Source organism: Apodemus sylvaticus, chromosome 1, assembly GCF_947179515.1.
Source record: "Apodemus sylvaticus chromosome 1, mApoSyl1.1, whole genome shotgun sequence".
NCBI classification, from domain to species: domain Eukaryota; kingdom Metazoa; phylum Chordata; class Mammalia; order Rodentia; family Muridae; genus Apodemus; species Apodemus sylvaticus.
Window position 1 is genome coordinate 58,826,178 of NC_067472.1, and position 69,826 is coordinate 58,896,003.

At 48.9% G+C, this 69,826-nt stretch overlaps 3 protein-coding genes and 1 pseudogene across 5 annotated transcripts; 3 read left to right on the plus strand and 1 right to left on the minus strand.

Moving 5' to 3' along the window:
- Window positions 1-6,727: 6,727 nt before the first annotated feature.
- On the minus strand, window positions 6,728-11,850 carry Cabp2 (calcium binding protein 2). 3 transcript variants are annotated; one of them, XM_052173516.1, is made up of 7 exons: window positions 10,956-11,012; window positions 10,271-10,429; window positions 9,604-9,634; window positions 8,627-8,761; window positions 7,938-8,047; window positions 7,670-7,817; window positions 6,728-6,895 (listed from the first exon to the last, which is right to left on the minus strand). In XM_052173516.1, the coding sequence occupies exons 1-7, from the start codon at window positions 11,010-11,012 to the stop codon at window positions 6,870-6,872; spliced, it is 666 nt and encodes a 221-aa protein (XP_052029476.1). In that variant the 3' UTR covers window positions 6,728-6,869. The 3 variants fall into 3 exon arrangements, with proteins under 3 accessions (XP_052029476.1, XP_052029485.1, XP_052029495.1); XM_052173525.1 differs by lacking the exons at window positions 10,271-10,429; window positions 10,956-11,012 and adding an exon at window positions 11,689-11,850; XM_052173535.1 differs by lacking the exon at window positions 10,271-10,429.
- A 22,108-nt stretch (window positions 11,851-33,958) lies between these two features.
- LOC127693250 (glutathione S-transferase P-like) lies at window positions 33,959-36,321 on the plus strand (annotated as a pseudogene).
- An 18,996-nt stretch (window positions 36,322-55,317) lies between these two features.
- LOC127693235 (glutathione S-transferase P) lies at window positions 55,318-57,977 on the plus strand. The gene is made up of 7 exons (XM_052193880.1): window positions 55,318-55,432; window positions 55,664-55,699; window positions 55,927-56,033; window positions 56,128-56,215; window positions 56,545-56,648; window positions 57,467-57,574; window positions 57,727-57,977. Coding segments are annotated over exons 1-7 (633 nt in total). The 5' UTR covers window positions 55,318-55,431; the 3' UTR covers window positions 57,916-57,977.
- Window positions 57,978-60,234: 2,257 nt separating this feature from the next.
- On the plus strand, window positions 60,235-62,880 carry LOC127693230 (glutathione S-transferase P 1-like). The gene is made up of 7 exons (XM_052193867.1): window positions 60,235-60,351; window positions 60,609-60,644; window positions 60,871-60,977; window positions 61,072-61,159; window positions 61,446-61,549; window positions 62,372-62,479; window positions 62,630-62,880. Coding segments are annotated over exons 1-7 (633 nt in total). The 5' UTR covers window positions 60,235-60,350; the 3' UTR covers window positions 62,819-62,880.
- The last annotated feature ends 6,946 nt before the right edge of the window (window positions 62,881-69,826 follow it).

Consider the following 69,826-nt stretch of genomic DNA (forward strand, 5'->3'; position numbering starts at 1 on the left):
TCAGCCTGTCCCAAACAAACAAAAAATAAAAGTGCCGGTCACATCACCCAAGATAACCCCAAAGTGTGCCAGCAAGAGTGCACTGTGGGAGAGACTCCAGTGGGTGGGCGGGGTGTGTGAAGAGGATCCCGTAAGCCACTCCTTTAGGAATGTCCCAGTTCCCCTCCTTTCAGCTTTAAGCCTTCCTGCTTTCTCCATTGCTCCATATGTTCACCGCTTGGGGCTGAGTAATATCCAAACGGAACAAAATGCCATGGACTGAGTAGTTTAAATCGAGAAGAGAAGATTATTTTTGCTCAGCTTAGGGGCTAACGGTCTGAGGTCCAAGTACCAGCCTCCTGGGTTCCTGCTGAGGGCTGTCTTTCTGGCCCCACACAGTGTTTCTAGATAAGGACACTGTCCTTTGACCTTTAATTTTCACTTTCCTTAGAGACCTACCTCTAGGTTTAGCCGCAGTGAGAACTAGGGGTGTACATGTGAGCTTCAGGGGGCATGCAGACACCCAGCTCTTAATATCTGGCGGGAAGGAGAGTGGCCTGAACACTGCATTGAAGTGATTTTAGATGGTCCTGCTTTTTTAGAGAGTGGATCCTCCCTGAGGAACAGGGTGTGTCCCAAAGGAGGTTAGAGCAGACAGCTGCAGCCTAGCCAAAGACCAGACTCTGCTCACTCAGGGGAAGCTAGCAAAGGCCTCTCGGCCTGTTTGTCAGAGGAACCCTTCCCCAGCCTGTAATTGTGTGTGTGTGTGTGTGTGTGTGTGTGTGTGTGATTGAGGAGGCCAGAGAATAATACCCTGGGTTTTCATGTATTGCTGTTTGCCTCACGGCCTTGAGTTGGGGAGTGCCATTGAACCAGAAGCTCACATTTCAGCTAGCTTGGCTGGCCAGGAAGCCCCAACTCTGCCCACCCTCTAAATTTTGGGGTCACAGGAACACTCAACCATGCCTGACTCTTTTACATTGGTATTCAACTAGGGCTTCAAACTCAGGTCCTCATGCTTGCGGAATAAGCACTCTTCGCCAGCCCCTGCGGATTGTGCGTGTTTGGTCTTGAGACAAGATTTTGCTATTCAGCTCAAGCTAGACCTGAACTCAGAGGAGTGCTCTCGCCTCTGCCTCTTTCACAGTGTGAGTCACCTGACTTACCTGTGCGTTTAAGGAACCTTCTGGTATGACGTCCTCCAGATCAGGGGCCGGTAAGTGAGACCCACAGACTCAGTTCACCTCACAGGCTGACCCAGTCAATGGCCATTTGTAACTTTATGTGAATAGCTAACATTGCTTTTCCTTAAAAAAAAACAAAAAAACAAAAAGTGTTCTGTTTTTAATTGTGTGTGTGTGTGTGTGTGTGTGTGTGTGTGTGTAAGACAGGGCAGGTGCCTGAGGAGTCCCTAAGAGGATGGCAAATTCCCTGGAGTTGGAGTTCCAGTCAGTTGTGAGCCACCCAATATGGGTACTGGGGATTGAACTCGGGGCCTCCAGAGAGATAGGCACTCTTGACCACTGAGCTATCTCTCCAGTCCCTTTCAGATTTAAAAAACAAAACAAAACAAAAAAACAAAATAAGTTTTGTTTTTTTATTTTTGTTTTTTTTAATTTTTGTTTTTGTTTTTTATCATGTATGTTGTGGGGCTCTGTGTGTCCTGCATGTGCCATGGTGCATGTGTAGTGACTGGGAGACAGCATACAGGACTCAGGTGGCTGTTCGCTGCTTCTGCCTGTGGTTCCCAGAGCTCAGGTCATCAAGCTCGGCAGTGAGGACCTTTACCCACTGAGCCATTTTTCTGGCTCCAATGTGTATTTCTGTCTATTTCTCCCCAGTTTATGCTTGTAAAGTTTTAGGGCTGAGGAGACAGCTCAGCTGTTAAAGCAAGGCTCACAACCCACTTTATGTTTGTAAAGTTTCATACTAGAATGTTGAACAAGTGAATGGATTCACAAGCAGGGAGATGCCTCTCCATCTCTGGAAGCTAACTGACCCTCACCAGGGGCCGACAGAGACATCGGCTGTGAGCACTTCTGCTCAACTGGTGGGAAGGCGGCATGGCGCAGCCACTGCAGAAGACACTCCAGCGGCTGCTTCCCAAATTAGGGTCTTACCACAATGACCCAGAACGTGGGTGTTGAGCAACTGATTTGAAGATGTCTGTCTCTGCAAAGCATGCGTGTGCGGCTGTTTACGGCAGTCTTGTGACCTGCAACAGTGCAGACGTGTTTTCTGTTAGTCAGGGTTCCACCTCTGTGACAGGACACCTCGACAGTTGCCCCAAGGAAGGCTCGGGATGTTTCGTGGCCTCAGGTTTCAGGACGTGCTTGTTCCACTCTGGTTGGAGCCTGTGTCAGAGGACACCCATCCAGTTCGTGGCTGTTAAACTTTCATGAGTCATGAGAAAAGAGGAAGAGGAAGTTCCAGGATCTGAATTGTCCAGGAACTGTCTGCCCTCTGCAAGAACAGTTGCCCAGCAACCTTGCCTTAGAAGGCCCGGCATCCTAGAGCCTCCATCCCTCCTAGTGAGTAGTGCCATCAACTGGGGGAACCAAGCCTTCCACACGTGGTGGCTCGTTGGGGAGACAGTCAAGATTCAAGCTTGGTATACTCCTGCAATCCCAGAGCTCAGTAAGAGACTGAGGACCTTAGCCATGAGTTTGAGGTCAGGCTGGGTTACATAGCCAGACTTTGTCTTAAAAGTAATTTACAAACTATAATACCCATCGATGGGTAAACAGGTGCTGTCGTGGCTCCTCCAGTTAATCCCAGTACTTGAAACGGGAGGCAGGCAGAACTTCAAGGCCATCTGGTTTACATAGAAAGTTTCAGGACAACCAGAGCTACATAGACTCAATTTCAAAAGGAAAAAAAAATAGTTGTCTAGATGAATTAACTGTGGCATACCCATACAACAGATATACCATTCAAATACACCACATCAATTAACTGTGGTATCTCCATACAATGGAATTTTACTCAGCAACAGATAGAAATTCTGTATCTAGCATAAAATATCGTGGATAAGATATTTTTATTTTAATTATTATTTTTATATGCTGGTGTTTTGCCCCCATGTATGTCTATGCAGCACATGCATGCCTAATGACCTCTGCAGCCAAAAGAGAGTGACCTCCATATGGGTGCCATGAGAGCCTGTGACCTCTAGAAGAGCAGCCAGGGGTGCTCTTCACTGCCCAGTCACCTCTCCATACAGTGACATAGATTGATCTTTTTTTTTTTCTTTCTATTAACTTTTTGTGAATTTCACATCAGGCATCCCAATCCCACTCATCTTCCCATCCCTTTGCCCTCTGCCCTTGCAACCTCCCCCACCGAAAAGAAAATTAAAAAAAAAAAACAAAACCCCCAGGCTGGAGAGATGGCTCAGTGGTTAAGAGCACTGACTGCTCTTCCAAAGGTCCTGAGTTCAAATTCCAGCAACCACATGATGGCTCACAACCATCCGTAATGAGATCTGATGCCCTCTTCTGGTGTGTCTGAAGATAACTACAGTGTACTCACATATAATTATAAATAAATCTTTTTTTTAAAAAATCTTGTTATGGGAGCTGTAGTGTGCCACAGTGTGTCCCACAGGGCACTATTTTTGCCCATACATCTTTACTTGCAAGCATTCGTTGCAGTGAGCCATTGGCCTGGTTCAAGGCCTCTCTCTGCCTTATGCTACACCGCCGACACTGTATCTTCAATGGGACTCCTCTTGGCTATCCTGCTGTTGCTCTGTGTCATGGAGATCCTGCAGCTTTCATAGATGGGGTAGATGTTGGGGTGAGCCGACTCGTAGCCCTAGACCTGGGCTGGGTGGTAGTCGTGCCAGCCTGCTGGCTCTCCTCCACCCACACCCGCCAGGGCAAACTCCCCAGCACTGCCCCGGCTACTTCACCCAATGCTGCAGCTGGCAGGGGGAGGGCCAGCTCTCCTGCTCTCCTGCCACCGGAGCCAGCTCTGCACAGCCCTTGGACATCCACATGCTCCCAAGGGGCAGCCTAGACCAGGGACATCCACATGGTGTTTGATGCTAACACGAGCCACGGTCATCGACATAGACTTCTGCTGCATGGTCACAGACCCAGACATGGCTCTTAGCAGCCACATGGGCTAGGACCTTACCATGACCCCAGGTGGCAGGGCTGACCACTCACAATAGGCTGCTCCTCTCCACCCTCACACCTCCAGGTCTGTCTCTCTTCGTAGCGTTCAAACCGTTCTGCTTCTCTTTTTCCCCATCTCTCCACCACATCCTTGCACATCACAGTGGTGCCCATGGCAGGCAGACCTCTCAACATAAGTAAATCTTAAGTGTATGGTGCTAAGTGACAAAAGCTACAGTGTGTATGATTCACATTGTGCAGTTTGCTGGACAAGGAAAATTACCAGAAGACTGACAGGTGACTTGGTCTCAGGAGATTGCTTAGGGGTCTGGGGATGGAGCAGGGTTATTCAAGTCTAAGAAGTGTTTTTAGGAGAGCAAGACTGTTACACATGATTCTGTGAGGGTGAGTAGAAGACAGTGAAGATTCATCAATTGAGCAAACTTTAATGTGTGTAAATTTAAAAAATTCATCTAGAAGGTAGGATAACACAATGGACTATGGAAAGAAAGCAAAGAATCTAGTTAGTTCACTGATGCAGAAAGAGTGCCACTGCTGACCTGGAACTGAGTTGATCCTGGGAAGCCAAAGGCCAAAGGGCACCTGAGCTCCGGGAGCAGAAGCGGGGCGGTGAGCATATTCCCAGGGAAGCATAGATTAGCAGCTGGGAAACCCAGGATCTCCATCTCCGCAGGGTCTGTTTGTGGGCGGCTCCCTTCCTAGCCCTGACCTATTCCAGTTGGGATCTTTTGGAACATCTGAACTAGAGGCTTTTTTGCGGGAGTGCGGGTCACCTAACATCGGGAGTCCCATGAGTACTTTCAGTGTTAGCAGACACATTGTGACTAAGACCTCTGGTGGTTTTCAACATCCATACACAGAGGCACAGAGGCGTGGGTTGGGGGTGGGGCGCAGTGATCAGCTGACCCCGCCTGCTTTCCCATCAGTTGGGGGCTGCCACCCCCAGCTCCTGCAGAGACATCTTCTCGTGGACGATACCATCTGTGCCAGCTTGTGGAAAAACCACAGGGCCTGGGCGACATGCTGTTGAAGGCTGCAGGCTTGGCAGGCGGGACCACTTAATTGAGGATTAAGGATTAATTGGGATCTGCACGATGGGTGGTGCTGAGGCTGCTGAAGCCAGTGCTGGCACCTCAGAGTCCGGATCCCAGGCTGCTGCTCGCAGAGCTGCCTCTTTGTTGTACCTGAGACCATCTTGTGAGGACCAGTGTGCCCCCAAGTCCTCTTTCTTTGTGTGTGTGAGTCAGAGACTGACAGCCATGTCTTCCCCAATCACTCTCTTCCTTATTATTTGAGACTATATAGTCTTGTCCTAGCACTTGCTATGTAGACCAGGCTGGCCTCAAACTCAGAGATTTTTCTGCCTCTCTCTCCTGATTGCTGGGATTAAAGGTGTGCACTACCGGGCCCAGCTCCTTATTTCTTGTGACAGGATCTCTCAGAACCACCACCAGGGCTGCTTTTTCCCCTTTTTTTTTTTTTTTTTTTTTTTGAGTCAGGATCTCACTATGCACCTGAGGGTAGCCTCACAACTCTTGCTCTGGCTGCCTTAGTGTTCTGAGCTCTGGGGTTACAAGCATGTGGCTGTGCCTGCATCTTGATCTTGGGCCTCCTAGCTTCTAGACATGAGTGCGTTAAATTAGAATGTTTCTAGATGACTTAGTCTGAGGCATATTGTCATAAAAGTGGGAGTGGGTGGAGACCTGTGTAGAAAGAACACAGACTGGGAAGGCTGTGTGTGAAGATGTGAGTCTCTGGTAGAGTAGAGGTGTAGGTTAGGGACACTTGTAAAGAAAAAAGGCCAGGCAGCTGGTTAGGGAAGGGGTCCCTGATTCTTGCCAGGCAGGTCCTACCCTCTGTGCTAAAAGGCTCACCCACATAGACTGTGCATCAGAGAGGCCTTGAAATGGGCAGGGCTGGCCAGTCCTGTTCCCCCCAACCCCCACTGTACTCGGAAGTATGGGGGGCTCCCAGAGGAAACAAGTCGGAGCTCTCAGACTGATGAGCTTCCTGGGGGCCCTGCTGCCAGCGAGTGCCTTCCTGAATGCTGGAGGCTGAGCTCTGAGCAGCGCCTCCCCCAGGCTGGGGCAAGAATACACATGACAGAGCTGAGAGAAAGGCTCTGTCCTGAACATTTCAAGAACAGAACTCCAGATGCCCTTGTGTGTGTGTGTGTGTATGTGTGTGTTTACCAGTCCAAAGATGTCTTTTTTGTTGTTTTTCTTCTTTTTGAGAGGAGAGGAAGGAGGTCAGAGACAGGGTTTCACTGTGTAGCCCTGGTTGTCCTGGAATTTGCTCTGTAGACAATGCTGTCCTTGAACTCACAGAGATTCAATGGTCTCTACCTCCAGAGTGCTGGGATAAAAGGCATGCGCCTATCAGAGATTATTTGGGCACTTGCTTTGGGTTGGATCCAGAGAAGAAGAAGAGGGAACCCCCATTCCTCTGGAGCTCACAATTGAGGTGACTTGTAATTAGCCCAGTTCCTGGACTTAACTTTTGGGGTCAGATACCACACCTTCAGGATTAGTGAGTGGGGAAAACTCTTTCTCCACAAGTTTGGAGATGCTTTATTGCCAGACAGCCAGGACAAGGTACATGGCGATGACAGGAGAGGACACTGCCCCGGCGGGGATGGGGAGGAGGCACACAGTCCTGTACACAATGACCTTCAAAGAGCATACAGGATCCTCTGCAATTAGGAGGCTGGGATCCTCCAGGCTGGTCCACTCCAGCTTCTATACAGGCTTACCGAGACATCATCCGAACAAATTCTGCTGGGACAAACCAAGGTTTTAGGTCTGTCCTCCTGATCCCATTTAGAAATGAGGCAGATCTGTCTGCCCTAGGGTGGGCTAAAGGATACTTGAGGAGACCTTCAAAGGCATCTGTGTATCAGGCAGGAGGGGCCTCAGTTGCCCAGATTACAGTCTCGGTTCCCTCTGTTTCCTTTCCCCTACTTAGTACTCAGGAGAGCTAAAGTACTTAAAGAGAGTAGGCGCTGTAGTGCTCCTGAGAACTGACATGGATTTCTTCTCTCACTAGTAGGGATCCCTCCCTCCTGATCCTTCATGATAACTAGGAACCCTTTAGAAACAGTGGTTCTTGGGCTGGAGAGATGGCTCAGTGGTTAAGAGCACTGACTGCTCTTCCTGGGGTCCTGAGTTCAAATCCCAGCACCCACATGGTGGCTCCCAACCATCTGTAATGAGATCTGACACCCTCTTCTGATGTGTCTGGAGACAGCTACAGTGGACTCACATACATAAAATAAATAAATAAATCTTAAAAAAAAAAAAAAAAAAGAAACAGTGGTTCTCAACCTTCCTAATGCTGCAACCCTTTAATACAGTTCCTCATGTTATGGTGACCTCCCAACCGTAAAATTATTTCATTATTACGTCGTGACTATAATTTTAGCTACTGCTATGAATCGTCATGTAAATATCTGATCTGCAGGATATCTGATATTCAGTCACAACCCACAGGCTGAGGCCCACTGGTTTAGAACCCTTGAGGGCACATGTGGCTAAGCAGGGAAGCATTACCTTCAAAATCCACCAGGCCGTCTCCGTTGAGGTCAATGTCTTGGAGTATCTCATCTACTTCCCGTTGGCTGAGGCGTTCCCCCAGCAGAGCCTTGAGGGCAGCCCGGAGCTCGCCTATGCTGATGCAGCCGTCTCCGTTGGTGTCAAACTGTGGTAGCATTGATGGTGGCATCAGATCACTGGCCGAGCCCTGAATCCACTCAGCCTCTCACTCTCTGCAGCCCCACAGTCTCACCCACCCTCTCCACCCCTTCCACCCAAGGTGCACCTCCCGGAAAGCGTCTCGAAGCTCCCTCACGCCAATCATGTCTGCCGTCTCTGCCAGCAGCTTGGGACCCATCAGCTCCACAAAATCTTCAAAGTCCACCTTCCCACCACCTGAGGGTACGTCCGTCCATTAGAGTCCCCAGCCTAGCCCCTGACCTATGTCCCCTCCCCCACGGCCTGCCTTTGACTCCTGGCCCCTCCTCCATGGCTTTAGATGGTCTGTCCTTCCTGTGTGCCAATGACGGCATCATCGGCACCTCCTGGTGGGATTGTCCTCAGCTAGGTTCTGTTTGTTTGTTTGTTTCTTTGTGGTTTTTCAACACAGGGTTTCTCTGTGTAGCCTTGACTGTTCTGGAATATGCTTTGTAGACCAGACTGGCCTCGAAATCAGAGATCTGCCTGCCTCCCAAGTGCTAGGACTAAAGGCATGTGCTACCCATCAACTCGACTCTTACAACACGGTTCTTGGTTTCCCTGAGCCCCTGCTGTGTGACTCTAGACAAGTGCTTCACCTCTCTGAGCTCCAGTCTCTTTATTAGTGTCATCCTTCTGTCTCTCCTAGCAGGTTCTCAGGAGGTGGCTCTCCCTTTAATGACATCTATATCCTGGGCTTTTGGAACAGCCCATGTGGCTACCTCAGGGCTGGGCCAGGGCTGGGGCATGAGGCTCAGGTGGGTCTGAAGCACATACTGATTTGTTGTGATATCTCAATGAGCTCCATCTCTGTGGGCATGTATCCCAGTGTCCGCATGCAGGCACCCAGCTCCCGGTAGCCAATGTAGCCATCCCGGTCTCGGTCAAACTCCTGGAAGGCGACCTGCAGCTCTGCCAGACAGAGTGAGGTTAGTCCTTTCCTAGGTGCCGCCTCCTGGCCACCAGCTGGGGCCAGCCCATCTTTCCCCTTTGCTCCAATCCCTTCTTGTTGTTAACCCTCAGTTCCTATTTGGTACCCCAGGGCCTTTGCACATGTGGTATTAAAATTTTGTTCTCTCATCAAATGTTTAAGAAAGAAACATCTAGCCGGGTGGTGGTGGTGCACGCCTGTAATCCCAGCACTCTTGGAGGCAGAGGCAGGAGGATTTCTGAGTTCGAGGCCAGCCTGGTCTACAGAGTGAGTTCCAGGACAGCCAGGGTTATACAGAGAAACCCTGTCTCGAAAAAACCAAATCCAAAAAAAAAAAAAAAAAAAAAAAAGAAACATCTGATATGTGCCAATCTCTGTTCTAGGTGATTAAAAAGAGAAGGAAGAGAAGGTGGGAGGGGAGAAGGGATCAGAAAAGCTACCAGGAAGAGTTCCCTGCCCATTTCTTCCTGGCCAACCCATTCATTGGTTTTCCTCAGAGTGCTCTACACAGCCTCAGCTGTAGCTATTTCCAGAAGGTGGGGGCCTTATCTACCTGGTTAGCAGGGTTTCAGCAACGGGCCAGGCCCACAATGGGCAGCCGGGAAGTATCAGCTAGATGGACAAATATAAAAGCAGCCCTTGACCAGTGTGGTCACTGAGAGCAAGGGGTTGGCAAGGAAGGGAGGATGCGCCACCTCTCCCTGCCCTGCCTCATCCCCATGTCCTTCTTGCTCCTCCTAGACCTTGCAGAGGCCCCAGCCCCACACCTCTGTAATCCCCACCCCACACCCCACCTCAACTACCCCCTCCCGGAACCCATTACCTTCAATCTCTTCTGGTCTCAGCTCTCGGTTCTGCAGAGTACACAGATGGTTAGGAGTTCCTTGGCCCACCCAGGCCTCAGCACCCTCCTTCTATGTCTTGGGGTTTCTCATCCAGCCCACCCTACAGCATACCCAAGGCCTGTGCCTGATTCTGCCCAGTCCTGTTCACCTGTCTGGGCGTCTTAAGGATCCCCTTTCCTTGCGACCGGCCATGGGACCCCAGGACCCCTGTTCCCACAGTCTTCTGAGGTACATAGCTCCTTTTGACAGAGGTAGATCCCAGGGTCAGACAGAACCTCATACTCAGGCCAGCTGGCCTCAGTGTCACTGCAGGTCTGCCTTGCCCTGACCCTCTCCTGAGGACTCTCCGATTTCTCTAGCATCCCCCCCTTGAGAGCACTTCCTTTCTATTTCGGCAGGGCTGGAGATGTAACCCTGGGGGTGCCATAAGCAAGTATTCTGCCACTGGACTGCACCCCAACTCTCAGGTGGCTGTTTCTTGGGTTCATACCCAGCTCCATGCCTGGCATGGGAACTCCCCAAGCTCTGCCCCACCCCTAGGGCTGCATGTCTTTCGTCTGACATCCTCTCTAGCCTTCACGCCTACTTCGGGGTGGGAGGCTAAGGGACAGAGCACCAGGCTGGCGGAAGAGTAACCGTACATACGAGCTGGGTAGCGGCGATGCTGGGTCGAAGGAAGATGCATGCTGGCCCCACCAGGCTGCCGAGCACTGAGTAGCCCTGTGTCCCCTCCTGCTCCTCAGCTCTGGGGCCAGGGCTGGGGCGGGAGCCCCCTAGGGGGGATCCGGGCCACTGCCAGCGTTCCTGTGGCAAAGTGAGCCATGAGCTGGGGCAACGCCCACATAGCCAGGTCCCTGTAGCCCCTCTCCAGCCCTCATGGCTGCTCCTGCAGGAGCCCGGCACCTGACAGTGGGGGCGGGGCCTCTAGGTACAGAAGACCCATTAGCACTCCAGGCTGGAAGAGTTCACCCCCAGCTGCTCATTTGGGTAAACTAAAGCACAGAAGAGGTGAGGGCCTTGGTCAGTCACGGAGGAAGTCGGTGGCAGAACAAGACCTGGCCTCTAGCTCTGGTCACCCCGGTTAAAACTGAAAGAGTCAGGCCTGCGCAGAATGGGTAGCTGGCCTATCAGCTTAGCGGGAAGACCTAGGTAAGACTGGGGAAGTCTAGGAAAACATCTCTTTCAAAGAAAGCATACAGATAGCCCCTCCATCTCCTCTAGAGCCAATCTCTAATCCAGCCCAGTACCTCCAGGTCTCTGGATACTACCTGCCCAATGCACGGGGCCACCCAGGTTTCTGGCCTTATGTCTCTCCCCTTCACCTTCCTACCTTAGACCCCCGGTGCCAGGGCCTCTTGGCACAGTTCCCCATGGGTCTCTTAACCATGCCAGGCCCTGAGTCCTGGGAGGACGCCGTGGATTCAGCCAGCCCCTTGCTGTTTCCAGGGACAGTCTGGGAGCACTAGAGAGGATTTTCCTGGGGTTTTGTGGGCAAGATCTGGAGCGGGTGGGCAGGCGGGGAGCCCTGGGCCCGGGGCTTGGGCCCTAATCCAATCCGGGATTATCTCTGAGTGTCTCTGTGAGTGTGTGTGTGTGTGTGTGTGTTCACCCAGAGCCAAGCCCCTCCTGGAAGGCACAGTCTCCTGGATCTTCCTCGGGAGGGTCTTCTGAACAGTCGCCCCTCTGACCAGCCCCTCTCTCAGCTTATGCTAATCTCCCCCAATCAGCACCTTCAGAAGAAGTAGGTGGCCAGTAATTGGACCACCTGGATTAGCCACTCTCCCAATGTGGCAACCGGGGACTGGAGTATGAAGCCCTCAGAGAGAGCCTACCTGCTTTTATCTTGGCCCAGCCTGAAGTTCCTGTGCACCCTTGTCAAAACCCCGTATTTATTCAGAGCTTGACACCATGCATGAAGGGCCAGCTCTGGGTGCTGATCCCTCAGTGTCAACAGAGCTGGCAGATGGAGCCTCCAACTTCTCCTGACCACACTGGTCACCTGGATGTATGTGGACTTGGTTCTGGGTGTGTTTTATAGCTGGCTGGGATTTGGGGTCCCTTACCTGTCCGTAGGCAGCCTGCACCTGGGCTTCCAGCTCCCGGAGGAGGGCCCGTCTACGGGCAGTAGGACTGGCTAGGTCTTGGCTGGGTCCTGCAGTGCCCACGGATAGGCTGGAGTCCCTTTCAGGGAGGCTGCCATCTGCTGGGCCCTCGGGTAGGGCCATGGATGTAGGTGTGGTACGTTTTCTCTTCCAGCTGGGTCTCCTCAACCTGTAGGTAGGTGGCTCAGTGCGAGCTGTGGCTATGTTTCATTTCTGTCTGTGGGTTAGCAGGTCCTGGCTCCTTTAAGGTCACTATCTTCTTCCAAGACAGCTCCCACATTCCATCTCTGAAATCTTCACCTTCCTCTTAGAGTGCTTTCCAACCTTCACAGGGCCACAGACTATACCCTGGGGCTCCTCCCTGATCCAGGAGGCCAGGCTCCCAAGCTAGCTGGCCTCCTTCACTCCCATGTCCTGCCTGCACCTCTCTGGTTGGTGGTCCTAACGTGCACTCCCTGCTCCGTATCCCTGCTCACTCTTCATCTGCTTTGGCTTGGCCTATGTTACATCTCTGTCTTGGTAGAGAGAGCAGTGATCTCATGACCCTCAGGCCCTCGCAGTCTCTCCGTTCCCTTCATTTTCTCTCTGTGCCTTAACCTCTCTCTATCCCCTACCCCTCAGCACCTTTCTGTCTCTGTCTGTCTATCTCTGTGTCTTTGTGTCTCTCTGTACCTGTTCTATGTCTCTGTCTGTCTGTCTCTGTGTCTTTGTGTCTCTCTGTACCTGTTCTATGTCTCTCTGTGTCTGTTTCTCTGTCTTTGTGTGTCTCTCTGTCTCTGTGTCTCTCTGTCTGTCTCTGTCTCTTTGTTTCCGAGTTTCTGTCTTTCTCAGTCTCTGTGTCTCTCTGTATCTCTGTCTCAGTTTCTCTATCTCTGTCTCTGTGTCTGTCTGCCTGTCTCTCTGTGTCTATTTGTCTGTCTCTCTGTCTCTTTCTGCCCCTTTATTGTTTCCCAGAGGCTCTATCTCAGTTCACTCTATCTGCTTGCCCTTCCCACCCCTCCACCATTCTCTTTCCCAGGACAGCTCTAAGATTCTGGAAAAGTTTGCCGCCTTCTCCTCTCTCTCCACCTGCAGCCCCAGGATACCTCTGTTCCACCTCTGCATCCCCACCTCCTGGGTGAACCACTCCCCTGACCTGCAAGCTCTTCTCAAGGAACAAGGGTAAAGGAGCCACACAGCCCCTTGCCCCTTGCCACACCCCAGCCACTCACCACACAGCTGCTTACTCTCACTTCCAGAATGAGGTCAGGCGTGGCCCGCTGGCCTGTTTGTGGGCCCCTCATGATTTATTCACATGCCCTCTGCACCAGCCTTTGTCCCAGGGAACCAGATCCCGTGCCATGTCTGCCATCTGAGCTAGTGAGTCTATCATTGGTTCAGTGACTACCTTGCAAACATCCAGGATGGGAGGGAGTGTGGAAGAGAAGCAGGGCCTCTGTCTGCCTTGGTAGAGTGCTTGCCTCGCATACAGAAAGACTCCACCTGCCCTGGAGACTCCAGCCTCAAGTGCAGTCACTCAGACAAGGCCACCAAGCAGTCTGTTTGTGCTTGGGAACACCCACCCAGATGGACTAGAGGGAGGAAGGCCCTGCACACTGGGAACCCTGCAGTTCTGCTGATGTTAAGTAACCCTGAATGCGCGCTGACAGTTGTCAACAGTGTTCTGTCAGAGTCCTGGAACCCTCAAGTAGCAAGTGGGCAGAGCCCCCCCCCCCGGGGTGGGGTAAGGGAGAGCATCAGTGGCCTCTGTAGAAAGTATGGACAGTAAGAGATAGGGCACCAGAGGGTGGCATTGGCTAAGTGCTAGCTCTGAACCCTCTGCCTGGGAGCAGGCAACCAGCTTCTAGAACTTTTGATGTGATAGGGGCAGCGCCTTCAGCAATGTAGGATTATAGTCAATGAGAAAACACAAGGACAGTCCTACAGGCTATCTGTCAGCGGGAGGCCTTGCTGTGCTTGGAGATGAGATAAGGTGGGTGACTGGGAGTCGGTGGCCTCCACGAGGAGGGAACGAGCTGAACACGGGCTCTGGGATCTGGGACAGGAAGACTGAGAGGTGTGTGGCCTCTGGCCAGGCGGTCAGGTGTGGGAAGGGTTCTTGGTTCACAGGGCTTAGCATGTGGCTTTCTTCAGCCTGTCTGCACCAGGTAGGGCCATCCTCGAAAACAGTCCCCAGGAAGCATATTCTCTTATGTTCTGCAAGGTCTTAGAGGGGAGGCCAGGCCTGAGTCCCTGTGAAAAAGCTTTATCTTCTGACTCTCTTTTCATATTTTTCCAGTACTGGGATTTGAACCCAGGGCCTCATATGTGCTAGGCAGATACTCCTCCAGTGCCAGAGAGCTGCATCTCCAGCTCTCTCTCTCTCTCTCTCTCTCTCTCTCTCTATCTCTATCTCTATCTCTCTCTCCTTTATTCTTGTCAAGTAGCTGGGAACATAAGCATAAACCAGTCAGTGATTTCAGTAATTTGTCTGAAAAACAAACTTTTTAAAAAAGATTTATATTTATTTATTATATATATTATTCTATATAATTATTATTCTATATATTTATATTTATTATAAGCACACTGTAGCTGTCTTCAGACACACCAGAAGAAGGTGTCTGGTCCCACTGAGGATGGTTGTGAGCCACCATGTGGTTGCTGGGATTTGAACTCAGGACCTTCAGAAGAGCAGTCAGTGCTCCTGACCACTGAGCCATCTCTCTAGCCCCCAAAAACAAACAAATTTAAACAAACAAACAAACAAACAAAAAAACAAAAATGGAGGTTAACCTTGTATTTCCCTCTGAGAAGGTCTGTCAGAGTCCTGGAGATGAGAAATATGTGTCTCAAAGCATAGTCCAAAGTGGTTAGGGAAATAATTAGTCAAAAGTTAGTAGGCAAATTTCCCATCAGGATAAAGGCATTGTCTCCAGGCTGGACGCCCCTCCTGGCTTGCATCTCCATGCCCTGGAGAGCTCATCTTGGTGACTTCGATTAGCTCACAGTGACTTAGCCAAACAGGTTCCAGCTCTGGTGTCCAGGGTTGAGAATCAATAGATCAGGGCACACTGGGCAGAGGCCCTCAGGAGACAAGAGAAGAGTTGGTGGCCTCTACAGAGGGGGTTGGTAGCAAGAGAGTGGGCTTGGCAGAGTGTCAACTCCAAGGTCTCCAGGTCTGAGCGCAGGAGATTAGCCTTCTGGAACTTTCCATCTGTCAGCATCAGAACCTTTGGCAGTGGGTAGAAGGATGGTGTCTGGCTGGCTGGCTAACTGGATAGACTGGCTTTGAATTAGTTAGTTGGAAGGGTAGATGATGGTTAAGTAGATAGGAGGAGGGATGAGTGGATGGACAAGAGGTTAATGGATGAACTGTTGGGTTGGTGGAGGGGAAATTGAATAGCTGGATGTACAAATGTATAGGTGAGTGGATAGATGGGCACTATCTGATGAGTCAAATGTTGGTAAGTGCATAGATGGATTACATAGAGAGATATTGGAAGGGTTAATGAAAAGATGGATGGATAAGCTGGTGAAGGTTAATTGGGTGGGTAGGTTAGTAGGTGAGCATTTTGGACTAATGTGTAGTGGGTTTGGCCTAATGCTTGTATTCTAATGTTGTTTGGACCCTCCCAAAACTGTCTGCCCTAGAACAAGAGAGAGCCTCTGCCCCTCGTTAGTTCTGGTTGGTAAATGAGGACGCCAGCAGGCGTTAGCTGAGAAGAAAAGTCCTAGGCAGGGCTTAGGCTTCCTCGGTTGCCTTAGAAGAGTGTGCAGGAGAGAGACAAGAGCCGCCATGGGTGAGGAAGTAAGGCGAGCACCCTGGGCTCTGCGCCAAGAGAAGGAGGCCCAGAGGGCTGCCCAACTGGAGTTAAAAGCAGTCAGCATGGAAATAGAAATTAGTAAGTAGTGACTCAGAGTTATTGATAGGAGGTAGATGCTAACAGCACGGAGGGTAGGCAGTTGCCCAGCTCAATCTATACAGGCTGTGTGTGTCTTTCATCCAGGAACACAAACCATTGAGGTCATAGTGATCTCACTCCAGGATTAGTTAAAGTATTCCTACCACACTAATGATTGAATGTTTGTTGGATGGATAAATGGTTGGATAGATAGAAAGACAGACGGATGGCAGGTGCAGGAAACTTTTTAAAAAAGATTTATTTTATTTTATGTGTAAACGCATTTTGCTTGCATATATATGCACACACACACACACACATATATACATATATATATATATGTATATATATATATACACAAAAGTTTAATGTCTTTTATCTTAGAATGATCTAAGGTGAGGTTTAGAAACCCCCAATTAATAATGGTATTATTTAATACAACAGAGATTATAACTCAGGCATTGGGGCTTGTATATACATGTACATACATATATATACATACATACACATATACATATACATACACACATATGTGCTTCACATGCATGTCTGGTGTCATGGATACCTTGGAGCTGGAGTTATGGACAGTTGTGAGCTATTCCACACAGTATTGCTTCTGACCAAGGAACTCATTTCACAGCTAGAGAAGTGCGACAGTGGGCCCACGATTATGGAATTCACTGGTCTTACCATGTTCCCCATCATCCTGAAGCAGCTGATCTGATAGAAAGATGGAATGGCCTTTTGAAGACACAGTTACAGTGCCAATTAGGTGGCAACAGTATGGAGGGCTGGGGCAGAGTTCTTCAGAAGGTAGTATATGCTTTGAATCAGCGTTCAATATATGGTACAGTTTCTCCCATAGCCAGGATCCATGGATACAGGAATCAAGGGGTGGTTCCACTCACTATCATTCCTAGTGACCCTCTAGGAAAATTTTTGCTTCCTGTCCCCATAACTTTAGGTTCTGCTGGCCTAGAAGTTTTGGTTCCAGAGGGGGGAGTGCTACTACCAGGAGCCACAACAAACATTCCATTGAACTGGAAACTCAGATTTCCCCCAGGCCATTTCGGGCTTCTAATGCCCTTAAACCAACAGGCTAAGAAAGGAATAACAGTGATAGGAGGGGTGATAGATCCAGATTACCATGGGGAAATTGGATTGCCTCTCCACAATGGAGGTAAGCAGGATTATGTCTGGAGTGCAGGAGATCCCCTAGGGTGTCTCTTAGTACTACCATGTCCTGTGATTAAAGTCAATGGGAAACTACAATAGCTTAATCCAAGCAGGATGACAAAGGACACAGACCCATCAGGAATGAAGGTATGGGTCAATCCTCCAGGAAAAGAGCCAAGACCTGCTGAGCTGCTTGCTGAAGGTGAAGGAAATACAGAATGGGTAGCAGAGGAAGGTAGTTATAAATACCAGCTAAGGCCACGTAACCAGTTGCAGAAATGAGGATTATAAGTAATATGAATGCTTTTATCTTATTTTGTTAAGGATACATTTGTCTTTCTTCCAATTCCTTTAACATCAATTGGTATTGAGACACTAATGTTCCCAAGGGACATTGCCCCTTTTGTAAATTTACAAATGCGTTTGTGATTGTATGAGGAGTAGTTATATCATGTTAGGTGTATCCATGACCTTGTTATTGTTTCATGTGAACATGAGATATTATTTGTGTCAAGTTGACAAGGGGTGGATTGTAGTGGCTATTCCTGGTTGTCAACTTGACTATATCTGGAATGAACTACAATCTAGAATTGGAAGGCTCACCTATGATCCTAATCTGGAGGCTCAGAGATATAAGTTTCTGACCTGGATCTTGGCATGGAGATCTTGAAGCATAGTGACTATGAATTTCAGAAGATTAAGACAAGAAGATCTCCGAGTTCAAAATCATCTGGGATTAAAGGCATGGAGGCACACACCTTTAATCTGGGCCACACCCTCTGTTGGAGACCTACAGCCTTTAATCTGGGCTACACCCTCTGCTGGAGATATATAAGGACATTGGAAGAAGGAAGATTTACTCACTCTTCCTTGCCTGCTTGCCTCGTGGGACTGAGCAACTGCTAGATCCTTAGACTTCCATCCACAGCTGCTGCTGACCATTTTGGGGGAGTTGGACTATAGACTGTAAGTCATCGACAAATTCCCTAACTATATAGAGACTCCCCATACGTTCTGTGACTCTAGAGAACCCAAACTAATACACATAGGATGTTAGAAATTGAACCTGAAGCCGGGCGGCGGTGGCGCACTGTAATCCCAGCGCTTGGGAGGCAGAGGCAGGCAGATTTCTGAGTTTGAGGCCAGCCTGGTCTACAGAGTGAGTTCCAGGACAGCCAGGGCTACACAGAGAAACCCTGTCTCGAAAAAACAAAAAAAAGGGGGGGGGGAGGGGAGAAATTGAACCCGAGTCCTCTAGAGGAGCGCCCAGTGCTCTTAACTGCTGAGCCAGCTCTCCAGTTACAGGTGCAGAATCTTATCTACCCACCCCCTCCCCTTTCTGGACACGGTCTCACTCTGTAGCCTGAACTGGCCTAGAACTCACTATGTAACCCAGAGCAGCCTCAAACTTATGGCCACCCTCCTGCTTTGGCCTTTTCAGTGTTGAACTTACAGGCATGAGCTCTGTACTGGGTGGTTTTGTGTGTCATTTTGACACAAGCTGGAGTGATCACAGAGAAAGGAGACTCCCTGGAAGAAATGCCTCCATGAGATCCAGCTGTGGGGCATTTTTCTCAATTAGTGATCAAGAGGGGAGGGCCCATTGTGGGTGGTGCCATCCCTGGGCTGGTAGTCTTGGGTTCTATAAGAAAGCAAGGTGAGCAAGGCAGGGGAACAAGCCAGTAAGAAACATCCCTCCGTGACCTCTGCATCAGCTCCTGCTTCCTGACCTGCTTGAGTTCCAGTCCTGACTTCTTTTGGTGATGAACAGCAATATGGAAGTGTAAACTGAATAAACCCTTTCCTCCCCAACTTGCTTCTTGGTCATGATGTTTTGTGTGGGAATACAACCCTGATTAAGACAAGTCCCAGTGCCTGAACTATAATCTCTGTTGTAGTAAATAATACTATTATTAATTGGGGGGTTCAAACCCCACCTTAGATCATTCAGTTCCCAGATAAAAGATATTAAAGTTTTGTTGTGGTTGTTGTTGTTGTTTTTCTGAGACAGGGTTTCTTTGTATAGGCCTTGCTATCCTGGAACTCACTCTGTAGACCAGGCTGGCCTCAAACTCAGAAATCTACCTGCCTCTGCCTCCCAAGTGCTGGAATTAAAGGCATGTGCCATCACTGCCTGGATAAAACTTTTATATTTAAAATAAATTTAGACAGAACTAGAGCTGGGCAGATATTAACTCTCTAAGCTATTTTGTCTACTTCCCTGTCAAATAACCCCAAAATAGCACTTGTTGCCTGGGCTGCTCTTACTCTGACTGCCCAGCCCTCATGGCCTGTCTTCATGATCCCCTACCCCCATGGCGTCTTTCTCTCCCTTGTGGTCACTGCTTCAGACCCCAAGCCTGGGAACCAAAGCCCACCTACCTGTCTCTCTTCTGCCCTGCTACAGGCCGTAGGCATCTTTATTGACTAATCAGGGATAACTTGGGAGACAAGGTTACATAGCATCACTTGGTGCATGTGAGTATCTCCTCAACCCCGGGGCAACCAGACCTTAGGAGCCAATACTTAGTATTATAATACGATACTGAGCCACAGACCATTTCAGGAAAGTCATCTGCTAGCCTCAGCCTCTCCTAGAAGACACTAGCCCGCCCTAGTGGGCAGATTCTCTGCAGATCAACAATACGGCTTGTGTGTGTGTTTGTGCGTGTGACGTTTATATGGATGTCAGAGGACAATGTTAGCTGTCCTCTGCACCGTCCACCTGGCTTTATTAAGATGGAATAACTCACTGGCCTGGACTTACCAAGAAGGGCGGACCCTCCGGCTGGCACGCGCAAGGACCTGATGTCTCTGTCTTGCCCTGAGATTGAAGTCACATGCCACTGTGCCCAGCATCTTTTACCTGGATTCTGGAGGTCAGACTCTGATCTTCATACTTACATCACAAGCACCTTATCAGTGTTGCCATCTATCTAGTCATTGGGTTATATTGTTTATAAACCATGACTTAGGGTGGAAACCATAGCTACAAAGGTCATTTATTGACACTAATCAGTGCATGACTAAACATATGTCTGTTATCCTCTGACTTTCAAGTATAACACATCTGATGATAAAGATAATGTCGTCTTCTGTCAGAAGTCATGAAGGAGAGGCTAAGGCTAGTGGATGACTTTCCTGAAATGGTCTACATTTTGGGGGGTGGTTGGTTGGTTTTGTTTTGTTTTGTTTTGTTTTTGCATGGTCTGTGATGGATGAGATCTTGGAGGCAAGGCCTGAGAGACTTTAACTCATGATCAATTTTTGCTATTGATATGCCTTTCCTGTTATTAGTAAATTAATATAACAATTCCTGGGCATTAGTCCACCCTACTGGGCAGGTGTTCTGCAGATCAACAAAGACGTATCCTTTTGTAGCAATGCTATGTAGACAAATAGATGATTTCTTAATTCTGAATAGTAATCCTGTAGAATTCCTAAAATTATACAAGCAATTTGAGGTCCTCTGTAATATGAAAATTGCAATTAGGACTCTGCAGGCCTTCGTATGTCCCAAGCTAATTGCACTAAAATAGAAAGTAGGCGTGTAATGGATTAGGATTAAGGATAACATTCCTTTAGGCTGTAAACTATTATCTGATAACTAAAGGCCATAAACTGGGAATGAATCATTTATTTTAGGTGCAAGGACAGAAGATAAAATATTGACTTTATTTATCTATATGAAACTTCAATACTAATGAGACACTAACTAGTCTGATGCTTAGCATCTCAGAAACATGCTAACTTAGAATTACAGTTTTAAGCTCTCTGCCTCACAGCTAGTGGCAGAGAGTAATGTTCAGTTAGATGAGTAACCTTAATGGAAACAATATAAACATCCCTGTTGTAACTCCTCATTTAATTTATAATTTGAATTTATGTTTGAATTTTTTTGCTAGCTTCTAAAAAAAGAGGCTTGGAATACCATGCTATCTATTCTCCTAAAAAAAAGTACAAAAACTAGGAATGATGACCTTAAGTAGACAGAATAACAGAAGAGAATCAGAGCAGAAGCAAAATAGAAGCAGAAGAGACAGCAGAACACAGTACAGCTGGGGAGAAAGAGGAGAGAGAAAGAAGAGTACAACGGAGCTGAGGAGCCGAGGAGAGGTGAGGAGAGGTGAGGAGAGGTGAGGAGGGGTGAGGAGAGGAGAGGTGAGGAGAGGTGAGGAGAGTGAGGAGAGGTGAGGAGAGGTGAGGAGGGGTGAGGAGAGGAGAGGAGAGGTGAGGAGAGGTGAGGAGAGGAGAGGAGAGGTGAGGAGATGTGAGGAGATGTGAGGAGAGGAGAGGAGAGGTGAGGAGAGGTGAGGAGAGGAGAAGAGAGGTGAGGAGAGGTGAGGAGAGGTGAGGAGAGGAGAGGAGAGGTGAGGAGAGGTGAGGAGAGGTGAGGAGAGGAGAGGTGAGGTGAGGAGAGGTGAGGAGAGGTGAGGAGAGGAGAGGTGAGGTGAGGTGAGGTGAGGAGAGGTGAGGAGAGGAGAGGAGAGGAGAGGTGAGGTGAGGAGATGTGAGGAGAGGAGAGGTGAGGAGAGGAGAGGAGAGGAGAGGTGAGGAGAGGAGAAGAGAGGTGAGGAGAGGTGAGGAGAGGTGAGGAGAGGAGAGGTGAGGAGAGGTGAGGAGAGGTGAGGAGAGGAGAGGTGAGGTGAGGAGAGGAGAGGTGAGGAGAGGAGAGGTGAGGTGAGGAGAGGAGAGGTGAGGTGAGGAGAGGTGAGGAGAGGTGAGGAGAGGAGAGGTGAGGTGAGGAGAGGAGAGGTGAGGTGAGGTGAGGAGAGGTGAGGAGAGGTGAGGAGAGGAGAGGAGAGGTGAGGAGAGGAGAGGAGAGGTGAGGTGAGGAGAGGAGATGTGAGGAGAGGAGAGGTAAGGAGAGGAGAGGAGAGGTGAGGAGAGGAGAGGAGAGGTGAGGTGAGGAGAGGAGATGTGAGGAGAGGAGAGGTGAGGAGAGGAGAGGAGAGGTGAGGAGAGGGAGAGGAGAGGTGAGGTGAGGAGAGGAGATGTGAGGAGAGGAGAGGTGAGGAGAGGAGAGGTGAGGAGAGGAGAGGAGAGGTGAGGAGAGGAGAGGAGAGGTGAGGAGAGGAGATGTGAGGAGAGGTGAGGAGAGGAGAGGTGAGGAGAGGAGAGGAGAGATGAGGAGAGGTGAGGAGAGGTGAGGAGAGGAGAGATGAGGAGAGGAGAGGTGAGGAGAGGAGAGGTGAGGTGAGGAGAGGTGAGGAGAGGTGAGGTGAGGAGAGGTGAGGAGAGGAGAGGTGAGGAGGAGGAGAGGTGAGGAGAGGTGAGGAGAGGAGAGGTGAGGAGAGGAGAGGTGAGGAGAGGAGAGGAGAGATGAGGTGAGGCGAGGTGAGGTGAGGAGAGGTGAGGAGAGGAGAGGTGAGGAGAGGAGAGGTGAGGAGAGGAGAGGAGAGATGAGGAGAGGGGAGGGGAGGAGAGGAGAGGTGAGGTGAGAGGAGAGGAGAGGGGAGGGGAGGGGAGGAGAGGAGAGGAGAGGAGAGGAGAGGGAGAGGAGAGGAGAGGAGAGGAGAGGAGAGGAGAGGTGAGGCAGGATAGAAGACAAAGAGCAGAGAAGGAGCTGCAGAGAGAGCAGAAAGCGGCAGGCAGGCCTCTTACCACGGACAGGATAGAACAGGCTTCTTCCTACCAAGGACAGGGTTTTTTTTCTAACAGACTTGGGTTTCTTTCACTTAGGCAATAGAAAGCTTTCTCTTTCTCTATTCAGTGAAGGTTAGAGCCTTTAATTTTCATCTAGAATGAGTGAGTTCTTTCTACCCTGGGTGCTTGGGCTTTTGCTCCCATCTACCATATATATACATATGTGTGTGTGTGTGTGTGTGTGTGTGTGTGTGTATACATATATGGTATACTTACATATATATATACATATGTACGATATAGATGTGTGTGTAAGTATTTAAGCTGATGAGACAGATTATTTGGGCCCAACAAAATGGTGAATGTGTCCGGATGTCCGGATGCATGTCCGTATGTTTCTGTGCACTTTTGCTTGTGTAAAGGTTTTTCTTTCTGTGGGAGTGACTTTCTTCTCCCGGTTCAATAAAAGTTAGATTGCTCCAAGCCTCCCTCTCCCCTGGCCAGGCTTCCAGGCAAGAGAGAAAGGAGCCCTAGCAATTAATCCTTTACTGAATTCCCAACTACTCAACAATTGAACTTTAAATCGTCTAAGGCCTGCAGCTTCTGGCTTCAGAGTCACATAATCAAGACAGGTAAAATGTTATTATAGACAGCAACTTTTATTCTCTCCAAACCAAGTTTTTTCCCCAATCCCTCGCTCCCAGAGTCTTCTCTACCTTGTCCCCATGAGCTGAGCCCAGAGCCTCACCTGAGAAGCACCAGACACAGGCCAGAGTGAATGAGGCCTGCAGAGGTGGGGGGTACTCTAGCTTGATAGTGCAGTTTTCAATGGTGTGGCCACTGCCCCAGTGAGTCCAGTGTCCTTTAGAACAAGTGGTCACACAATCCTGAAGTCCCAAAGGTGAAATCTAGATATGTACTCAAGAAAAATGAAGGCCAGGTGGTGGCCCATGCCTTTAATCCTAGCATTCAAGAGGCAGAGGCAGGCAGATCTCTGTGAGTTCGAGGCTAGCCTGGTCTAGAGTGAGTTACAGGATAACCAGGACTATACAGAGAAACCTTGTCTCAAAGAAAAAAGAAAGCATAATTTTCCACAATCCTAGAATTATTACTCATAGCAGCTAGAGTTAAACAACCCAAACTGATTTCAGCTGATGAACAAGTAAATGCAGAATCCAGGCTGGGTATAGCAGTGCACAGCTGTGATTCCAGCCCTCGTGAGGAGAATGCAAAGTGTAAGGCCAGCCTCAGCTACAAAATGAGACCCGACCTAAAAAAAACTGTCATGCCCAATGGCAAAAAACACATGTGGCTTCTTTTGTGAAGCAGTCTCATGTAGTCCAGGTTGTCCTTGAATTCTCTCTGTGGCAGAGGATGATCTTGAACTTCTGACCGTCCTACCTCCAACTGCTGTATGCTAGGATTACAGGCAGGGGCCATCAAGACTGGCTTATAAGGTGCTGGGGACTGAACTCAGACCAGCTTTGTGTGTGGTAGGCGAACACTCTACCAACCGTGGGGCCTCTCCAGCCCCATACAATGGAGTATTTTTCAGCCATTAAAAAAAGTTATAAAGTAGGGGACTGGACAGATGGCCCAGTGGTTAAGAGCACTGGCTGCTCTTCCAGAGGCCAGGGTGGCACCCACACGACAGCTCACAACTGTCTGTAACTCCAAGATCTGACACCCTCTAACAGACACACGTGCAGGCAAAAACCAGCGTACATAAAATTAAAAATAACCAGGTGGTGGCAGCACGTGCCTTTAATCCCAGCACTCAGGAAACAGAGACAGGGTGATCTCTATGAGTTCAGGGTCAGCTTGGTCTACCAAATAAGTTCCAGGACAGCAAAGGCTACATAAGGCAACCCTGTCTCAAAAAACAAGACAAGCAGGGTGGTGGTGGCGGTGGCGGCGCACGCCTGTAATCCCAGCACTCTGGGAGGGAGAGGCAGGCAGATTTCTGAGTTCGAGGCCAGCCTGGTCTACAGAGTGAGTACAGGACAACCAGGGCCATACAGAGAAACCCTGTCTCAACAAAACAAAACAAAACAAAACAAAACAAAACAAAACAAAACAAAACGTTACAAAGTATTAACATACTCCAACATGGATGAATTTTGGAAAATGCTGTTTAGTGAAAAGAGCCAGAAAAACAAAGAAATACTGTATGAGTCCATTCATATGACTCACCAGGGGGGAAAATCCTGGGTGCCCTGGTGTTGTGGTTTGATAGAATAAATGGGTCCCGTAGACTCACGTGTTGAATGCTTGGCCCATTGGGACTGGCACTATTAGGAAGTGTGCGTGGCTTTGTTGGAGGAAATGTCACTGTGGGGGAGGGCTTTGAGGTCTCCTATGCTCAAGCTACACCACACCCAGTGTGGCAGACAGCCTCATTCTGCTGCCTGTGGATAAAGATGTGGAACGCTCAGCTCCTTCTCCAGAGTCATTCTGGCCTGTATGGTGCCAAGCTTCCTGCCACAATGATAAGGAACTAAACCTCTGAACTGTAACTCATCCCCAATTAAATGTTTTCCTTTATAAGAGTTGCCTTGGTCATGGTGTCTCTGTTGGCTTACAATTGAATTCTGCTAGACTTCCTCCCAGTGACCTAGTAACAGTTTATCATCACCTGCCCTATGACTGCCTGTGCCGCCACCAGGTGCGGCTGGCCTGGCAGTGAATGTGAGGACTGCTTGCTACTTCGGCCCCTCTTCCCCCTCCTCTTCCTCCTTCTCTTCTTTCTTCTTCCTCTTCTTCTCCTCCTCCCCTTCATCTCTCTCTCTCTCTCTCTTGCTCTCTCTCTCTCTCCTTTCTCTCTTCCCATATGTTCCTAGCCAGCCTCTCTTCCTCTCTTTCTCTCTTTCTGTCCCTCTCTGTCCCCCCTTCTACCTTCACCAAGTTCTCCTCCCCCTTTTCCCACAATAAGCAATAAACTTCCCTTATATCATCTCTGTCACATGGTGTTATCATGTGACATGATTTCTCAGGGGGCCACCTTGGGCCTGCCAGATATCCCTTTACCCCACCACCACCACCACATTATATTTCATAACATTGGTGCTAAAAGACTCGGGAGGCATGTCTGGTGTTTGTGCTTCTCATGGGTCTAAGTCACACACCAGGAGGCTCCATTCCACCTGCCACCACCTGCAACAACTATACTTTCCGCTCACCTGTCACCCCATCCACCAATGACACGTAGGTACGTCTGAGGAAGTGACCCACCCCTCACCTGTCCACGTCTCAGCATCCTCGGAGCTGCAACCCTTCCATTTCCGTAGGCCTCACTGGGCTTTTGTGCCCCTTCTCTGTTCTTCCTCAAATCTCTCCTGTGGATGAGACCCTCTACAAGAACTCGGCTCTCATTCTCACCTTCTGGCTTCCTCACAAACCCTGGTTCCAGGCAACAGGAGTCTCTCCTCTGATTTAGCCGGGTGAAGCCACTGACCCCCCACCCCTTGAGTTGTGGTGGCGACCCACCCAACGACCCACTGAATGGTTTGATCTTCGTTTTGTTCCTCCCTAAGTCTGAGGATGCATGACTGCAGGCTGCAGTGACATTGCATTTGCCTTCCTCATGCACAGGAGCGAGCCTCTCATTCTCGCCTTGGGACGCCTGTTAGAAAACCTTCAGCCTCGACACTGGTCCGAAATGTGATTGTCTTTCCAATCATATTTCTACAAATATTAAGAGTGATCCGGAAAATGGGATTCTCTATTTCTCTTTTCTCTAAACCCTGTTTCTTTCTGCCTGGTCTCAGTTAAACAACTGAAATGTATCGATCATTTGTCTGTAAATCTGATTCCAAATTCCAACTGAAATCCTCTCCCTCCACAGGGCCCAGGTCTCTGGCTGCCCACGTGGGCCTGCACACCCTCCCACTCCCTGCAGCTGGCCTGCACCAGAAACACCCTGTTTCTTTTCTCAGATCTTATTCCTGATTTCCAGATTCTCACTGACACAGACAAATGATTCTCAAATATCGTATATGCACTTGCTCTGCCCTACATCAAAATCCTACTTCCCCAATCTTAAAAACCTTTTATTTCTGATTTCTTTTCATTCTGCCCTCAAAAAAAAATGTATATCTTAAGATTATGCAGTAAACTCTCATCTAAGGATTTATAAGTTGCTCATTGGATATGGGTTAAAATCTATATAATCTACAATCATATTTGGCTTTATTCAGCTCTTGTTTAGGACATATATTTTTCCATGTAACTCAAATTTAATTCTGCATGTATGCAACTTGTATTTAACTCTCTGTATATAGCCGGGCAGTGGTGGCGCACACCTTTAATCCCAGTTGGGAGGCAGAGGCAGGTGAATTTCTGAGTTCGAGGCCAGCCTGGTCTACAGAGTGAGTTCCAGGACAGCCAGGGCTACACAGAGAAACCCTGTCTAGAGAAACATGAGAAAAAAAAAAAAAGCACAATATGGGTTGAAGAGATGGCTCAGCCGTTAAGAGCACCAACTGTTCTTCTGAAGGTCCTGACTTCAAATCCCAGCAACCACATGGTGGCTCACAACAAGATCTGCTGCCCTCTTCTGGAGTGTCTGAAGATAGTTTCAGTGTACTTATATATAATAAATAAATAAATCTTTAAATAAACAAAACAAAACTCTCTGTATATGTCCGTATAATTTGGATGCAACTCTCATTTGAGAAAAAAATACAAAAAAATGACAGGTCTACAAAGAAAAATGTTTTAAGTATTAGTAACCATGTGATTTGTGATTTTACCATCTTAAGGTGAGCACACTATACGAAGCGAAAAGTATAAAACTGCCCAGCCCTGATGGACTGCTTATTATCTTGTCACCTGTTAGACTAAGAAAACAGCATGTCTCATATTTTAAATTGGTATGAATTTCTGTGTGATGATCAAAATCAAGGTTATGCTTTGCAACACACTGTGTATGTGATTCAATCCTGACTTAAAATGTTTCTTATATGATGATGAAATTTCAAGATGATAAAGGTCATTCAGATTAACGAGAGCTAATTTAGAATGTGTGCCTCACCACGTGTGTCTTTGCTGGAACGGGGCCAGTGCATGCTTGTGTGAAGGAATGCTGCCTCTCCCTCCTGCCACCAGCCACCCTGCTACATTCACCTCTTGGTTTTCTTTCCACTAGATCTGGTAGAATGGGGATTTGGATATTCTTTAAAGATGAATAATCTTTATACTTCATACTGCTCTACTGCTCTTTTATGCCATTTTGCCTTACAATTTGCTCTGACAATGTGTCTTTTGTTTTCTTTTGTTTTGTTTTTTTCAAGACAGGATTTCTCTGTATAGCCCTGGCTGTCCTGGAACTCACGCTGTAGACCAGGCTGGCCTCGAACTCAGAAATTCTCTGCCTCCCAGAGTGCTGGGATTACAGGCGTGTGCCACCACTTCCTGATCTGTGTCTTAAGACAAGATAAAGTCATCTCTCCCATGTTCCTTCCTCCTCTTCAGAAAAAAAGCCTCATCTGCTGGGGCTAATGGCCAGGTTGCCTCTGCCCATAGTGCTGCAGGGACCACAGGGACCCCGGAGTGCTGCAGGGACCACAGGGACCCCGGAGTGCTGCAGGGACCACAGGGACCCCGGAATGCTGCAGGGACCACAGGGACCCTGGAGTGCTGCAGGGACCACAGGGACCCCGGAGTGCTGCAGGGACCACAGGGACCCCGGAGTGCTGCAGGGACCACAGGGACCCCGGAGTGCTGTCTATGAGCGGACTATGGACAAGTCTCTGTTGTTTTAATCAGTCTATGGCTTCTGGATTTAAAGTATCCATTCAGATCTCTGGTCACTTTGCTGACTGTAGCTTGACATCTTGATAGTGGGCAACAAGCTTCTGCCCCGAGGTAGCCCAGCGAGCTTCTGCCCCGAGGTAGCCCAGTGCCGGGGTAGCTCACTAGCTAGTTAAGATCTCTTATCTGCAAAGCAAACAGGCTCACTTTGCTCACTGGCTTCATGATAAAAGGCTAGCAGGCTCAGATGTCAGGTTTTACTACTCCTTTATCTAAAGGAACTCACTTTGCAGTGACTACCCCCAGTGGTCAATCACCTGGGTCTCATGGTTAATTATTAAATAAGAAAGTTTTTGTAAGATCTGAAGATATGAAAGCCTAAGTTATGAGGATCTAAGAAAATATCTGGGTTTAGGAAGGTGTTTTGAGCTTGGTAAATGCAAGGTTGGAGGATGTGACAAACTTGAAGGTGACAAGGAACTGATTAAGGTACAAAAAAGGGACAAAACGGCTTCCGATGTCTTCTCCTCACTAGTACTGTTAAATTAGGACTTCAAAAGTTCAGAGTTCTAACATTGATCTGTGGATTCTGATCAATTATTAGCCTAGTTCTGGTAAAACAGTCCATTGTACAATCAACTACAGTAATATGAGTTCAGGATTTTAAGTTTCTTTTAGTTGTCTTTTAACTACAGACTTAAAATGTCTCTCATTATGCTAAAATTCTGTACATCCAGTTTTCCAGATAGTGGGGAGAAGCCCCTCTTGCCCCTTCTGGTTCACAGAAGGTTCCTGTCTTCCCTGAGCACACCTTAAGGAGTGCTCATACTTTTAACCAAAAAAATTGTTACCGAGCCTCTACTGTGACACAAAAATGGTATCTACTACCTTTTTCTACAATATGAATTTCAATACAAACATTTTTTTTGAGACAGGGTTTCTCTAGTGTAGCCCAACAGAACAGGGCTGGAGAGATGGTTCAGTTGTTACGAACACTAGAAGGTCTTCTACAGGACCCTGGTTCTTCTATTCCCAGCACCCACGTGACAGCTTGCAACTCCAGTTCCAGGGAACGTGATGTCTTTTTCTGGATTCTGCAGGCAGAGCATGGACGTGATGTGCTTGCATACAGATCATATACACACAGAAACAAGTTTTTAAAAAAGAAAGAAAAATCGACAGAAAATCTTTTATTAGGGTGAACTTTACACAACCAAGGCTCTTTATGTCTTTAAGTTGCCCTAGAAATAGGTGTAGATAGACACAGTCTCAAGGTGGGCATGAACAGAGGAAGCTGCTTGACCCATTGAACTATCAAGGATGTGTTCCTGGGGTGTTAGAACTTAAGAGCTGCCGGGCAGTGGCGCACGCCTGTAATCCCAGCACTCTGGGAGGCAGAGGCAGGCGGATTTCTGAGTTCCAGGCCAGCCTGGTCTACAGAGTGAGTTCCAGGACAGCCTGGTCTACGAAGTCACCTGGAATTCTGTAAGGAGGGATGGTCCACACGGCGGCAGAAAGGTCTATCAGGTAGTCTTCCTTCTCTTTTCTCTTCTCTTCTCTTCTCTTCTCTTCTCTTCTCTTCTCTTCTCTTCTCTTCTCTTCTCTTCTCTTCTCTTCTCTTCTCTTCTCTTTTCTTTCTTCCATCAAATAATTAATTAATTTTCCAGGTAGTTTTTCTTGACTATAATCCCTGAAATCAGGCAGTGTAGGAAGTGAATTGGCTCGCGATTTCAGAAGTTCCGGGCTGTGGTCTGTGTCCTTTGCGGAGGAAGCACATCATGGTGGGAGCATGTGTGGACAAGACTGCTCACTTCTCAGGAGAGAGAGAGAGGCCGCTTTTCTCTGTATCCTCTTCAGAGCGTGCACCCAACAACCTAACTTCCTCCACCAGGGAAATGGCTCAGTTGGTGAAGTCCTGTCTATCACACAGGCACAGCAACCTAAGTTCAGATCCCTAGGACCCACATAAAAGCTGGGCGCAGCAGTCTTATTACCTGAGTGCTGGGGAAAGTAAGGGTAGGGGTGGAGACAGGAATACCTGGGGCTCGTAGGCCAGCCAACCGAGCTGAGTTGATAAGTTCAGTGAGAGATCATGTCTCAAAAAATAAGGTGCAGAGGGATAGACAAATGCATTCTTTGTCCTTGACTTCTGATACACACACACAGTTCCACCATCTCCTAACACAGTGCATTTGTTCTGAACCTTCCTAATGCGGCAGCCCTTTAATACAGTTCCTCACCTTGCAGTGACCCCCCAACCATAAAATTGTTTCAGTTACTACTTCATAACTGTAACTTTGCAACTGTTATGAATTGTAATGTAAATATCTGATGTGCAAGATATCTGATGTGCAACCCCTGTGAAAGGTCCTTTGAATCCCCCATCCCCCAAAGGGGTCATGACCCACACACAGGTAGCAAACCGCCGTGCTAAAAGTACCATAGTCTGATAACCAAGTCTTTAATACATAGACCTTTGGGGGCCACCTATTCAAACCACAGCATCTGCTTTCCCAAGTCTGTGATCCTTCTACATGATGAGGGAATGTCTTTGAGATACCATGTCCCATCAGCATAATGGCAACAAGCCTCTCTTCCTTCCTCCTTAACGTCTTCCCAGGGTTGTTTGGGAGATGCAATGAGATCATTTCTATGAAAGCTCTTAGTAAGCGGCTCTGTGGTGGGCAGATGTTCCTCCAGCTGTGAGCCAGGGATGAGAGCCCAGCTCTGGCACTACCTCCTCCACTTGCTCCCAGCTCGGCAAAGCTGTGGGCTCGGGGGGGGGGGGGGGGAGAGTGCTTCCCAAGCAGGAGCCTGGGCTATTAGGGTTTGCCTGCTTGGGGCCCTCAGTTCTAGGTGGGTGGTTCTGCATCTCCACTTTCTTGGCAGCTCTGACTCATGAGAACTCCAGCAAGGAACCCTAGTGAGGAACTGGCTGGAGTCCTGGGGGTGCCAGGAGGATTGCCCTCCCCCCCAGCCTTGGGAGCTGGCTCAGACTGTGAAATGCTTGCCTTGTAAACACAAGAACCTGACCTGAATTCCCATGACCCACATTAAAACAAAACAAATAAACAACACAAAAGTCCAATAATGTAATGGAGAGAGGATGGTCGGTCCTTGGGGCTCATTGGCCGGCCAGCCTACCCTGCTAGATGAGTTTCAGGCCAGTGTGGGACCTGTTGTCCTGTTCAGAAAGGTGGATGGCAATTGAGAAACACACTTACACTCAGGCACCACACACCACATACACACACCCACACACCCACATACACATACCCACACACCCACATACACACACCCACATATCTACATATACACATCCACACACCCACATCCACACACCCACACACCCACATACACACACCCACATACACACACACACACACACACACACACACACACACACACACATACACACACCCACACACCCACATACACACACACCCACACACCCACATACACATACCCACACACCCACATACACACACCCACACACCACATACATACACACACGCCCCACACATTCCGCACACACACACCACACATACACACATCACATGCATATACACACTGCACACAAATACATACCATACATCACACAAATATGTACACACCACACATATATACACACCATATACACATAGCACACATACCACACATATACATAAATACTAACAATACAAATATACACACAGCACACCTTTAGACACACACACATACAAACACACACACACTATTTTAAGCAGAAAAAGAGAGATGGAGGGAGGGAGGATAGGAAGGAGGGAAGAAGGGAGGGAAGAAATCCTTATCAGTACCTTTAACTATTCACCACCACTATTCGCTGTTCTCAACTGCCTTAGTTTTGCAGTAATTTTATTTATTTTTTATTTTGTTACTTGTGTGTGTGTGTGCCACAATGGGTGGAGGGGTGAGAGGAACCCCCTGAGCGTTTGCTCTCTCCTTTCACTGTGGGTTTCAGGAATTGGACTCAGGTCATCAGGCTTGGCGGCAGTTCTCTGAGCTTTCTCGCGGGCTCTGATTTATTTCATTATTTTATTTTTAATTATGTGTGGAGGGGATGTGCATGTAAGTGAGGGAGCTCTCAGAAGCCAGAGGTGTTGGACTCCCTGGAGCTGGTGATCGTGAGCGTCCTGGTGTGACTGCTGGGATCCAAATCCAGATCCTCTGCAAGAGCAGTGCGTGCTCTGAGCCCGAGCCACCTCTGCAGTCCGTTTTTTCTTTCTTTCTTTTTTTGTTTTTGTTTTGTTTTGTTTTGTTGTGTGTTTTTTGTTTGTTTGTTTTCAAGACAGGATTTCTCTGTGTAGCCCTGGCTGCCCTGGAACTCACTCTGTAGAACAAGCTGGCCTCGAACTCAGAAATCCGCCTGCCTCTGCCTCCCAAGTGCTGGGATTACAGGCGTGCGCTACCACCGCCTGGCCATTTTCATCTTTTGATGCGCCGTTTTCCTATGCAGCCCAGGCTGGTTTCACTCAGCACCTTCCTTCTTGGAGCTCACAGCATGAAGAGTCCAGGCCTGCACCGCCATGCCGTGCCCCAGTAGTACGGCTTATGTTACAGAAGCACACTGTGAAGCGACACATTCTGTTTCTTTTCAACAAGAAGGTATCAAAGGGGAAAATGGGTTTAAAAAGTGAGGTTTCCAACTGGGGAATAGTGGCACACTCCTTAAATCCCAACACTCAGGAGACAGACAGGTGGGTTTCTGAGTTTTGAGAATGGCCTGGTCTACGGAACAAGTTCTAGATCAGCCAGGGCTGCACAGAGACCAGAGAAACACAGTGTAAATAGATGATAGATGATAGATAGATAGATAGATAGATAGATAGATAGATAGATAGATAGATGAACGTGAGGTTCCCAGAGAACTGACCAGACCGAGCCAATTTAAACCCTGTTTACTAGCTGTGTGCTGTGTGACCTTGGGCATGTCACTTCACGTCTCTGTTTCAGATTCTGTCTCTATAAAACTGGAACAGTGCCAGTCTTGAGGATTAATACATATAAGCCTTAACTCTTTGCTAAAAGTTTTCTGCTATAGTATCACCAAGAGAGGAGGGGCTAGTTCATTAGTTAAAATCCCTTTATTCTTTTCTTGAAAAGACAGGGTCTTGCTATATAGCTCTGACTGACTTGGTGATCTTGGTGTAGACCAGGCTGGCCTTGAATTTGAAAGGACTGCCTCTCTTTGTACTGTAAGTGCTACAATTAAAGGTGTGTACCATCACTCCAGGTGACAGTGTCATTATTATTGTTGTTGTTGATATTGTTGTTATTATTATTATTTATTTGTCATTTATTGACATGGTTTCTCTTTGGAACCCTGGCTGTCTTGGAACTCTGTAGACCAAACTAGGCTGAAATCAGAGATTCTCTTGCTTCTTCCTCCCAAGTGCTGGGATTAACCACAGCCCCTCTGCATTGCCTTATTTTTACAAGGAACATTTATTATTATACCATGTGCTGTTGGCTGGAGACCTTCATGCATGTAAGGCACTGTCCAACCCCTCCCCCACCCCACCCCCCCCACCCCCACCCCACCCCCCGAGGACACAAGAAACCTCGTGGTTTGGGTTTGTTAAGGTGTGAGGCTTACCATGTGTGCCTCCTGCAAAGCTCCGGTAGAATACAGTATCACAGATTAAAAAGGTGAATCTGCCCCGCCCTGCCCTACCACATCCCCCAGAAAGCTGGTACACTGAACACCAAGACTTGGCACGTTTCTGGGGCAGCGTGGGATGTCTGAGGGGGTGGGATGTCTAAGGGGGTGGAGCCTTGCTGTAAATATAAGGTCCCGGGTCAGTTCCTCTCTTCCTGCTGAGCTTGCACACACTGCGTCTGCCCAACTGTAAGTAGGAACCTGGAGGGGAGGGCGGGGCAGAGTATACACCCCCACCGCACACTGCTTCTGCCTGCCCTTGGCCCTGCAGCACGGGCAAGGTCCTCCTTCATCGTGCTTTTTTGTCCCGCTCTCTCTCCTAGTGCCACCTTACACCATCATCTACTTTCCCTCGCGAGGTGTGGCCTCAGCACTTTCAAGATGAAGGGCACGAGCATTAGTCTTCTGGGTCACTGGGTCACTCCTGGGAATTCCCCACAGTGGAGTTGGAAAGGCGTGGCCAAGGCCTTTGGAGGCGGGACCGATACCTGGGGCCGGATTACAATTGTGGTTGGTGGGGCCAGGACTGCCCTCTTAGCCTCCGCACTGTCTGTCACTTTTCCTTCCTTCCTTGTGCCACTGAGGGGCTGGGTTTTTGCTTTCGAAGATAATGTTAGGTCACGGCCTCTGCCACCACATTTCTCCCCTTCCTACGAGGCTCCCAAGCTAGTTTAGTCCTCTTGTCAGCTTTCCACTTTCCCAAACTCTCCCAGGATGCTCTGAGGGTAGGTCTCTTCACTGTCGCCTCATCTCTGCCCTGGACCCCAATGCAGGGCGCTGTGAGGTTATGCGCATGCTGCTAGCCGACCAGGGCCAGAGCTGGAAGGAGGAGGTGGTCACCTTGGATGCCTGGGAGCAAGGCGCATTCAAGGCTTCCTGTGTGAGTGACTGCTCCCCCTCCCCCGCGGGGATGACGTTGGGGCTCAGCCTTCGGTGCTGTATCTAGGGCTGGGGGCAGCCAGGTTCAGCACCCCTTACAGAGAGGTCTTCTCCCAGCTGTTCGGCCAGATTCCCAAGTTCCAGGATGGAGAGCTCACACTGTACCAATCCAATGCCATCCTACGGCACCTGGGCTGCTCCTTCGGTGAGTCCTGAAGTCCAGCTCTGAGAGACACCTGACAGATTTTCCTCAAAATGTCCTGGGGCTTTGAATTGCCCTCACCTGCAGCTACCAATGTCCCACCTGGCTGGAGGGCAAGGGAGTTATGCTAGAGGATGGTACAGGGCCCAGGTTCCAGAAGGCTACGGGCGTGTCTGCTGTCTGCACAGCCAGGGGCTGGGAGTTTCCAACTTGTATTATTTTTCTAATGACATCCCATAAGAGGCTATGACTTTCTATGTGTGACAGTGCAGTGGGGGTGGAGCTAGAGACTTTCCAGTAAACCTTCCAGTCCTTGTCTTTCTAACTCAGCCATACCTGAGTCTGGGAAACCCATAGTCACAGTGAGGAGGCCTCCGCCTGTTTGAAGAATGGCAGGACCGGAGTTCCACAGCACCATGGTAACCTGGAGGTAGATGGGTAGACAGCTTGTTCTAGGGGAAGTACAAGCCAGAGTCTCTGTCTTCCCTTGGTGTGGCAGATCCAGAGCGGGTGTGACCCAGAAAACAGGCCTGGACTTTAGTTGGTTGTGGCTCTGGGAGTTGGTAGGCTCTTCCACTGCGGAGGTGGGGCTTGACTGAGGTAGGCAGGGAAGACCGCCAAAGCAAGATTAGAGAGTAGGGTCCTACAGGCCCAGGCTGAATCTGAGTGGGCTTGTAGGGAAGAGTACAGAACCTGAGCCTGTTGCCTGCCTGCTGACCTAGGGCTCTACGGCAAAGACCTACAAGAGGCAGCACTGGTGGACATGGTGAACGACGGACTGGAAGACCTGTTCAGGCGCATTGCCCGGCAGTATCTCCATATCTTTGTATGTAGGGGCCACAGGCTAGTGACAAGTGGGTGGTCAGCAAAGGGAAATCACGTTGGTCCATCTGGCTGCACGTCTCCCAATGGGATCACTTCTGACCACAGAAGGAGGGCAAGGACCAGTATCAGAAGGAGCTTCCAGGGCACCTGAAGCCATTTGAAACTCTCCTGGCCCAGAACAAGAGTGGCCAGTCCTTCATCGTTGGTGATCAGGTGAGCACTGGGTCAGGCCTTCGCCAACCTACTCATTGTCAGATCCTTTCTCAGAAGGGTAAACTGAGACCAGATGCAGAGGTAGAAGCGGGAAGCATCCAGTGGTTTGCTCCTTGGAGCGTCCCCCGTCCTGCCTCAGCTCAAGCCCTGTCTCATCCTTGCCCTGTAGATCTCCTTCGCGGACTACCGCCTGCTAGACGTGCTTCTGAACCTTGAGCTCCTGTTCCCTGGTTAATTGAATGACTTCCCCCTGCTCTCTGCCTATGTGGTGCGCCTCAAAGCCCGGCCCAAGCTCAAGGCCTTCCTGGAGTCCCTTGAGCATTTGAAGCGGCCCCTTGCGGCTTGCATAAAGATGTGAGCCCACATGCCTCCCCCAGCCCCCACCCCAGACCAATAAAAATGATGGCACCAGCCAGTGTATGGAATACCCTTAATCCCAGCACTTGGGAGGCAGAGGCAGCCGGATTTCTGTGGGTTCAAGGCCAGCCTGGTCCTCAAAGTGAGTTCCAGGACAGTCAGGGCCTGTCAAAAAAAAAAAAAAGAAAGAAAAAAGAAAGAAAGAAAGAAAGAAAGAAAGAAAGAAAGAAAGAAAGAAAGAAAGAAAGAAAGAAAAAAGAAAGAAAGAAAGCAAAACACAAAACAAGCAAAACAAAACAAAACACTGAAGGCAGGAAACTGTACTGTGTGTGGGCTTAAGGGGGCAAGGGTGAAGACACTGAGGACCCTCTACAGGGTTAACATCTAGTCCACCCTTGCTAAAATGTCAGACCCAAACTTCCCAGGAAAGAGGGCCTTTGAGACTCTAAACCTCCAGGTCCCACTAAGAGAGCTTCCTTTTGGGAGATGACTGACCTTTAACCCTACAGGATTCCTTCATCCAAGAAAAACAGAGTCATAGCCCTAAGGTATCAGCTAGTTACTGCCTCATTTGGTGAACTCTTTCTGGGCAGACACTTACCCTCAGGATTGACACACATAGTTGAGTATATCACATGTGTGGCATGTGGCCAGTTCTCATGTGTTATGTGAGGCAGTGGACAGTTGGATTCTCCTATCCCACGTGCAGGCAATCAGTAAGTCCCTAGTGCAAGGGTCCCAAGGCAGGCCTGCAGCTCGAGGGGCTCCCCACTGTTTTGAAAGTGGGAGCACTTGGAGACTGGTGGCTGGATGTGCTCTCCAGCTGAGGAGGTAGAGCAGCCTTTCGCACCCAGGTTAAAAGCCCTGGGCAGCTGCTGCTTGGGACAGAGCAGAAGAGTAGAGTCAAGGGTCTGGCCTCATTCTCTCACAAGGGCTCCCTTTTATAGCCTTCCTAGGATTGAGAGGGCTGAGAAATGAGAAGGGATCAGGGCTCAGTCTGAGGATCAGGTCTCCGACCTGAGATCAGGAATCATCAGCTCCGGGAGTAGGTTTAACCCAGGGTTCAGGACTCACCATGAAGAGCCAGACTTAGGACTGAAATCAGGATTCAGCTCAGGGATCAGGACTTAGTCCAGGGATTAGAGCTCAGACCTGGGATCAGGGATTAGTTCGGGGATCAGGGTTCAGTCCTGGGATCAGGGCTTAGCCCTCGAGTTGTACTCCTCAGCTACGACATACAGCAGGAAGTCTGTGGGAATTTTCCACCTTCTCCTAGTGCTGCTTCCACAGCAGCTGCTATTTACTGCCACCTTCCCAGAGCGTGTCCGGAGGCTCGGCATGCTCTGAGGGGACTCAGAACCCCCCCCCCCCCCAACCTCTGACTACTTCACACAGACGAGGTCGTTGCACATTAAATACTCAGGCTGAAGTCCAGTGGTAGAAATCTGGGGTCACGGCCAAACTCGGGCAGTCTGGATGTTTGTGTCTAGGAAGGCCCTGCATCCGTTCTGTACACCTGCGGGAGAAGCTGGGGTCAACTCCAGCCAGGAGTCTCCCCTCACTCTACCCATGGGTGTTCCAGTCCCCCTCACTGCCCAGTGCGTCTCTGATTGGCAACAAACCCACCCCCACCCCTGAGCCTAGAACATTCCTCTGTCAGCTTTAGACAGAGGCTGGAGGGAGGAGCCTTGTTTCGCATGCCTGCCTGCCTGGTTATTTTCTCCCACGAGGCAGAGGTGCTGCCCTAGGTCCACGGGCACGAGGCAGAGGTGCCACCCCGGGGTCCACAGGCACGAGGCAGAGGTGCTGCCCTAGGTCCACGGGCACGAGGCAGAGGTGCTACCCCGGGGTCCACGGGCACGAGGCAGAGGTGCCACCCTGGGATCCACGGGCACGAGGCAGAGGTGCCACCCCGGGGTCCACAGGCACGAGGCAGAGGTGCCACCCCGGGATCCACGGGCACGAGGCAGAGGTGCCACCCCGGGGTCCACGGGCACTAGCTTTGTTGTTTCCACTGAGCTTAACTTTTGTTGTGACCCTAATTTTTGTCAGAGCAGGAGAGAAAATGACAGGAAGACTTTTGCCCCTAGGACTGCTTTCATCTTAAAAGTATGGCCACCAGACCAGGTGAGGCAGCAACCTCTCCTGAGAAGTTCAGGTGCAGGAGGCTCGAGGTCTTCCCACAGATCTGCCTGGGCTGTTTTTGTGGAAAGTTACCAATTGCAAGTCTGAAGCAGATGCTTTTTCCTGCTGTTCCAAAAATAGGGCAACTGCGACCTTTGGCTCACGAATTCAGCCAAGGCAACGGTTACGTACACAATGGGATGGCTGCCCAGTTCCAACCCGGCACCCGCCTGGGCATCTCTTCTGCCCACTCTGTGTTCGTCCCCAGCATCCTCCTCCTGTGCCAGATCTTGTCCTTTAGTTGCAAGACTAACATGTGAGCCAAGGCTAGCCAATCCCAGAGCCTCAGCTCTGCCTGTAGTTATGAATGCAGAGGTGAGCTCTCAAGGAACAAAGACCTGCCAACTTGAGGCCATCTCTGACAGACTTCCCCACCTTACCGACACAGTTGGTCAGAGGCCAGGAGCACCCTGCCATGTCCCTTTCTTCACCTTCCTCTGAGGTGGAGCCTCTTCTGAGAGAGGAAGCGTCTTCTGAGGTGCAGGTCAGGTGGCTCCATTCTGGTCACGTATATGTCTATCTCTCCATCTCTCCATCTCTCTCTCTCTCTCTCTCTCTCTCTCTCTCTCTCTCTCTCTGTGTGTGTGTGTGTGTGTGTGTATCTGTGTCTGTCTCTCTCCATCTTTCTCTGTGTCTCTCTCTGTCTCTCTCTGTCTCTGTTTCTCTGTCTCTCTCCTTGATTTACCACCAGAGCAGGATTGGGAGACTTTAAGTTTTTGGTACCAGGTTTCAGAAGCTGACTATCCATCCATCCATCTTCTGTTTGGTCATGTGAACCACAAACACTTCCCTCTGAAAATACAACTTGTGCCAGGCAAATGGTGCACACCTTTAACCCCAGCCATTGGGAGGCAGAGATGGGCAGGCAGATCTCCTGAGTTCAAGGCCAACCTGGTCAATGGCATGAGTTCCAGGACAGTCAGGACTACACAGAGAAGCCCTGTCTCAGAAAACCAAAACCAAACCAAACAAACAAACAACCCCCCCCCCAAAAAAAACACAAGAAGAGGAGGAAGGAAAGAGAGAGAGGAGAGAAAGAAAAACTTGTATTCCTTTGACTGGGAGAGACTGATAGGTTCAAAATATGTCCACAAATCCTTTGACAATTTTCTCCTCAAAACATGGAGCCCTGGCTGGTTGGTAAAGGACTTGCTTTTTGTATGAATGAGGATTTGGGGACTGAGAGATAGCTCAGAGGTTAAGAGCACTGGTTGCTCTTCCAGAGGTCCTGAGTTCAAATCCCAGACACCACATGGTGGCTCGCAGCCATCAGTAATAGGATCAGATGCCCTCTTCTGCCCTGCCGGCATACATGCAATACAGAACGCTGTATACATAATAAATAAATACATCTTAAAACAAGCAAAACCATGAGGACCTGGGCAAACATGGTGGTGCATACCTTTAATCCCAGTCCTCGGGAGACCGTGGTCATGAATCTCTGTGAGTCTGAGGCTAGCCTGATCTGCATAGTGAGTTTCAGGCCAGCCAGAGCTACACGATGAGACTCTGGGTCAAGAAATAAAAGGCTGAGGACCTGGGCTCCACTCCCAGGACCCATGTAAAAGCTGAATATGGCAGCTGTGTACCTGTAATCCCAGCACATGAGGTGGGAGACGAGATAGTAGATCCCTGGGATTCACTGGCCTATTAAAAAAAAAAAAAAGGCTATAAACCCAACATAGCTGAAGGAATCATGTGTGTGTGTGTGTGTGTGTATGAGTGTGTGTGTGTGTGTGTGTGTGTATGTGTGTATGGTGGTGCTGGAGACCAGGCCCAGGGTTTTACAATGCTATGCTACTGAATGAAGATGTACTGTGACCTCACAGAGTCAGAGATCACCAGAAGCAGACAGATAAAACATCCCTGGCTAGAAGAACCTGCCTATGGCATGGTATCCCCCCACCTGCTTCCTTTCCGTTACTTAAATAATGAGTGGGCTGTAATCAGCCTTAGACCTTGGTGCCTCTCTGTTCACTAGACATCTTTGTCAATTGGAAGTCAGAGTTTCTACACCACACTCCACCAGCTAAAGCTGTGTGTTGACAAATGTTAAAACAGGATCTACCTGTATAGCCCAGGCTAGCCTTGAATTCCTGCCTCGGCCTCCTAAATCATGGGAAAACAGGCATGTGGAATATTTTGCCATTGGTGTGTTCAGTCCTAGAATGGGGATATAGAGGACATCTCCTCTCATCCCAGGGTTGTAATATGCAGGTACATATGATGTGATGTGGACAACAGACCTGGGTTCATAACACTGTGAGGTGTGTGCTAGCCGATCCAGATGACCCTGCACTTGTGATGGGGAGGAGAAGGTGTGTAAGCTTCTATTATTTTAGTATTTACGCTGCTATTATTGGAAGGCTTGATCACTGAATCTGGATTTATCTGGTTCATATAGAACCCAGTGCATGAACAGGAAGAGGAAAGGACTGCGGAGTTAAGTTAGTCAGTAAAGTGTTTGCCACAGACACAGAGACCTGAGTCCAAATCCCCAGTATTCATGTAGAGAGTCAGACATGGTGGCACACTCCTCAGCTGGTGCTGAGAGGGCAGAGATGGAAGGATCCCTGGAGCTCGGTGGCCAGAGCGGGTTTGTTTGAAGAAATATTAAAATAGAACCGCCAAGTTCCCACGCTCCACCCAGCTACTCTCTGCCCGCCAACTCTCTGGTGGGTGGGAGAACCCCTGAGTTCCCGTCACCGCCCTGCCAGCCCCATGCAACGACCGTTCACACTTCTTGGTCAACCACCACAACACCCAGCAACCAGGTAGAAACAGAACTCTAGAAGCTTATGATTAACAAGTCAGATTTATGTATCAATAAATTCTCAATTCACAAGATGCCCACACAATAATTTTAGGGTCAATTGATAATGATACAAACTGCCCACCTAGATTAGACAAGTTATCCCAATTATTCTAATTCTACCCTTTATGATATCACATCTACCTGTGGCTGTTTAAAGCCATGCTGGTTCAGGATCTTCTTCCTGTCCATTCTCTCTCTCTCTCTCTCTCTCTCTCTCTCTCTCTCTCTCTCTCTCTCTCTCTGCAACTCTTAGCTCTGCCTCCCTTTTCCCTGTCCAATCACAGGCCTCCTACTGCACTAATATTTTAACATAATTGAACAGGGAAAATCCTGCCACACGTGTTGACAAATCAGTAACTTCCAGGCTCAGGGAGAGACTCTGCCTCAAAAAATAAGGTGGGGAGCAACAAGGGAAGTACACCACATCAATCTCCTGCCTCCACACACAACATGCAAATGCCTGTGCACACACAAAGGAATGCATATATGCATAACACACATACACACAAGAGAAGTAGGAAATCTTAGGGATTTTCTCAGCTTCTGAAGAGGAAACTTTCCATAGACTCCCTTGTTTTGTTTTTTGAAATTCTACTTCTTAAAAATAATAAAAGGGCTGTCAAGCCCAACACAGTGACGTTTGATTGTAATCTAGCACTGGGCAGATCCAGAAGAACCATGAGTTCGAGGCCAGCTTGAGGTCTATACAGTGTTCAAGGCAAACTTGAATTACAGGAGACCTTGAAAGAAAGAAAGAAAGAAAGAAAGAAAGAAAGAAAGAAAGAAAGAAAGAAAGAAAGAGAGAGAGAGAGAGAGAAAGAAAGAAAGAAAATATGAAGAAAGAAAATAGGAAGAAAGAAAAAAAGAATGATAAAAAAGAAAGGAAAAGTCAACAAAACCAAATAAAATCCTAGGCGAATACCAGTAAAGCCAGGCATGTAGGGAAATTGTCTAATGACCAATGCTCTGCTCTCTCTCTCTCTCTCTCTCTCTCTCTCTCTCTCTCTCTCTCTCTTCCCTGAGACAGGGTTTCTCTGTGTAGACCTGGCTGTCCTGGAACTCACTCTGTAGACCAGGCTGGCCTTGAACTCAGAAATCTGCCTGTCTCTGTCTCCCAAGTGCTGGGATTACAGGCATGCACCACCACTGCCCGGCTTGCTCTGATCTCTCAAGGCAATGAAGACACAGAAGCTGATGGCCCAGGTCAGACCTGATTCATAGAATTTGTCTATAGTCATTTGCTGATGATGTATAATGAATGTGTCCGGGCACGGTGCTCAGTACTTCAGACATGTTTCATGTAGGCATGCAGTTCAAGTCCACAGGCTGTAGATGGGCCCAGTGCTGCTCTCTTACATACTATATTCTTCACCTTTAACCCCCCTTCCCCTCCCCTCCCTCCTCCTCCTCCTCCTCCTCCATGTGACAGTAGATGTGGAGCCCTGGGCCTCATGCGCGCTGCACGGACACTCCAGTGCTGCTCTGCACCTCAGGCCTCTTTCCCAACGAGTGCTCTACAGTGTGAAAGCTCCTGACTGGAATGTGCTCTGCTGCTCGGCCGGCTTTTTGCTGCACTGGCTTTATAGCTGAGTCCCCAGGACGATCTAAGGAAAACCTAAATGAAGGAGGCGCCTTTATCCCCACACCAAGACACCCCTTGCCCAGCAACTCATAGAAACAATAAACCTCAGTGGAGAACCAGAACTCAGCTGGCGGAAGTCAGTTCTTACAGTTGCCTGCCTGCCTTCTCCATGAGTCTTGCAGGGCCGCTGCCCTTGGCCCCTAACCAAGGCTTTGTGATGGCCTGTGTGACTCCACTCGGGCAGAATGGTTCCTCCAGCATGGCAGATATGGACATATCGTTAAGAGGTTTTCTTGGCTGTATGCTGCCAGCTCAGAGCCGTTGCTTTCTGCCGGGGCAGCATGTGTTTTGGGGCCACCTCATCGTCAGGATTCCATGGGTCAAGTTCATCCATGCAGTAGGCTGGGAAGAGGTGGCTCGTGATTGGTTGGCCCGGGTCACATGCCCGGTAAATTTGTTTAACTCCTGAAGATTCGGTTCCTTTTGAGAAGGAGGGGCTTTGCCGGCAGAGCTGAGGGGAGAAAGGATGTTGAGCCCGTGTCGTCTTTGCCATGCCAATATGGGTCCTTTGGCCAGTATCTCCCACACTCCTTTAATCTCAGCATTTGGAAGACAGAGGCAAGTGGATCTCTGAGTTCAAGGCTAGCCTGGTCTATCCTGAGTCCCAGGATAGCCACAGATGTACAGGGAATCCCTTTCTGGAAAAGCAAAAACAAAAAAATTCCTAAGAGGAGCCTGGACACAGGCAAGTAGCAGCTTTGATCAGAGAGGGTCATGTCTGTGCCCAAGGCCTGGATGTCACAGATAGCACTTCTGAGGTCGAGCAGGCAGGGATAGATGGTACTAGTGGGAGGAGGGAGCCTGGGCTGGGTTCCAGACAGCTCCATTTTAGCCTACCTAGATCTTCAGAAACAGGCTGATGCAGCAGTGGCCAGGACAGAGCGGGCTATCTACTAGGGGTCCAAAAAGGAGGGTCCAGAGACGGATGTCAGGCACCAGACCTGACAGAGCTCACTTATTCTCATGTCTTTCATTTTCACTACCAGATGGCCAACACTAGCTCTACGCTCACGGTTCGACCCCATTCTTACACTAAGCTGCCCCAGGCCAGCCCAGATCCCCGAGGGAAGGGCTTAGTCATAGCAATCTCAGTCATAAGCTTCCTGTTTTGTTTTTTTGTTGTTGTTGTTTTTGTTTTTGTAACAGAGTCTCACTATGTGACCCTAGCTAACCTGGAAATCACTATGTAGATCAGGCTGGCCTCATTTCAACAGAGAGCCACCTGCCTCCCCCTCCCCAGTTGTAGGATTAAAGCATACTTAAACCTCCTGTACCCTGAAAAATTTGCTACCAAACTGGGGGTTCCTGCAGTTCATTGATTTACTGAAATAGCTCACAGAAGTTTAGCAAACTTTCAGTCGCATTGATGTAGTTGTCAAAAACGGCAGACTCCGAAAAAGTAGATTTAAGAGTTTCAAGGGGCATGGTGTGGGAGGGGCAGAGTGACGCCGAATGTTCCCGCCCCGTGCCGGGCAAATTCAGGAAAGCACTTTGGGGACCCAGGCTTTGGCCTGTCACCGGCAACTGTGGCCATAAGAGTCTGCAAGATGCAAAACTCAAGCAATAGAATTCTGTTGGCAGAACATTAGCATTCTTTAAAAACATTAAAATACTCAGGAGGCCTGGTGAATGGGAACAACCCCCAGCCTCAACCTCTGCACTCCAGCGCCCCCTGGTGGTTTCCAGTGGTTTACTCTGGCTGGCTGGTTGGTTGGTTGGGTGGGTTTTGAGGTACCGGTTTACCCTTCATTCCTGTTTTGTAACCTGTTTGCAGTCTGTGTTGTTCTGCTTCCTGAGCAGCGTCTCCGTCTGCCCACCCCCCCTCAGGGAGTACTGCACGATTTTCAGTTTCTCTATTTTGGAAATGAGATTACAGTAACCACAATGCCCTCTTTACAGAATCTTGCTTTCTCAACTTAAAAAAAAAAAAAAGCCGCCAGGACAGCCAGGGCTACAAAAAGAAACTACTTTTTGAAAAACAACAACTACAGCACAAAATTGAACTGGATAGGGAAGCATGCCTGCAATCCTAGGACCTGGGATGCTGAGAGAAGGAGCATTAGTTCAAGGCCAGCTCGGGGTACATAGACTCTTTCTCAAAAAGCAACACTGAAAACAAACAAACCACTGCATCCAAAACTAACAATCACATCACTGGTTACAGTTCAGTAGGAGGGTAATAACTTAGCAGGTCCAAGTCTCTGAGGCTGATCTCAGGCGCACATCCAAAACACAAGCAGGGCTGGCAAGGTGGTTTTGTTGGTAAGGGGGATTGCGGAGCAGGCCTGGCAACCTGGGTTCAATCCCAAGAGCCCACATCTTCTCTTTTAGAAGAGAAAACTGACTCTACAAAGTTGTCTTCTGATCCTCACAAGTGCGCCACCCACAGACACACATCATGCATATACAGATCACACAATCAGATTAAAATTTTTAAATTGAACAAACAGAACTGAAACTATGAGGCAAGAGAGATGGTGTGGCAGTTAGGACCACATAATGCTGTAACCGAAGACTGGCGTCGGGAACTCAGTACTCACATGGAGTAGCTCACAACCACTTATAACCAGCTCTAGGGGATCTGATGCCCTCTTCTGGCCTCTGTGGGCACTGCACTCACATGCACATATCTATATACAGATGGGGACACACACTTATACACACACACAATTAAAATATACATTTTTTATTTATATATTTTATATTTTTCTAAACACACACTAATCCCCAGCTGTCAGGAAGCAGAGATCTCTGTGAGTCCAGTTGACACAGTGAGGTCCTATCTTAAAAAACGAGATCTTCATTTCTGGTGTTGTAAACTACAGACATTAATTTATAATTGCTTACTTTGTGAAGGCTTCGGTGACAGCACCTCCTTTTTCAGCTTCCCTTCCATAACCTTTGCCATTGACGTCTTTACGAAGTCAAGGTGATCACTTCAATCAGGATTCTCTGCTTCGGTGAGCCTCACACAGTGACAGTCACTGCGGACACCACGGCAGTGTTTGCTGCCTCTGTTTCTCAGCTTTGCACCCTCTCCCCTTCCTCATCACCTCTAAAACATGGCCTTGGAGGTGATGAGTGGGAGAAGCTAGGCCCAGGCAGAACGCTTCCCTGGCCAGACATCTACACCAAAACCTGGTTTGCACAGAGTAAAAATGGAGAACCTTGGGCTATCGCGGTGACTAGTAAGGAAAGGGACCTGCTACCAAGCTTGATGGTGTGGATTCTGTCCTCTGGACCTCACATGATAGAGAGAGAAAGCCAACTCCAGCAGATCGTCCTCTTGCCTCCACTGGTACTGTGGTATGAGCATGAGTGCACACAGAAACACACACATGTATGCATGCACACACACACATGCACAAATGTAGCAGAAAAGTATATAAAAAGTGATGACGATTCCCCTGTTGCCTTCTGCTTCCTGGGAGGCCTTCATGACTTCAGCACATTGCCAGGCAGTGGATCTGTCATTCTTCGGAGAGAAGCACTCACTCTGAGGGACCATGGTCTGTGAAGAGGTGTTGAGCCAGCTCATGTTTTCCCTTGGCCCTGAGCAGTGAGGTAGTGCTCGCAGCCGTCTGACCACCCTCTGAGCCTCCTGCAGGAGTGTGTCTGGAGCTCCCATCCCCTGGACCCTGATGTCAGTGCAGGGATGTTGGCTGGTGTTCAACATCGCTCTGGAGCACCTCACAGCTACCACCCTGGTGAAGCAAATGACACCAAAAGGAGCTCATGACTCAGTGTCTTGAGGACACTGTACAGGGGTCGGGAGGGAGGGAGGGTTCTGCGCAGGATGGACAGCACATGGTTAATCTCTGGAACAGCACAGGGGTTCATTATCCTCACCACTGCTGTTGCACAAAAGCTGTTAGACCTTTAGTCCCAGCACTCCAGAGGCAGAGGCAGGCAGACCTCTGTGAGCTGGAGGCCAGCCTGGTCTACAGGGTGAATTAGAGGAGAGCCAGAGCTGTGCAGAGAAATCTGATCTCGAAACAAGGAAGGATCCAATAAAACTTTATCAACAGAGGCAGGTGATGGCCAAGGTCTTCCATGCTCGAGCCCTTTCTTTCTTTCTTTCTTTCTTTCTTTCTTTCTTTCTTTCTTTCTTTCTTTCTTTCTTTCTTTCTTTCTTTCTTCCTTCCTTCCTTCCTTCCTTCCTTCCTTCCTTCCTTCCTTCCTTCCTTCCTTCCTTCCTTCTTTCTTTCTTTCTTTCTTTCTTTCTTTCTTTCTTTCTTTCTTTCTTTCTTTCTTTTTGAGACAGGGTTTCTCTGTATAGCCCTGGCTGTCCTGGAACTCACTCTGTAGACCAGGCTGGCCTTGAACTCAGAAATCCACCTGCCTCTGCCTCCCACAGTGCTAGGATTACAGGCGTCTTTCTTTCTTTCTGATTTATTTATTTATTTAATGTACGTGAGTACATTGTTGCTCTCTTCAGACACCCCAGAAGAGGGCATCAGATACCATTACAGATGGTTGTGAGCCACCATGTGGTTGTTGAGAATTGAAGTCAGGACCTCTGGAAGAGCAGCCAGTGATCTTAACTGCTAAGACATCTCTCCAGCTCACGCCCTCACTTTCTATGGTGACCTAGCACACACTAACCTTAACTCCAGTAGCAAACTTCAGAGAGAAGTGGTTTCAGGGGGGGAAAAAAGCTGGAGAGATGATTCAGTGGTTAGACGCTCTTTCAGAGAACCTGGGTACAGTGTCCAGCACTCACATAGTGGCTCACAGGCATCCACAACTCCAGTTCCAGGGGGTTTGATGCTCTCTCCTTACCTCTAAGAGCACCATCATGCATGTGATGCACACATATACATGCAGGCAAAGCACTCATGCATATAAAACAAGATAAATCAACACTGAAACAAAAACGAGAGATTGGGGGGTATTGCGCAGACATACTTCTTAAAGACACTTGACATGTGTGTTTGTGTGTTTGTGTGTGTGTTTGTGTATGTGTCTGTGTGTTTGTGTGTATACGAGTATGTGTGTGTGTTTGTGTGTATGCGAGTATGTGTGTGTACGCGAGTATGTGTGTGTGTATGTGAGTGTGTGTATGCGAGTATGTGTGTGTGTGTGTGTGTGAGTATGTGTATGTGTGGGTGTGTATGCGAGTATATGTGTGTGTGTGTATTCGAGTATGTGGGTGTGTGTGTTTGTGTGTGTGTGTGTCTATGCGAGTGTGTGTGTGTATGTGAGTATGTGTGTGTGTGTGTTTGTGTGTGTGTGTAGATGTGAAGCTTGAGACTGACGGTGCCTGATATTGACCGGTACATGATATTGACCATTGTTGCCCATTCTTTATCACTGCCATGGCTGGGAAGGACTGTGGTTGCTGTCACACTGCCACTTCCTGACCTAATGCAGCTGCAGGCATTCCTGGTCAGATGGCTTCAGACTGTGCTGGGGAGAGGCACTGTGGGAAGAGGGAATTTTTCCCATCCGTGATTTCTCCTCAAATGCCCTAGGACTGACATAGTAGGGTCTGGAAGCCTCCTCCCTGCCCCAAGGGTCTTGAGGAGAACCTCTGGTCTCAGCTCTGCTTGGGAGTGATGAGATACTGGCTGTCATCTCATTTCCCTGGGACTCAGCTCCTTCCTTCTTGAAGACACAGGCTAGCATGGTTGGCAACTAAAACCAGAGTTTTAATAAATCATACTTTTGGTAAAGTAAAACAATAGACGGATCAAGTCCACCAGGGGGCGCAGGCGCACAAGTTCCAGATGCCTCAACTACAACAGCCTTCTGCAGGACCAAGTACACACAGGGAGCACACATTGTAGAAACACAGAAGCACAAAAAGGACAGCTATGATGTAAATGAGAGTAAATAGTGGACAAAAAAGAAAAATCTAAAGGGGCCGGGTGGTGGTGTCACACCCCTGTAATCTCAGCACTCTGGGAGGCAGAGGCAGGCGGATTTCTGAGTTCGAGCCTAGCCTGGTCTACAGAGTGAGCTCCAGGACAGCCAGGGCTATACAGAGAAACCCTGTCTCGAAAAAAACCAAATTAAAAAAAAAAAAACAAAAAAAGAAAAAAGAAAGAAAGAAAAGAAAAAGCTGAGGGGCCAGCAAGATGTTCAGCAGATAAAGGTATTTGCCACTAAGTGTGATATGACACTCCCTTATACAACACAATAAATAAATAAATAAATAAATAAATGATTTTCTCAGCATTGAAACAGTAAATAACAGATTCACATACCATATGAAACTGAAAGATGAAAATATAAAAAGTTGGTTGCAGTAAGTGACACTTATTGTTTTAGTTACATGGGAAGCTGAGGCAGGAGGATGGCTAAATAGATCTCAAGAGCCCCCCACCCCCACCCCACCCCCAGGCCAACCTAAGCAGCATCCCAAGACCCTGTCTTTTTTCTTTCTTTCTTTCCTTTAAAGCAGTCATTTTAGTTTCTATGAATGCAAGCTTTATTATTCATGTACCGTCTAGAGACATAAAACCCAACAGACCCCAGCCTCAATAAGGAAGTTGAAAAGACATTAACAAAAAGAGCCTATGCCAAGGAGTCAGAGATCCTGTGACATGCCATCTCTGCTTTGGTACCAAGAAGAGAGTGTGAAACTCTTCACGACTTCCAAAGCTTTGGGGAGTCTAGGGTCATTTTGAGAGGGCTTCTCGAGTTTTGCCTGGTGGTCACTCTTGGTGTCGAGTGGCAACTGTGCATTTTCTTTTCTTCCTTCCTTTTTTCCTTCCTTCCTTCCTTCCTTTCTTTCTTTCTTTCTTTCTTTCTTTCTTTCTTTCTTTCTTTCTTTCTTTCTTTCTTCCTTTCTTTCTTTTTTTTCTTTCTTTCTTTCTTTCTTTCTTTCTTTCTTTCTTTTTTTTTTGAGACAGGGTTTCTCTGTATAGCTTTGGCTGTTCTGGAGCCCACTCTGTAGATCAGGCTGGCCTCAAACTCAGAAATCCTCCTGTCTCTGCCTCCCAGAGTGCTGGGATTACAGGCATGCGCCACCACCGCCCGGCGACTGTGCATTTTCTAATAATCGTGGGCCTTAGCCGATGGCTTCAGTTTGATCTCACACCTTCTATGGAAGAACCAAATCCCAATGCATCCTTTTGTCAGTATGAGTTGTCAGCCAAGGCCTCCAGAGTCTCCTCTTTCTTGAAGTATGTTTTTAGCTCCAGTAACTGCTCACAGGTGAACCCAGAGGACTCTTTGAAGTAGGACAGACTCAGAGTTGTCTCCATCTTAGTTACTTCTAACAGGATTGCAGCTTGCTTGAGTTTCATTCTTAGGTTTTCCCAAAACCCTGTCTTAAATACAAATAAATCAGGCTGGGCATATGGCTCAGATTGCACAATGTATGCTTAACAGGCACAAAGTCCAGAGTTCCACCCCAGCACCATAGAAACTGGGTGTGGTAGGACACACCTGCATTCCCAGCACTAAGGAGGCAGAAGTAGAAGGACCAGAAGTTCAAGATCATTATCCAGGTTTGTGGTCAGCCTGTGATAGAGTCTGCATGGTCAATGAACAAACAAATGTATGTATGTATGTATGTATGTATGTATGTGAAACAGCTTAAGCTGTAGGATAAAATTGTTAGGACTCTGTCTAAGTTCCACCCCACAGCTACATGGCAACAGCCAGGTAGGCCCCGCCTCACAGTTAACTGGCAACAGCCAGGTAGGTCTGGCCCACTATAAAAGGGGCTGCTTGACCCTCCTCTCTCTTATTCTCTCACTCTTAGCTTCTCTCTTGACCTCTGGGGCTCTTCCATTCCCCTTCCCCTCCCCGCTCTATCCACGTGGTCATGGCCAGCCTCTACTTCTCTACTCTCCTTCTGCCTTTCTCTGCCTCCACTACCCACTTAATTCCCCTCCCCATATCCTGAATGAACTCTATTCTACACTATACCATCGTGTGTCTGGTCCCTCAGGGGAAGGGAGGCCTTGGCCTGGACCCACTGAGGCACCCCCTTTCCCACACCACCATAGAACACATTCTTACGCCTCTTTGTCTTTTTTATGATCACAACAAAAATGGTGAGTGATATGTGTGTTGGGGACTGTCAGAAAAAGATAAACTAGAAAAATGTTATGTATTTTATGTGTTAGCAAAGCACCAGACAGAATACATTTTCTCAGCCTCGGGTCTGTCACAGGCGTGCCCCACCAGGCCTGGCTCAGAAAGCTCCTTTTTGCTTACATTAGGCAGGCTTCTCAAATCTGACAAACTTCGTGGTTGTCATGCATGATGGCTGATGCCTGTAATAATTCTGGCTCATGGAAGTCTGAGACAGGAGGGTTATTGAAAGTTCCAAGCAAGCCTCTATATTGTGAGACCGTGTCTCATAAAAAATAAAACAAACAAACAAACAAAAACCAGAAACAAAGCAACAGTAACAAAAAGTCCATAAGTAATACTCTTTAAATGTTTATTTTTATTAATTATGTCTAATGATATGGGGTCCTTACCTGTTCTAGATAATACCTAACCTAGTCTATTCTTCCATGGAGGGACTCGGTCCTGGCCCGGGTCTTACAGTCCCTTTAAACCATTGGAAGGGGGCCTTGGAATCACCTTGGGAGTGCTCTCTTCCCAGTTCCAGAGAGCCTCAGTGCACGGGAGGCCTGACAGCTGTTACAGCCTCTCTGGACCAACTAGGGTTGTGAGAAAGAGCTCAGTGGGGACAGGTGGGGACAGCTCCAGCATTGTGGAGATGTTTCTGGAATAAACCCTCTACCACCAATGAGCATAGAAGAGAGGAAGGAAGCCAGGATAGCTCATGAGAGGCTGCTGGGTCCAGTTTGTATTTTCATTTGATACTTTAAATCCACAAGGTGGGCAGGCAAGCAAGCAAGACTTTACAGACTGCTCAGAAGGTTGTAGGATGCTAAGGGCGGCAGCCCTTTGTCTCGGCTAGTTTTCCAAGTCAGTCTGTTTCAGGCAGCAAGGGAAGTCAGCCTAGCAAATAGGAAGGAAAAAAAGGTAGGTCACTAAAGAAATCAATAAATCAGTATCTAATAACTGGTTGTTTCTACCTTATTCTACATCACTATTATAGCCCATCGCTCCACAGTAAGAGGTGGGGCACACAGAACCCCATACTCATATATACTAGAATTTTGGCTGGCTTGTTAATGTTGGCAGGTAGCTATTAGTTAGTTCAGGAGTGTAGTAGCCAGGAGACAGCATTTCACAGCTCTCCTCCCCATCCTCTGGTCCTCCCCATCCTCTGGTCCTTTCTGCCACCTCCTCTGAGATGTTCACTGAGCCTTGGTAGGGGGATTGAGGTATATTTCATTCTCCATGCCATCAAGTAAATACATCTTAGAACTGAATAGTTAGGGGGAGAGTTCTATTAAAATATGCAGAAGATTTATTATTTAGTTATTTCTTTATTGAGACAGGGTCTCACTATGTAGTTTTGGCTGGCCTGGATCAAGCTGGCTTTAAAGTTACAGAGGTCTGCTAATCTCTGTTTCCTGACTGCTGAGATTAAAGGCATGGTACATGCAGAAGATAGGAAATGATACTTCAACAGAGACAATGTACCCATGTGTAAACAAGCCCAGGAAAAGAAACTCGACACAAGAAACTAAGTTAACAAAACAAAGTGTCCAGCTGGAAATCAAATCTCAGTACTCAGGAAAAAAAAAAAAAAAAAGCAAGCCCTCCACCACTGAGCCCCATCTCAGCCATCGGAATGGCAAGACAAAAACCGCAGCTGTTGCTGCTGCTTCGAGCTGGGGAGGATGGAAGAATTCTTCCACAATGCTGGTGGAAGCAGAAAACATTGCAGCTACCTTGGCAGCATCTTACCAAGTTAAATGTGTTCTTCCGGCATGACTCAGCGGTCTTTCTACTACACACATATCATATCTCGAGCTCTACTGTTTATCTAACCAATATGCAACCACGTAGGGCAGCTGAATACATCTTTCCCACCAGCTCAGCTGTGCCTCAGCTAGTAAATGGATGAACTGTAGCAATCTAGTCAAGTCACTATGATTCAGCAACAAAGCCCTCTTAGCCACACACATCCCATCCATTTGCCCAGTGAAGCTGGCCCGCCTCTAGCCCCAGGCAACCCCTTCTTCTGCTTCCTCCTGGGAGTTTCGTGTTTTTCTGGGTCTCACAGGCATGACAACGCAGTTTGTGGAACTGGAGTGCCTCTCTCCCTGGGATTGGATTCCTTCCTGATAAGAAGATGCCAGGATTCCTTCCACACCATTGGTGGGCAGAAAATTCATTGGCCTCCTCCACAGCATTTTAGGAAGTCATTTTTAGACAGGGCCTTACTTCTACAGATCAGGCTTCCTTTGCAGTCACAATCCTCCTGCCTCAGCCTCCAGAGTGCTGGGATGTTACTTAGCTCTGCTCAGTTTTCTCTTTGCATGTGTGTGGTATCTCTGTGTGTGTTTTGCATGTATATGAATGCATGTTCACATGTGTGCACCTGTGTGTAGAGGTCTGACACTGACACCAGGCATCATCCCATGATAAACTCAAGATCACCAATCCCAGCTAATCTGACTAGCTAGCTAGGAATCTTGTCTCTGTCTTTTTTTTTTTTTTTTTTTTTTTTTTTTTTTTTTTTTGGTTTTTTTTTTTTTTTGGTTTTTCCAGACAGGGTTTCTCTGTGTAGCTCCAGCTGTCCTGGAACTCACTTTGTAGACCAGGCTGGCCTTGAACTCAGAAGTCTGCCTGCCTCTGCCTCCCAAGTGCTGGGATTACAGGCATGTGCCACCACTGCCCGGCAAAATCTGTACTTATAACGACATAAAGTCCACCAGTTCTCAGGCCAGATGCTCTGAATAAGGCAGTAACGCAAAGTATGGGTTGGGGGGATGGGGTGGGGGTGGGGCTAGAGTACGGATTCTCTTCTTCACTCAGATCTTTGAGAACAGAGTAAGAGGTTCATTGATAAACCTGCAGTTCCAACACTTAAGAGGCTAAGGCAGAGGAGTTACTACAAGTTCAAGGCCAGCTTATGCAGTCTAAACAGAGCCCATGGTTAGGAGCTAGCAGTTTCTACCAGACAAGAAAAGAAATCCAAGTACACAAGAAGGACCCAGATCCTCAGGGATGAAAACCTGGGCCCGAGGGAGCTGACAGTAGTTGAGAATGTGACGCTAGAGTGCGTGCATGTACACCTGTTCCTGAGGACACTGGGTTCTACATATGTGAATCAAGGATCCATGTGCCTTGGGACCAGCACTTCCACCCAGGGTGCATCCCAGACACAGCCAGGAATGGAGAGTGGAGTAGATGGACACATATGAGAAAGGGCAGGCTCAGGCTGGGGTCCAACATGGACCAGGAATCCAGCAGTCCCTTAATACCCCATACAGTCTGTGCTCTACAGAAGGGGCAGAAAGGCCCGGACTGTGCTGTGGGAAAGGGGAATGGTCAATATTTTATGGGCCACGGGGCACGGGGTCAAAGCCTGGGAAAGGGTTGGGGGGCGGGGTTGGGAGTGGAAAATATTTCTGAATAAATTTCAGTTCAAAATGAGAAGCTGACTTGGGTTCCTTTGAAGTAACCAAATGGGAGAAGAGTTCCAGCAAAGACCAGACACCAGATAGGACAGCGACAGGCAGGCTGAGGAGGAGAGAGTGAGACAGAGATGTTCTCTCTCTCTCTCTCTCTCTCTCTCTCTCTCTCTCTCTCGGTTGTGGGATCATACACTTGGGTGTGTGTAACAGTGAGGTTGTGTGTGGTAGCCTTTAGAGACAGATATTTATTTTGTTAATATTTATTTTTTATTTTTAAAAATTATATGTCTCTGTGTTTGTGTGCATGAGTGCAGTACCCAAGGAAGCCAGAAGAGTCAGATCTGGCCCTAGAGTTCCAGCGAGTTGTAAGCCACCTGGCTGAGTTCTGGAAACTGAATTCTTGGGTCCTGTGCAAGAGCTGGAAGTGCTGGGAACCTCTGAGCCATCTCTCCAGCTGTTAATACTGAAGGGCTAAAGAACCAGCTTCCAGGTCAGAAAGGCAAGGAAGCACCAACTGTGAAGGGTTTTGACATAAAACAGCAACTTCGCTTGATTTTTCGTCCCCTTTTGAAGCTCCCCAGATTTCTGGCATGGAGGACCTAGGATCGCAGTTTTATGGCTACTTCTTGGGAAAGTCAAATGATCAAATGAAGTTCTTTGAGCAGGAGAAATAAGAAGTTGTTGAGTTAGGATGGCCACTGGTGGAATCTAAGGGAGAGCTTGGTAGGTGGGGACGGGAAGAGGCAGACAGAGTTACACAAACTGGAAGGGAGCTGGACACACCCCTCTCAGAGAAGGACCCAAAAATGAACCCAGCAGCGCTGCAGACTCCCGCTGCAGGTCCCACTCTGGAGTGTCTCCCGCGGGAGGCGGGAGCTGCAGAGCTCCAGTGCCTAATTGTCCATCCACCCTGTTGACTCAGCATCCGGGGCGGAGCGCGATGCACCTTAAAAGGCTGGCGGCCCTGGGGCCTGCTTTTTGAGTCCCCGCCCGAGACACTTCTCCCTCTACTCTGCACGGAATCCGCACTTCGGTCTACGCAGCAGCCAGTGAGTCCGCGCCTCCCAGCTTCCCCAGACAATCAGCTTGCAGCTGCCAGGGCCTGGGCTCTCTCCGGACTAGAGCTCTCTGCACCGGGCAGCTTGCACCCGGAGCCCGAGGAGCGGGGGGGCGGGGGCAAAGGAGAGAAGGGACCCGGGAGTTGGGGCAGGAGGGCGCGCCACTCTGAACCCTAATCGGCTTCCTTCTTCTACCTAACGTTCTTCTTCTGTCCACCCCAGTGCCGCCGTACACCATTGTCTACTTCCCAGTTCGAGGTAAGAGCTAGTGACTGCAGGAAGGGGAGGTCTGGGGTAGGAGCTGCAGCCCCCCCACACACACCAGTCCCCATCCGCCTGGAGAAACTCCAGATCACCTTTCCCCGCACCCCCGCCGCGCCTTTCTGGTTGCAAGTCTCTGCTTCCTTCACCATGGCCAGCCTCCCTCCCCCCACCTCAGGTTGTTTTGAGGCTGTGCATATACACTGTCCCCTCACTCCATACAGGGCGGTGTGAGGCCATGCGCATGCTGCTGGCTGACCAGGACCAGAGCTGGAAGGAAGAGGTGGTTACCATAGATACCTGGATGCAAGGCGTGCTCAAGCCCACTTGTGTGAGTGACACACGTGCTGGAGGGAGCCGAGGTAGGACTTAGGAGGGCTGTAACTGGGAGACAGCACCTCACCAAGCTCTGTTCCTCCCTCCAGCTGTATGGGCAACTCCCCAAGTTTCAGGATGGAGACCTCACCCTTTACCAATCTAATGCCATCTTGAGGCACCTTGGCCGCTCTTTAGGTGAGTCCTGAACCCAGGTGGTCCAGCTGGTGGGCAGGGTGGCAGTGGGGATATCAGTCATTGTTTCAGGAGGGATCTGCCCTCCAGGCCACTCCCCTTTTAGTCCTGTGTTGACAGAGCAAAACAGAGACACACAGAGATTATCCTTGTTCAGGCTGCAGCTGTGGTCTGTCTGCCATGACTTCCTGTTGCCTCTCATGAGCTCCGGACTCACATGACTGCCCATATCCCCTCCCCCAAGACTGGGACCTGCCAACAGCCACATCTGGGGGCAGGGGTTTGAGGTGAGGAAATCAGGGGTCAGTCATGCTGTCTCTCCTATCCTGCAGGGCTTTATGGGAAAGACCAGAAGGAGGCCGCCCAGGTGGATATGGTGAATGATGGGGTGGAGGACCTTCGCTGCAAATATGGTACCCTCATCTACACCAACTATGTGAGCCTGGATCCCTGGGATGAAGGGAGTGGAGGGATGGGCGGAGTGGGAGTGGGGGGGGCTGGATGAGCAAAGGGGCTTTGTGCACTTCTGCCTCCCTGGTTTCCTTTCCTGTGTCAGAGCCCTAGGCAGGCTGGGCAGTTTAAAGAGAACCAATAGACAGCTTCAGGAGGGGAGGAGCTTCAGGAGGGGAGGAGCCTCAGAAGAGGGAGGAGCCGGCAGGTGCAGGTAGGAGTGTGTGTGCACTTACATGGGTAGGCGTGTGCATAGGGGCAGAACGAGAAGAGACAGAGCTGGGGGCAGCAGGCCAGATCCTAAAGCCCTTGGCCCAGCTGGCTTGGACTCTGTGGGGCTGTTGAAGAGTCTGTTCATGGCTGGACTGACAGGACACTCCGAATGGTCCTCAGAGGCGCCAGTTCTGAGAGCTTTACAGTAATAAAGACCAGAGAACTTAGCCGAGGGTGGTGACAGGCACCTGCAATCATGGTAGTTGGGTAGCCTGAGCTACACTGTGACTTGTTCAGGGCAGCCTAGGGTAGAGGAGGAGAGCGGAGCAGGGATGGGATGGTAGAATGGAGTAGGAAAGAATTAACAGCAAAAGTGAATGAGACCTGGTCAAAGCCTGGGTGTGGGCAGCAGGCAGAGGGGGGCTAGCCTCGTCTCCAGGCAGCCCAGGAGGTAGGGAGTGGTGGGTCATGGCCCTGGGGCTGGGGAATCTTTATCTGGAATTCCCCATTATAGGGCAGCAGGACTCCAGTGCCCACTGCTCCGTGAGGGTGGGAGGATGGTAGGTACATCTTTGGGTGTCTCCCTGGCAGGAGAATGGTAAGGATGACTATGTGAAGGCCCTGCCTGGGCATCTGAAGCCTTTTGAGACCCTGCTGTCCCAGAACCAGGGAGGCAAAGCTTTCATCGTGGGTGACCAGGTGAGCATCTCCTGCATTGCCTTTCCTTATGGCTAAGGGCAAGGAAGAGCCATTTGTATAATGGAACAGAACTAAGGGGTCTGGGGGCCCCAGCTCTCTGCCCCCTGAGCCAGCCTTCTCTCAGCTGCTGACACCCACACCTGCCCCTGCAGATCTCCTTTGCCGATTACAACTTGCTGGACCTGCTGCTGATCCACCGCATCCTGGCCCCCGGCTGCCTGGACAGCTTCCCCCTGCTCTCTGCCTATGTGGCTCGCCTCAGTGCCCGGCCCAAGATCAAGGCCTTTCTGTCGTCCCCCGACCATGTGAACCGTCCCATCAATGGCAATGGGAAACAGTAGTGGCCGGAAAGATGAGAGCTTCTTGTCCCCCTTAACCAGCACAATAAAGTTTGTAAGACAGATAGGTGCCTCTGGTGCTGTTTCCTGGAGAAAGGGGCTCTGAGACCCTCAGGTTGGGGAAGGGCAGAGGACCAGGAAGCTTGCACACAAGGGTGGGACCAGGACATCTTCCTGCTTAACACTTGCTGACCTTTTGAAATGGGAAGGTGTGGGGGACAGGAAGAGAAATGAACCAACATCTGAGGAAGAGGGTCTCGTGTTGACTTGCCAGTCAGTCCCAGAGACACTCAACACCTGGCTGCAGGTCAGAGCTAGTTCCCTGGTTGGGACAGGGTGAGGCACTGTGACCTGAGAGTGGCCTGGTGGAGGGTTACAAACTACACAGAGGGCCTCTGCTTGGCCTGCTGGTGATGTGTGAGTTTTGTTGCACCCTACACATACAAGACACTATGAGTTAGCAAGAGTTCTCAGAGTGAGTAAGACCCCCAAGGAGAAGATAAAATCTTATCTGTAAACAAATCCAACTTTTAGTGTTGTTTCTTTTTCTTTTTTTGTCTTGTTCTTACTAGGCCTGAGAGTTACAATAAGAAGGATCAGAGGGCTGGAGAGAGGGCTCAGCGGTTAAGAGCACTGACTGCTCTTCCAGAGGTCCTGAGTTCAATACCTAGCAACAACATGGTGGCTCACAACCATCTTTGATGGGATCTGACACCCTTTTCTGGTGTGTCTATAGGGGGGAATAGTGTGTTCACTTAAGATAAATAAATACATTTTTTTAAAAAAAGAAAGAGAATCTGTTTTAAAGGATTAGAAATATCCCATATTTGTAAGCACAACTCAGAGGTCAGATTACTTTGGCTACAAAGAGAACGTGACTCAAATAGGGGTGTTTGTGCCTGGAAAGATAGCTTAGTGGTTAAGAGTACTCATTCCTTATTGACAACCAGAATTCAGCTCCCTGCAGCCATGTCAGACAATGCATAATCCCCCCCCCCCCACCTCCCAACTCTAAGAGACCCTCTGTGGGCACCCATACACACTCAAACATTTAAAAAAAAAAAAAAGATGGGTCTGGAGAGAGAGATGGCTCAGTGGTTAAGAGCACTGACTGCCCTTCCAGAGGTTCTGAGTTCAATTCCCAGCAACCTCGTGGTGGCTCATGACCATCTGTAATGGGATCCAAGGCCTTCTTCTGGACAGTGACAGTGTACTCACAAACATAAAATAAATAATTCTTTTAAAAAAATGACACTGGGGGTGATTTTTTTTAAACCAACTGAAAAAAATCATTGAATTTTATTTAATGAAAGTTTTACACAATACAAAAGGTTTCATAACAGAATAAAGACTCAGGATTCAGTAAATGTTGTGAACCTGTGTTATGAGGGGCCCGGGCCTGTTTAAAGATGGAGAAGCATACAGAAGAATTTTTTTCTTCACCTTATTTTTTTGAGACAGGGTCTCTTACTCAATCTGGACCTACCTGTTCGTCTAGACGAGTCAGCTAACAAAACTCAAGGTTTGTCTCTGTTCTCACAGAGATGGGATTCTTTCTTTCTTTCTTTCTTTCTTTCTCTCTCTCTCTCTCTCTCTCTCTCTCTCTCTCTCTCTCTCTTTCTTTCTTTCTTTCTTTCTTTCTTTCTTTCTTTCTTTCTTTCTTTCTTTCTTTCTTTCTTTTTTAATTCAAAGGCAAGGTCTCTGTGTGTAGCCTTGGCTGTCCTGAGACTCACTCTTAAGACTAGGCTGGCCTCCAGCTCACAGTGATCTGTCTGCCTCTGTCTTCTGAGTGCTGAGAGTAAAGGTGAGGCCACCACCTCTCCCTAGAACTGGGATTCTGTGTGAGCGCTGCATCCTTTTTATGTGGGTGCTGGGATCAGAACTAAGGTCACACTTGCACAGTAAGCACTTTACCCGATGAGCCATCTCTCCAACCCTGTTTGTCTCATTTGTGTTTGTGTTGAGAGTGAGGATCTAGGATAACAGTTTTCTAGCTCCTCCTGGCAAAGGTCCAATGATCAAATGAAGCTCTTTGGGCAGGAGGAAGTTGTTGAGTTAGGATGGCCACTGGTGGAATCTAAGAGAGAGCTTGGTAGGTGGGGACGGGCAGAGGCAAACAGAGTTGCACAGGCTGCAGAAAGCTGTCCAGCTCCAGCACAAACTGGAAGGGAGCTGGACACACCCCTCTTGGAACGGGACCCCAAAATGAACCCAGCACTGCTGCAGACTCCGGTCCCGCTCTTGAGTGTCTCCGGCAGGAGGCGGGAGCTGCAGAGCTCCGCCACCGGTTTCCCCCTCCACCTTGTTGACTCAGCATCCGGGGCGGGGCGGGATGCCCCTTATAAGGCTGGCGGCCCTGGGGCCTACGTTTTCCTCTGCGCCCTAGGTACCTCCTGTCCTTACAGCACTGAATCCGCACTTCGGCCTACGCAGCAACCAGTGAGTCCGCGCCTCCCAGCTTCCCCAGACAATCAGCTTGCAGCTGCCAGGGCCTGGGCTCTCTCCGGACTAGAGCTCTCTGCACCGGGCAGTTTGCACCCGGAGCCCGGGGAGAGGCGGGGGTGGGGGGGGGGGGAGAAGGGGGGAGGGGCGGGAGCAAAGGAGAGAAGGGACCCGGGAGTTGGGGCAGGAGGGCGCACCACTCTGAACCCTAATCGGCTTCCTTCTTCTACCTAACGTTCTTCTGTCCACCCCAGTGCCGCCGTACACCATTGTCTACTTCCCAGTTCGAGGTAGGAGCTAGTGACTGCAGGAAGGGGAGGTCTGGGGTAGGAGCTGCAGCCCCCCCACCCCACACCAGTCCCCATCCTCCTGGAGAAACTCCAGCTCACTCCTCCCCTCCCCCGACGCGCCTTTCTGGTTGCAAGTCTCTGCTTCCTTCACCATGGCCAGCCCCCCTCCCCCCACCTCAGGTTGCTTTGAGGCTGTGCATATACACTGTCCCCTCACCGCATACAGGGCGGTGTGAGGCCATGCGCATGCTGCTGGCTGACCAGGACCAGAGCTGGAAGGAAGAGGTGGTTACCAAAGATACCTGGATGCAAGGCGTGCTCAAGCCCACTTGTGTGAGTGACACAGGTGCTGGAGGGAGCCGAGGTAGGACTTAGGAGGGCTGTAACTGGGAGACAGCACCTCACCAAGCTCTGTTCCTCCCTCCAGCTGTATGGGCAGCTCCCCAAGTTCCAGGATGGAGACCTCACCCTTTACCAATCTAATGCCATCTTGAGGCACCTTGGCCGCTCTTTAGGTGAGTCCTGAACCCAGGTGGTCCAGCTGGTGGGCAGGGTGGCAGTGGGGATATCAGTCATTGTTTCAGGAGGGATCTGCCCTCCAGGCCACTCCCCTTTTAGTCCTGTGTTGACAGAGCAAAACAGAGACACACAGAGATTATCCTTGTTCAGGCTGCAGCTGTGGTCTGTCTGCCATGACTTCCTGTTGCCTCTCATGAGCTCCGGACTCACATGACTGCCCATATCCCCTCCCCCAAGAGGTGAGGAAATCAGGGGTCTGTCCTGCTGTCTCCTAACCTGCAGGGCTTTATGGGAAAGACCAGAAGGAGGCCGCCCAGGTGGATATGGTGAATGATGGGGTGGAGGACCTTCGCTGCAAATATATCACCCTCATCTACACCAACTATGTGAGCCTGGATCCCTGGGGTGGAGGGAGTGGGGAGATGGGTGGAGTATGGGTGGGGGGAGGGATGGATGAGCAAAGGGGCTTTGTGCACTTCTGCCTCCCTGGTGCCTTTCCTATGTCAGAGCCAGAGGCAGGCTGGGCAATTTAAAAAGGACCAATAAACAGCTTCAGGAGGGGGAGGAGCCTCAGAGGGGGGAGGGGCCTCAGAAGGGGGAGGAGCCGGCAGGTGCAGGTAGGAGTGTGTGTGTACTTACATGGGTAGACATGTGCATAGGGGCAGAACTAGAAGAGACAGAGCTGGGGGCAGCAGGCCAGATCCTAAAGCCCTTGGCCCAGCTGGCTTGGACTCTGTGGGGCTGGTGAAGAGTCTGTTCATGGCTGGACTGACATGTGACGCTCCGAATGGTCCTCAGAGGCGCCAGCTCTGAGAGCTTTACAGTAATAAAGACCAGAGAACTTCGCCGAGGGTGGTGACAGGCACCTGCAATCATGGTAGTTGGGTAGCCTGAGCTACACTGTGACTTGTTCAGGGCAGCCTAGGGTAGAGGAGGAGAGCAGAGCAGGGATGGGATGGTAGAATGGAGTAGGAAAGAATTAGCAGCGAAAGTGAATGAGACCTGGTCAAAGCCTGGGTGTGGCCAGCAGGCAGAGGGGGCTAGCCTTGTCTCCAGGCAGCCCAGGAGGTAGGGAGTGGTAGGTCATGGCCCTGGGGCTGGGGAATATTTATCTGGAATTCCCCATTATAAGGCAGCAAGACTCCAGTGCCCACTGTGCCGTGAGGGTGGGAGGATGGTAGGTACATCTTTGGGTGTCTCCCTGGCAGGAGAATGGTAAGGATGACTATGTGAAGGCCCTGCCTGGGCATCTGAAGCCTTTTGAGACCCTGCTGTCCCAGAACCAGGGAGGCAAAGCATTCATCGTGGGTGACCAGGTGAGCATCTCCTGCATTGCCTTTCCTTATGGCTAAGGGCAAGGAAGAGCCATTTGTATAATGGAACAGAACTAAGGGGTCTGGGGGCCCCAGCTTTCTCTGCGCCAGCCTTCTCTCAGCTGCTGACACCCACACCTCCTGCCCCTGCAGATCTCCTTTGCCGATTACAACTTGCTGGACCTGCTGCTGATCCACCGCATCCTGGCCCCCGACTGCCTGGACAGCTTCCCCCTGCTCTCTGCCTATGTGGCTCGCCTCAGTGCCCGGCCCAAGATCAAGGCCTTTCTGTCGTCCCCCGACCATGTGAACCGTCCCATCAATGGCAATGGGAAACAGTAGTGGCCGGAAAGATGAGAGCTTCTTGTCCCCCTTAACCAGCACAATAAAGTTTGTAAGACAGATAGGTGCCTCTGGTGCTGTTTCCTGGAGAAAGGGGCTCTGGGACCCTCGGGCTGGGGAAGGGCAGAGGACCCGGAAGCTTGCACACAAGGGTGGGACCAGGACATCTTCCTGCTTAATGCTTGCTGACCTTTTGAAATGGGAAGGTATGGGGGGACAGGAAGAGAAATGAACCAACATCTGAGGAAGAGGGTCTCGTGTTGATTTGCCAGTCAGTCCCAGAGACATTCAACACCTGGCTGCAGGCCAGAGCTAGTTCCCTGGTTGGGACAGGCTGAGGCACTGTGACCTGAGAGTGGCCTGGTGGAGGGTTACAAACTACACAGAGGGCCTCTGCTTGGCCTGCTGGTGATGCCCAAGTGTCTATTTCCCACATGTTGTGATCACAACTGTGGACTGTCGTGCCCAGCTTGCTCCTGCAGGTTTCTCTTGGCATCAGTATCCTGTACTTGATAATTAGAAGGACAATTTTCTTCTTTTTAACCTGGATTTTGTTGCTGTAACAGAACACTTGATGCTAGGTAACTGGAGATTGTCACTGTTGTCTACCGGCTGAGTCACCACCATGCCCTAACTTGTGTGAGACAGTGACTGAGAGTTTTGGAGTGATGCAGACACAGCATGACTGCACTCCTTTGTGCCTGTAATCATCACTATCCAAACAGCAACACCCACAAGTCACTGACTGACACCACCTGTAAGCTCATCAATATAGATTGGAGCCCATGGGCAGGTGTGAATATTAAAAATGTGAGTGGGGCTGGAGAAATGGCTCAGAGGTTAAGAGCACTGACTGCTTGCTCTTCCAGAGGTCCTGAGTTCAATTCCCAGCAACCACATGGTGACTCACAACCATCTGTAATGGGATGCAATGCCCTCTTCTGGTGTGTCTGAAGAGAGCAACAGTGTACTCACATACATAAAATAAAGAAATCTCTTTTTTAAAAAAAAAATGTGAGAAAAAAAATGAGCCCAAGAACTTAACAAACACTCCAGGCCACGGAAAAGTGCAACACCTTCACTAGACCCCATAAAAAGAAGCACACTGTCATGGCAAAGGCCTTACCACCCTGTCATTCAGACACACAGCAGGGACATCAAGGGACTGATTGGCAGAGAATCTCTGTTTCCCCTGAGCTCCACCTCTGCATGGCCCTGTGCAGGCCATGTGATGAGGCCCATCCAAGTAGCCATCCATCCGTCCGTCTTTCTGGACTCCTGGCTCTTACCAAGAGGACCCTGTACTGGGGTCGCTGAGCTCTACATTCCCTCCAATTAGCTTCCTTAATGTTTGAGCACCTGCCTGTCATGCTGCCTCTGTGTTGGCTCTCTGCCTTGTCCTTAGGTAATTCCTCTTCGAAGCCTGCAGCCTCTTCCCTTCTGCCCTGGAAAGGGTAAGGAGCAATCTGGGAGTTAGTGTTACTTAGGACCAACAAGAAAGACACTGTTGCTAGCATTCATGCTGTTGTGGGAAACTGGGATTACCTGATAAATTACATCAGATAGGGACAATGCTGAGTAGGAGCTGATTGTTGTTATTCGATACATTCTAGCACCTTGAACAGATACACTCTGGAGTTCTGGAGTTCAAAAAACATTGTGTCTGAATCCACTACAGGTTTTGGCAAGAAAGGTACACATCTGGGGAAGGAAACCTGTCACAGACGAATCTCTAAATCTAACTCATCTTCAGGGATAAAGCATTCTTTTGGTCTGTTTGTTTGTTTTGAGACAGGGTTTCTCTGTGTATCCCTGGCTGTCCTGGAACTCACTCTGTAGACCAGGCTGGCCTCGAACTCAGAAATCCACCTGCCTCTGCCTCCCAAGTGCTGGGATAGCAGGCGTGTGCCACCACACCTGGCTTCTGGATAAAGCATTTCTAAGGGGTCTGTCACCAGCACCCAATACCTCTTAGTAGCATCTTTCTTCCTTCTCTGCCTTCCTTCCTTTCTTTTTCTTTCTGTCTTCTTTCCTTTCTTTCTTGTGCATGTGTGTGTGTCTGTGTTGTTTGTGTTTTTTGACCCATCACTGCCTATTTCTTAATACTGTCATGTTGACAGTTGAATGAGGTTGTCATGGGAGAAGCCACATAAAACCACAATGCCTTTCACAAGGGGATTTCTTGAGCTGTTGCTTATTTATTATTTACTTATTTATTTTAGATTTATTTATTTTTATTTTATATCTAGAAGTATTTTCCCAAGTGCCGTGCTGGTGTGCATGGAGGGCAGCAGAGGGTGATGACTTTCCTGGAAATGGAGTTACAGACAGTTCGAGGTGTGATGTGCTGGGAACCACCCCGGAGTCCTCTGGAAGAACAGCCAGTGCTCTTGAACACCAAGCCATCTTTTCAGAGTCTTAAAATATTTTTAGCACAAAGTAGTTGACCGAGTTGGGTTTGGGGTTGTGCCATATATAGAGCTGCTTTATCCCCTGTGCACAATTTCCCCAGAAGTTTTCTTAAAACCTGAGTTGTGCTGAAGGGGGAGAAGAGTCGGGTGAGATGCTGGAGACAGGCAACAGAAACTAAGGATGAGCAGGTGGAGGGCAGAGCCTGCTGGGAGGCCAGGTTCTTCTCTCTCTCACCTCTGGGAGCTGGCTGGTCCTTAAGCTAAGCTTCTTATCAGCAGTGTTTCCTTTGTCCTTCCAAACATGCAGATCAGAGGCTGGAGACAGTTATGGCTCAACAGCCCTTTGCTGTGCGACCATGAGGACCAGATATGAATCCCAAGCCAGCTGTGGTCCTGTGTACACTTTGTAACCTTAGCTTAGAGGGGGCACCTGAAGTGCCTCACTGGCTCTCAGCCTAGCCAAAGAAACGTGAACTCCAGATTCAGGGAGGGACCCTGCCTCAGAGAAATAGGGTGATAAAAAAAAGAAGCATGATGTTCCTTTTCTGGCCTGTTTGTGAACACAGGCACACACCCTCAGATACATATTCACACACACACACACACACATACATACACACACACACACACCACCACCACCACCACCACCACACTTTAAAAAATTGTTTTTATTGTATATTCGTTGGTGTTCACCTGCATGTGTATCTATGTGAAGTGTGTCTGTGTGATGACGTCAGATCCCCTGGAACTGGAGTTACAGACAGTTGTGGTCCACCATGTGGGAGCTGGGAATTGAGCCTGGTTTCTGGAAAAGCAGCCAGTGCTCTTAATGACTGATTATCTCCCCAGCCCTATTTATTTTAAGTGAACGGTGTTTAGCCTGCATGCATGTCTGTGCAGCACATTACATACAGTGTCTGTGGAAGCCTGAAGAGGACACTGGATCTCCTGGCCCTAGAGTTATGATGGTTGGAGCTGCCATGTGGATGTTGAGAATTGAACCCAAGTCTCGAGCTCTAGTTTTTTACACACAACTAAAATAAATAAAATAAAACTTAAAAAAAAAATACCCAGATTACTTCCAATAGAAGCACTAGATTACACTACATAGGCTTTTTCTTTTTTTGTTTCAATTACATTTCATTTGGGACTGAAGAAATGGTTCAGTAGTCAAGAGGACAGGCTGCTTTTCCAGAGGACCCGAGTTCAGTTCCAGCACCCATATGGTGTCTCACAACTATAGCTCCAGTACCAGAGGACCTGAAAATCTCTTCTGGTCTCCATGGGCACCAGGTACACACACAATGCATAGACACAAAGGTAAACAAAACACCTGCACATATAAAACAAAAATAAAAAGGAAACATTTTATTATTTATTATTGTAATGCACTTGTTTACATATGTGTGAGTGTGGGCGCTGAGCATGTGCAGGAGTGCAGGCATCAGTCCTTGAAGGCCAGAAGACTTTGAGGCCCTCTGAGCCAACCTGTATGCAGAGAGACTCTCTTATAAGCATCATCTGTCAATAAAAAGCCTCTGGCCAATGAGCTGAGGCAGGAAATAGGAGATGGGACACTGTCAGGAAGAGAGAGGATTCTAGGAAATTGTGAGAAAATAAAGGGAGATTCCAGCACAATGCTGGAGGAGATGCTGAGGAAGAGGCTAAGGAAGAAGCACGTCGGGACTGAAGGAGAGGAAACTATGTGGAAGACACAGAATAGTTTGAGCAGGTTAAATATGTTATGAGTTAGTTGGGGAATGAGCCAAAGCTTGTGGGCAAGGCATTTATTAATAAATAGTTTCAGAGTCATTATTGATGGGAACTAAGTGACTGGAAGGAAAAACAGGTTTTTTTGTTGTTGTTGTTGTTTACACTGATGAGATTCTGGGACATCATGAACTTTGGTCCTCAGGAGGAGTAGCAAGCTCATTTAGCCACTGAGCCATTGCTCCAGCCCTGTCCGAATCTTTATGAGGCTGGGGGAGGGCGTGGGGTGATGCTGTCAGCTGCTTGAATCCAGCTCCTCAGCAGACTTTTCAAGTGCTTTGTGGTTGTTGTTGTTGTTGTTGTTTTGGACAGGGTTTCTCTGTGCAACCCTGGCTGTCCTGAAACTGTAGATTACACTGGCCTCCGAATTCACAGAGATCCACTTGCCTCTGCCTCCCAAATGCTGGGATTAAAGACATGTGCCACCAGGCCTGGCTCAAGTGCTTTGACTCTCTTTTATGTCGCCCTGAGGATGGGGTTACTATAGGGCGAATGTTGACAAGAGCCCTAGAGTCTTTGCCTCAGGGAGATTCCTGGTGTCAAGTGAGCTCCTCATCTGAAGCTCATTCCACAGAAGAATGAGGCCTGAGGAACAGCAGCTGCTTTTGTTGTTTCTGTTTCATTTTTATGTTAGTTATTTTTCTCCTGTCTGGGACCAGATACCCTGAAGAAGCCATTTTGAAGGAGGTTATTATAGTCCATGGCTACAGTCCACCACAGTGGGGAGGCCTGGCAGGATTCCTGGCAGCCAGAGCATCAGGAAAGAGAACTCAGTCCAAAATAAGGACCACATGGTGACCCTCAATGTCCACCCCAGTGGCTGAGGTCAGGTGGCTAGGGCCTACATCCAGAAGGTTCTGCAAACTCCCAAAACAGCACCACCAGCTGGGGGCCAGGTGTTCAAACACAGGAGCCTGCGGAGGACGGTTCACATTCAAGCTGAAATAATTGAGTTTTGGTAGTTTGAGCTAGTTGTGGTGGTTTAAATGAAAATGGCCCCCAGTGGCTCACAGAGAATGACACTATTAGGAGGTGTGCTCTTATTGGAGTAGGTGTGGCCTTATCGGAGGAAGTGTGTCACTGGGGGCACACTGGGTATTTTGGGTTTTCAGAAGCTCAAGCCAAGCCCAGTGTCACACTTTCTCTTCCTGCTGTCTGCTGGTCCAGATGCTCCACTCCTTCTCCAGCACCATGTCTGCCTGAATGCCACCGTGCTTCTTGCCATGACGACAATGGACTAAACCTTTGAACCGTAAGCCAGACCCACTTAAATGTTTTCTTTCTTTCTTTTTTTTTTTTTCAAGACAGGCTTTCTCTGTTTATCCTTGGCTATCCTGGAACTCACTCTGTAGACCAGGCTGGCCTCGAACTCAGAAATCCGCCTGCCTCTGCCTCCAGGTGCTGGGATTACAGGCGTGCGCCACCACCACCTGGCAATGTTTTCTTTTCTAAGAGTTGCTGTTGTCTCTTCACAGCAATATAGCCCAGCTCTGTCAATAGTCTTGTTATAATGCCCAGGGTACCACTGAACTCATGGCCCACCAATCTCTGCCACCTGCGTGCTAGGAGAAATTACAAGTGCATGCCACACACCTGGGTCCCAGCACTGAGAAGGCACTCCATATTCAAACATTCCTGGTTACAGAGTTAGTTCCAGACTAGCCTGGTTATAGAGTGAGCTCCTGGCTCAAGAAAAAAGAAACAAAAGAAAGAAAGTGTGTGTGCGAGCATGGGAGTGGGGGTGGCTGGTGAGAAGGTGCAGGAGGCCAGACCATGTTCTGCTCTTATAGGGAACTAGAATTCAGCTCCCAGTGCCCACATCAAGAGGCACAACTCCAGCTTTAGGGATCTGCCACTCTCTTCTAGCCTCTTTAGGCACACACACACATACTAACACACACACACACATCCACAACACCCTCCCCCATCCCCACACACAAAGAAATAAGATTAACACAAATAGATAAAATCAACTAAAGAGCTAGTGTGGAGGCTCACACCTGTAATCCTAGCACTCAAGAAGTGGAGACTGGAGAATCAAAAGTTCAAGGTTGAGCCTGTCACCAATCATCTTCATCACTGTCAGCATCAGCATCACCGGAGGACATCAATGCAGATGTCAGGCGAGGAAGCAAATCTCAGAGAAATGAGGAAAAGAGTCTGAAATCAGGGGGCTTATTCCAATATATTTAAGCCCAGTATAATTTGGGGAAAAACTTTCCTGGTGTAATACAATCCCCTGTGCATAGAGAAACATAATTATATTGAAATTCAATGCAGGATACATGTCATTTCCTCCCAGAAGATGGGTTCTAGAGATAGGCTACCTGTGTAGCTTAAGGGCCTAGGGAAGGCTCTGGACTGTTCTCTGACATACAGATAGGGTAGAAGCCACTGAGGCTGTTAGCACCTCTGGTCCTAGTTGTGAGAGCTTGATACAGCCTGGGCCACCAGATATCACCAGGCCCAATAGATGTCACTTCCAACTCCCAGATTTCTGGATGGAAGAAGAGGTTTTCATCTTTCCCACTGCAAAGACAATCATATGAGCTTAACATTCCTGGTTTCTCTGGAGATCTGTGGGCACAAGGACCTTTATGCTATGCTCCCCAAACCACTACCCCACCCTCATCATCTAACTTGGAGGTCATTAAATGAGTGTGCTGGCATCTTACAATCCTAACTCCTATGTGAATAGATTCCTACAAAACTGAGAATAATCAGTAAAAACAGAAACAAATTGTGGCAATCAGAAACTGCAGGCTAGCCTCTGCCTAGGGAGTGCCAACTTTATCTGTCCAAATAGTCTTCTTTCTCCTCTTGCTCC

Bases quoted from the DNA above. Each gene is read 5' to 3' on its own strand.
- LOC127693235 (XM_052193880.1), top strand. The intron at 55,700-55,926 runs GTAAGAGCTAGT...CACTCCATACAG, and splicing joins TGTCTACTTCCCAGTTCGAG to GGCGGTGTGAGGCCATGCGC. The intron at 56,216-56,544 runs GTGAGTCCTGAA...CCTATCCTGCAG, and splicing joins GCACCTTGGCCGCTCTTTAG to GGCTTTATGGGAAAGACCAG.
- Cabp2 (XM_052173516.1), bottom strand. From the start codon at position 11,012: ATGGTTAAGAGACCCATGGGGAACTGTGCCAAGAGGCCCTGGCACCGG. The intron at 8,048-8,626 runs GTATGTGCTTCA...ACGTACCCTCAG, and splicing joins TGAGATATCACAACAAATCA to GTGGTGGGAAGGTGGACTTT. The intron at 7,818-7,937 runs GTGCACCTTGGG...ATGCTACCACAG, and splicing joins TTCGAGACGCTTTCCGGGAG to TTTGACACCAACGGAGACGG.
- LOC127693230 (XM_052193867.1), top strand. The intron at 60,645-60,870 runs GTAGGAGCTAGT...CACCGCATACAG, and splicing joins TGTCTACTTCCCAGTTCGAG to GGCGGTGTGAGGCCATGCGC. The intron at 61,160-61,445 runs GTGAGTCCTGAA...CCTAACCTGCAG, and splicing joins GCACCTTGGCCGCTCTTTAG to GGCTTTATGGGAAAGACCAG.